Source organism: Cervus elaphus, chromosome 27 (genome assembly GCF_910594005.1).
Source record: "Cervus elaphus chromosome 27, mCerEla1.1, whole genome shotgun sequence".
NCBI classification, from domain to species: domain Eukaryota; kingdom Metazoa; phylum Chordata; class Mammalia; order Artiodactyla; family Cervidae; genus Cervus; species Cervus elaphus.
The window spans coordinates 23,222,975-23,295,063 of NC_057841.1; the positions used below are offsets into that span (position 1 = coordinate 23,222,975).

Below are 72,089 nucleotides of genomic sequence, written 5' to 3' on the forward strand. Positions count from 1 at the left end.
CAATGTGAGAGACCTGGGTTTGATCCCAGGGTCAGGAAGATCCCCTGGAGAAAGGAATGGCAACTCACTCCAGTATTCTTACCTGGAGAATCCCATGTACAGAGAAGCCTGGTGGGCCACAGTCCACGGGGTCACAAAAAGTTGGCCAAGCAACTAACAAAACGACTGAGCAACTAACACCACCACACCCTAAGGATAATACAGCCCTTTGTTCTTCGACCATATACCACGTTAGATGTCTCCTCTATTTACTTAGGTATCAGAGATAGATTTAGCTTAAAGAAATTCTAAAATCTAGTCTGTCAACACAATCACTTGATTTGACTTCCACAATATTTTGTGAAATTTTCCTCCTCTTTATCCATTTCCCTTATTTTATACTTTTTTTTTTTTTTTTTTTTGGTGAAATGCAGTTTATTACACCGGCGGGCCCAAGGCAGAGTCTCCTCTTAGCCAAGGGCCCTGACCAGCATTTGTGAAAATCTTTTATACCCCATGTGTACGTGTCCAAACCCACCACCACAATCCCTTAATGCTTACAAAGGAAGGGTAAATACAATCACAATAACCCCATCATTCACGTGTTATGTGTTTAAACAGTTAATAATTATTTTATACTTTTATTGTGCTTCATCTGGATTACTCCAGTGGTTCCCAATTGTTCTGTAGAGATCTCTGCCCCCATCTTGGCCCTACCTATTCATTCTCTACTACTACCAAAATGACATTTTCAAAACTAAAATCTGATATACTATCTCCTATTTAATATCCCTCAACTGTATTTCCTTCATGAAAACATCTACATTCTTGATTAACACTGAAACAGCTATCAACATCCCTATTCCCATAAACTGGCCCCTTACTGATACTATTTCCTCTACCTGGATTTTTACTTTTCTTCTTTCCCTGCTTTTTCTCACCCACATTCTCACATACTCAATTTTCCTAACATTCTTCATATCCTACTATATTATTGCTACTGTATTAGCCAAAGTAAGTACACCTTCAGACCTGTGAAGGATCTGAAATTTTATCCTATCTACAAACTAATAAGTTAGCCTGCCACAGCTTCATGGATGCTGGGAGGAGACATACTTTGAGTCAATAACAAAGACAGCTCATCACTCACAACATCGCAGTAGCCAGAGTATCAGCATTTGCTCCAGTTTCCAGTTCTATAGAGTGCCTCAGAGGAGGCTAGGAGGCATCTACAAACATAGTGGATGATGTTATAGGAGGAGAATTCAAACTGAGGGAAGCAAAATGTTTTATAATGGACTGTAAACCCACCTGCCCTTTGCCCCAAAGAGAGAAATTCTCTATCTTCCAAGAGTGTTCATTATACTAATATCCTTGAAAATATAGTCCAAAACAAGTGAAAGTGAGTGCCTCATTTTAAAAACATGCAGGAACTTGAGAGACCCATGGAGAACTATTTTCCAACACACAACTTCTGCAATAGCAATATTGTTAACCCTGAGTTCTTGTATCCCCATGACTGTCTATCCCTGTCACTAAATTTTGAACTTATTGACAACAGAGACTTGTTTTGGAGCTCCTTATTTAGTGTGTGACACATAGTCGCAATCTCAAATGTCTTTGTTGAATAATAATCATTTGATCTAGGAAAAATCTCAGGTGCACTTTACTTTGTACATTCGTAAACAGAAAATTCATATAACTTCAATTAGATTGTGGATGTGGAAATTTCTAGAAAATTATAATTATCAATTTTTTAAAATAAGTTGTTTTAATAAATCTTGAAAAATTCTCTAAATCACTTATTTCCTATTTTAAAAAATGGAGCAATTGAATTCTAGGATACATTTATTACTCAAATCCTCACCTACATGTTTCCATTTTCTTGAATGTCTTTGAACAATTATTGTAAGAAAACATTCTCTTCGCAGAACAAGTTCTGATAAGAACAGTTGCTGTATCCACTTCCATGGTCTCTCCTGACTAGGTGAACAAGCTCTTCTGTTTAATTCCCTTATAAAGCCTCCATCTTCCTAGAGCCAAATCCTCCAGGCCTGACTTCTCCACTTCTCCCCTACACTTCCCTACATAACAGTCACACTATGTGATGCTCCCTTCCTGGGGTCTAGAAAAGAGTGGCTTTATCCTCTGGTGCCCAGTCTCACTCATAGAGCTAAAATTTGCTGAGAGTCGTGGAGGTAGTGTTCTGAAGGGTGGAGAATTGAGGTGGGCATCAGGAGGCTTGGAGATCATTACTAAGTTAACGAAAACAGCTTCCCGTAGAAAATCTGAAGGTGGTCTAGCTCAGAACCAGCTTGATCTGCAGGGGTTATATATATTTTTTGTGTGTCCCAAATCATAACCCTCACTAACCTGTTGTTTCTTACCTGTCTTCAAATATCCTTGCACCATCCACCATTTACTACATTAGGTACATTGTCTCAAGAAGACCATGATGATAGTACAATTATAATTTAAGAAGAGAAGATGGAAACTAGGGAAGAAACTGCTCACCTATAGTCCTTTTTACATCTGCACATCATTAAAAACATATATGAGCTTTATTGTATTTTATTATCTTTTAATGGGTAACATTTATAAGCATTTATATTTATTGCCATAATTGATGTCCTTAGGCTTTAGCATTTTATAAGATTTCCTAGCATTCACTTAATTTCCTATCTTTTACTGGATTGTGATTTAGCTGTTTTTATTTTTCTAGCTATCTAAAAAGTTAAAAATAAGTCAATAAAAATAAAAAGTTATAAATCCATGTTTTAATTATATTTATGAAAGTGAAGTGTTAGTCTCTCAGTTGTGTCTGACTCTTTGCAACCCCATGTGCTATAGCCCACCAGTCTCTTCTGCTCATGGAATTCTCCAGGCAAGAATACTGGAGTGGAAAGCCATTCCCTTCTCCAAGAGATCCTCCTGACCCAGGGATCAAACCTGGGTCTCCTGTATTGCAGGCAGATTCCTTACCATCTGAGCCACCAGGGAAGCTCGATTGTATTTATAGATAATATTTGAAATATTTTATAAAGGATAAGATACATACTTAGAAAGTAGTTATTATACATGCATATCTTATTGTATTTTCAGAAATATAAAAGCTATAGAAACAACAATCACATCAAGAAAGAGGACACTGTTGGTATCTAAGAAGATCCCTGTCCTCTATCCTAGCCTCTGGCCCTCCAAAGTGAATTGCTCCCCTGATTTTTAAGAGCATGAATTAGTTTTGTACTTTATATAAATGGAATTATCCAGTGTGTACTCCTTCATGACTTACTTCCTTAGCTCAACATTATGTATGAGTTATACCCACATTGTTTTATGTAGTTATACTGCATTCACTCTCATTGCTATATAGGAGTCCTTTGGGTGAATGTACTGCCATATATCTATCCATCTGACTACTAATGGGCATTTTTGTAGTTTCCAGTTTAGGAGTATTAAGAATAGTGCTACTTCTGGCTTCTGCTTGAAATGTAGGAGGCTAGAAAGAATGTAACTCCCACTCTTACAACAAAAAAAAATGCTGTACAATCTGCAAATTTTTAACTTTGCTTGAACTTGTCAGCTTAGCTGAGCTTTCAGAACAGACAACTGATCTGAAATCTAAGTCAATACAAGTGTGTACAAGGAGAGCTAGAACATGAGCACTTGCTTACCAGGGGCAAATGCTGCCAGACATGGGTAAGAATTCAGCTGAAATTGTTATTGAACTGTTAAGGCCAAATGATGGGTCTCAAGAGAATACAGAACTCGTGAGGATGCAGATATAAGGGAAACGTGCACCTGTTCACGGGCTCTGCTGCACACACTTAACCAGTGACCACAAAAAAGATTGATGAGCGTCCAGAAGAAGCATCCCCTTGTAGTGCAAGCCTGAGGAAAGAGATCAGCAGCTGCTGCGGGAAAGGCATAAAACTCCATCCAGATTCTCCGTGCCTGCCACCTTTTCATAATAAAAGCCAAACAGCTGGGCGAAGACAACACGCCATCTGACTTAGAGCAGTGGGAAAGTCTTCCTCTACACCTGGGGGAAGAGCAGAGAGAAAACATAACAAATTCTCCTTTAGGAGAGGAGCAAGAATCTGAAATGGGCTCAGAACTGCCCCCTCAGAGAAGGGCAGGAGCCCTGAGATGACCACAGCCCTGAGGCCCAGGGATACAGCGCCTTTGTAAGAATGACACTTAAGGAGAAGAACAGAGGATACACCTGCTCCCCACCCCAGGCCAGGAATTGTCAGGTCACAGGTGATAGTTGAATACTGCTGGCAGAGACACAAGAGCATGAAAGGAAACTCTCTTTGAAGCACAGCATAAAGGGAAGGCCTAAAGCTAAGAGTAGATGAGAAAAACTGTGGGAAATCAACACCCAAACTCAAGACAGGAGCAGTGCTCGAGAAACTGGATGCATGTGATGCATGGAAGGTAACTATAGCAACAGTGAATTGTAAATCCAGATGAACTAACTGCATTCATGCAAATCCCCAAACTATAGTTTTAGCAGAAGGAAAGGCCATGCCCATGTTCAAGCATCCAAACCTCAGCCTCAAGTGTCCTACACAAGATATGTCTTTCAACAATATATCTTTTCTCCAAAAAGCAAAGGAAAAAAACACCATCAAGAGACAATGCAACCAACAGAAGCAGAAATACACATGACACAGATGTTGGAACCATCAGAAAGGGAATTTAAATTCATAATTAATAGTTATCTTGATGAAAAGATGGATACGGATAACAAGCAATATCAGATGGGAAATTTTAAAGCAGCTTCCCAGGTGGTGCAGTGGTAAAGAATCCACCTGCCAATGCAGGAGACTCAGGAGAGGTGAATTCCATCCCTGGGTCAAGAAGATCCCCCAGAGTGGGAAACAGCAACCCACTCCAGTATTCTTGCTTAGAAAATTCCATGGACAGAGGAGTCTGGTGGGCTACAATCCATGGGATCCCAAAGAGTTGGACATGACTGAGCAACTGAGCACACGTAACTTTAGCAGAGAAATGGAACTGAGAAAAAAAAAAGAGTCAAATGGAAATGCTAGAAATGCAAACACATGAACAGACATGAAGAAAGACTCACCAGCAGACTTGACATAGCTGAGGAAAGAATAAGTGAACATGAAGATAGGGTAATAGAAACTACCCAAATTGGAACAGAAAGAGAATAAAACAGTAGTACTAATAGTAGTAGTAGAAGTAGTAATGGTAGAGAGGAGGAAGAGGGGGAGGAGGAGAAGGAGTAAAAACACAAACAAGCACATAAAAATAAAACAGAGCACAGAGAAGGCGGGAGAGAGGATGCGACAGAAAAAGATACGCGGAAGAGTAAGAGTTGAGAATTTTCCAAAAGTAATGATATGACATGAAACGGGAAAAATAAAACAAAACTAGGCATGCCACATCAAAACTACTAAAAACCAAAGACAAAGAAAAGTCTTGAAGACCACCAGAGAAATATGGCATCTTATCTAAGGAGAAACAAAGATAAGAACTATAAAATAGATTTCTCATCAGAAACCACAAGAAAATGAAATGGCATTTTAAAGTATTGAAAAACAAACTGTCAATTCATAATACTCAGCAAAAAAAAAAAAAAAGTCTTTCAAAAAGGAATGAGACACACTTTCTCAAAAAAAAAAAAAGAAAGAAACACTCATTGTTAAACACCTATATTTAAAGAAAGATCAAAGAAAGTCGTAAAAGCGGAAAGAATATGATACCAGCCAGAAACTGGGCTCTACACAAAATAAAATGAAAGGGGATAAAAATGGAATTAATACCAGTATGATAAATGTTTCTTTATTCTTATTTTAATAGCTGTAATAGATTACTGTCTAAAGCAAAAGTAATAGCAATGAATTGTATTAAATGAATGAATTTAAATGAATTAATTAAATGAAGCAATGAATTATGTTAAAGCAAAATGTATGATAAAATAATACAAAGCATGTAAAAAAGAATTTGGGAATAACATTCATGTGAATGAACAGAGTCTACTGTATTTGCCAAAAATACTGAATTCCATGCTTTCCGGGACCTCCTTCTGCGGAACTGCTGGTGTGGTCAGAAGTGCAGCAGACACAGCCGCTCTCAGTACCCGGGCTGGATCACCCTCTGGAGTCAAGGGCTGCAAAGCCCCTCCTGAGATAAGTCCAAGAAGAAAGGAAAATCAGCTATTCTGATGTACTCCTGCTGCCTACTTCTCTGTAGTCAATGTTTTTTCAGACTCTTGGAGAAAGAAAGCATGTTCTCTCTCTTGTCTAATTCAGCTTCTTTCCTGGGGCTTCAGCTCTTGGGGACAAAAGCCTCTCTGTGCAGAAACACAAGTCTTCAGGCCACCTGGACTATGATGGGATGGTTCGCCGGTGGCAACTACTTTCCCTTCGTGCTCTCTCTTCCACCACAGCAAAAGAACCCACTTAGAAGTAAATTTACAACAGAAGCAGGAAATCCAATCTCTCGGGCAAGAAAAAGCTAAAAGAAAAAGCTGCAAATAAAGCCCAAGAAGGTAGAATTTGAGGTGGGAATAGCTGCAATTTTGATCGTGTGTCAAACCTGCAACGGCTGAGTGAACTCCAGGAGCTAACAGCACTGCCCAGCTCGAGGGGCACTGAGCTGAGCTAAAGAGGTTGGCAGGTGGTGATGGAGACAGGGCAGGACTAGCAGGGCAGCTTCTGACGTGGAGGCAAGGGGCAGGCTGGGGATATGACACAGACCCGGCTGTCCCTGCAGAGCTGCCTGACATTCTATCATGGTCTAATAAAACGTGAACCTGGAGAGGCACCATTTTGTAAGGCAATAAGCAGCTACCCGTGTGAGATCCAGGCCTGAAACACATAACACGATGCAATCTTCCAGGAGCAAACAGCTCAGGCTGGAAGGCAAAAGCATTTGGTACCATGGAGCTATCCTGGGCCTCCCTGGTGACCCAGATAGTAAAGAATCTGCCTGCAATGCAGGAGACCCAGGTTTCAATCCCTGGGTCAGAAAGATCCCCTGGAGAAGGAAATGGCAACCCACTCCAATAATCTTGCCTGGAGAATTCCATGGATGGAGGAGCTTGTCGGTCTACAGCCCATGGAGTAGCAAAAAGTCACACGTGACTGAGTGACTTTCACTTCACTACTTTACCATGGACCCGCTCTGGTAACGCCTGCTGTGCAAGAAGGGCCTGAGAAGCAGTTGAGAATAAACAGGCCAAAATCACCACCAGTGTGCCTTTGAGGTAGCCTCTTATGTCACCCTCCATTGATCAGGAGACATCTGGGTAGCATCACAGAGGACGGGGGTGGTACCTTCACACACTCTCCTCCACCTCCTAAGACTCACTGGGTCTTTCTCTATAGGATGCAAACTCCCAAGCATGCAATCTCAGGGCAGGGTATCACTCTGACAAAGGCAGCTTCAAGATCTTCTACGTGCAACTCAACATGTTAGAAGCCCCAAGACCTAAAGGCTAAGACCACTAAGAACCCTAGGATATTGCCTAATTCCTCTGCCCCTATCTCCAAGGAAAAATATCCTTACTAATGCAAGCCTATTCATCTCTCAGGGTCCACAGATTCTTCCTCCACCACAAATCCTTCTCTGACCATGTCAGTGAAAATCTGATTTCCTAAAAGGATTAGTCTGATACTTAGATACAACTTCTCACCTAATTAAAAGAAAAAGATTAAGAATGCCCAGTGCTGGCAAAATTTAAGGGAAATAGGGTATTTGCACATGGGCTCAGGGAGTCCACCTCTGAAGGTCAATTCAGCAATACGTAAAAAATGGAGGATGCATATAACTGGGACTTGAAGCCCTCCTCCAGGAGCTGTTCAAACAGAGACATGTATGAACAAGGTGCTCGTTGGAAGCCAGCTCATACTGTGGGTAAGTATGGAGACCTTTTCTATCTCTGGTTCCTGGCTTTGTCCCTTAGAAGCTCTAAAACACTCTGAACCTCAGTTTTGCATCAGTAAAATGGAGCTATAGACCAGGGTATTGTGAAGATTAAACGATAAAATGCATTGTAATCTGACATAATGAAAACTCAGTAATTTTTCATTATCTTCATCTTATTGAAATTCAAATATTTTTCCTAACCATAGAACATCATCAATAGAATTTGATCAGAAACATTATGATAGATCTCTGTAATAGAATACTATGCAGGCTTTTAAAAGAAAAGCTCCATATACATACTGAATTAAAAAAATAGATTTCAGAGGAGCTTGTGTGTCTATGTGTGGGTCTATGTATCTCTGGGTGAATGTAACTATGTCTGGTTTGGGTGTGTCTGTGTGGCTTGTATGTCTGCAATGTGTGTGAGTCCTGTGTGTGTATCTACCGTGTGTGTGAGTTTTCTGTGATTGTCTGCAGTGTGTTCATTCATGTGAGTTCTGTGTGTATGAGCATTCTATGTGTGTCTGCAGTGTGTGCATGTGTGTGTGTCTCGGGTGCATGTATGGGAGTTCTGTATGTTTCTAGAGTGTCTGTGTGTAAATTCTCTATGTTTGCTGTGTGGTATGTGTGTGTCTTCAGGATGTGTGTGTTTGCCTGTGGGACATGTATGTGGGATGTGTGAGTTCTGTGTGTGCATGTGTGGTGTATCTGCAAGTGAGTTCTGCGTGTCTGTGGTGAGGGTGTGTCATCAGGGTGTGTGTGTGAGACCCATGTATGTATCTGCCAGGCTGTGAAAGTTCTATGCGCGTGTCTATGGGTTGTTCAAGTTCTATGTGTGTGTCTACAGGGTGTGCATATGTCTACACAGGTAGCAAGATCAGAAATAAGTACTTGAACTCAGGTGTGAAGGAAGCCTGGGTTAGGTTCCTGTTCACCCTAGACAGATGAGTCAACTCCTATATTTCAAGTTTCTTTATCCATTAAAAAATATATCCCCTCCAGTCCCTGGGTCACGTGAGGATTATTACAGATGATGGAATGTATGGAAAGCAACTAGCACAATGTCTGGCACATAGTATGTACTCCCTGTGGTCCAGCCGCTGTTCATGTCCAAATTGACAGAAAGATGTCTGGACACATGTCTCATATCTTAACCCAACAATCGTGTCAGCAATTGTGTGCATTTAATTTTCTTTTTATAATTTTCTACATTGCGCGGCTATCTTGCATGCATATGTATTATTTCTATAATGAAAAAAACCAATACAGGCCCTTTTCAACAACAGTTGCCTCCATGATGCAGGTAAAACACTCTTCAAACTCCAGTCCTCTACTAGGTATCTCTCTCTCTCAGAAAGCATCTCTGCATGAATCCCGGAAATTCCCATCCTTACTGTATTGTTGTATGTAATCCAGCACTTGCGGATTAAGAGCCCAGACTGTGATGTTCTGTCCAGAAAGCTCGGCTTTCAGTTCCCACGATAACTGGGATTGAGCAGCTGTTGGGGCCACCTTCTATATTAATCCCCTAGAATTGACTTTTCGAATCAGATTAAGTTGTTGTCACTTTGGAAGGGGTGGTGGTAAAAGGCAGCTCAGTGTCAGCTTCGTCAGGTGAGGGGGGACACCTAGAGTGGTGGAGACAAGCAGGTGATGGAGGGGGACTTCAGAGGTGAGCAGTCCCCAGCAGGGGCTGGCAGGAGCAGGGTGACAGCAAGCCCCCATGAGTAGGGAAGGGGTGCAGGGAGACAAAGGAAAAATTCACTCTCTTTAAAATATGATTCAGGTGAGGTTCCCCCACAAGGGGAGGACTCCATTTAGCATGTTTATCAGAATAACCTGGAGAGCGCGCTAAAAATGCAGATTCCGGGCAAGCATCTCCTCCCTCCGAGAGCTTCTGATCGAGTTCTAAAGTGGGGCCTGGACATCAGCTTCCCAGGTGAGGACTGGATTCATCATTGAGGAGCAAGGTGGTAGGTCCTGGGGGTGGGGGTGGGGGTGGTCAAAATCCCACCGTGAAAAATCGAGTTTTGATAGCTGTGTGTCTTCAGTTTAGTTACACAACCTCTCTGGGCTTTTTAGGCCAAGGAAGTTAAGAGTGACAGTCCAGAACGAAATGCTGATGAGGCTATTAAAGTTGTCCACTTTCTGTTTTAAAAGAAGAAGCAGCAGCTGGTTGATGTGAAGCCCACGCACAGCTTTCCCATTCTCGGAAGGCGCCTGGGTGCCCTGAGGATGGTTTATGACCCTAGGGCCCTCGGGCCTGTCTCCCAGGCACCAGAAGCTTCTGCGGACCTTGTCGGCTCCCGGTGCGGCGGCCGCAAGCAGCCTGTGAGTGTGCTCCACTGCCCCCTGGTGGTCTCGTCTGGGAAGGGGACCAGTCTCTTCCCCGACTGGGCTTCACCCTGCGCGGAACAAAGCCGCAGCCTTCCGGGCTATACAGGTGAACGGGCAGAGGGAGCCACGAAAGCCGATTTCTGACATCGTGGAGCCTAAAATCTCCCTTCCCCCTGGCACCACCAGCACCACCTGCTCGCAGCCGCTCGCGCTGTGACAGTGGAGCGTCAGCACGTTGAGGCTCAGGGTTTCAGGTTCCTGGCTGCTTCCTGCGCCCTGAGCCAGGCTCTTGCTGGGAGCCACAAACAGGGAAGGGGGAAGGTGCGGGAGACACACTTGTTGCCTCTGGCGCTGGAAGAGCTGAGTTTGACCCGGGAGATCACCGCACATGTGTGTGAGGCCATGCAGAATTTTGCACCAAAAGGGGTTACAAGGCCAGCCCCGGGGGGTGGGGGGGTGGGGACACGCTGCAGGCTGTGAGCATCATACTGCTCCAGCAAGAAGGCCCAAAGGAGAGCCCCGGGCTCCTGGGGAGGTCTAGATCTCAGGGCACTGCCATGGGCAAGACAGGTGCTAGTCAGAGAACTACTGCTTCCGCCACCATCCTGGGAGCCCCCTGCGGTGAGCCTGACCTTCTACCTTCCTGTTCCGGCCTTAGATTGAAGGCCCGAGGCTGAGGCCCCTCCCTTCTCCCCACAGGGAAACTCCCCTGTCCTGGACACCACCCGCGCCCCATCCCCCCGGACTGGGAGCAGGCTGATGGCTCTATCTGAGCCTTCCTGAGTCAGAACCTTGCCTTGGTTATCACATTCCTCAGGGACCCTGCTGGTGTCAGACGGAAGACACAGGATCCGGGGGTGGGCTAGTCCAGAGTCCATGGCAGAGTCCATAGAGGGCTGTATGCCATCCTCTAACACGTGATGTGGACGTGGTCTGACCATGGGGGGCAGACATTTGGGGCGTCCATCACCACACTGTGTCCCTGCATTCAGGCATGTGCTCCACGGGATGCTCACTACATAGGCTGTGCCCCTGGGGACAGAGGGCAAGGCTGGGGCTCCCAGGACCATCACCTCTCACAGGCAGCCTCAGATGGTGTTGTTAGAGAAGGAGGGAGTCAGGGGCATCTAGGAGACCCTCTTGAGCATGGGGAAATGAACTAGACGTCTCTTCAGCAAGCTCTTCTGCCATCAGGCCCCACCATTATTTCCATCACAGGCTCTCTGGAAGGGCAGATTAGAGCTGGTCTTCTTTGGAGACGATGTATAAGGGAACCTGTTGACAGTATGAAGCTAAATATTAATATTACGTCTTCACCACCACTGTCACGGATGCACTGGAAGTGGTCTTATTAGAGTTGCAATCACTTTCCTTTTCTCCACCCTGAGAGTCCATTGTTGTTGTTTAGTCACTAGTGAAAACTGAAAGTCATTCAGTCGTGTCTGACTCTTTGCAACCCCATGGACTGTAGCCTGCCAGGCTCCTCTGTCCCTGGAGTTCTCCAGGCCAGAATACTGGAATGGGTAGCTGTTCCCATCTCCAGAGGATCTTCCCAACCCAGGGATTGAACCCAGGTCTCTCTCATTGCGGGCGGATTCTTTACCATCTGAGCCACCAGGAAAGCCCAAGAATGCTGGGATGCCTATCCCTTCTCCAGCAGGTCTTCCCAACCCAGGGATTGAACCAAGGTCTCCTGCATTACAAGCAGATTCTTTACCAGTTGAGCTACCCGGGAAGCCCCTGTTTAGTTGCTAAGTTGTGTCCAACTCTTTTGCAACCCGACAGACTGTAGCCCACCAGGCTCCTCTGTCCATGGAATTCTCCAGGCAAGAATACTGGAGTGGGTGGCTATTCCCTTCTCCAGGGGATCTTCCCAACTGAGGGATCAAACCCATGTGTCTTATATTGGCAGGTGGATTCTTTACCTCTGAGCCAGCAGGGAAGCCCCAAGATTCCATTATTCACCAACAAAGAGTACTTCCCCTGTTCCTTGTTTTATTCCCTAGAAAACAAGCCCCCACATCTGTTTCAATTTAAACAGAAAGGGGTAACACAAATTACAAAGAAAGAAGATGAATGATTCTATTTTTATAATGAATTAAGTCTACATAGATTGATTTTAGTATCATTTATTCCATTTAACTCTTACAGAAACTCACATGAGGCAGGAATATACCCAGTTCTAGAGACAAAGGGACAAAGGTGCAGAAAGGCCAGAATAGGATGTGGCAAAACTAGACCTGATCCTTGAATTCAGATCCCACTTTCTCCTTATTTCATTAAGTTCCTGGGTTTAGGGCTTGTCTATAATTCCCAGTGCTGTTTCTTAGCCCCACTCCTTAGAGGCCTGACACCATCTCCCCTCTGCTCTTTTATTCCAGAGAATCAAGCATAGTGATGCCCCAGTCACTTCAAACTGCCTGATGTCTGGCTGCCCTCTTCCTCACAAACTCTCATCCTCTGGCAGGCACACCTTATAGGCACAGCTGGGGTCAGATCATAGGATGTGCTGTTGATCCACAGAACAAGGAATGGTTTCCCTTGGCTGACCAGATGGCACTTCCACACCCACAGCTTCTGCTGCTCCAGGAGAGGACAGCTCAGGGCACTTTCTCTTATTCCAGCCTCCCTTTCCTAGATGCACACACTGCTCACGACACAGCAGTCCCTGTCCTCACAGGATGGCTAACAGCTTGGGATTCGGGGCTGACTTCTCAACGCTTTCCTCCTCCTCCAACTAAATCCCATCCACAGTCACTGTCCTGGTGAGAAGCCTGCCAGAGGGAATAGGTTAGGATAGAGACCAGAAATGTTTTCCTCACTTGACTTTAGCACACACGCACACACCCCTGCTTCCTGCTCACCTCTCTCTCTCTTCCTTCTCAGTCTTTTTTTCTGGGGTATCCTGAATATCTCAACCTCTAAACTCGGCAGGGCCCCAGGCCAGTCCTTTCTGTCTTCCTGTCCAGACTCACTCACCCAGGGGCATCATGCAGTCTCCAGGGACTTCTTATAACAAACATATATCTTTATAACTCCTATTTCTCTTACCTCTGACACCTTCACTTTGATGTTACATCAGAGATAATATGGAGGTCTTAACCCATTCAGGCTGCTGTAACAGAATGCACAGACTGGGTGGTTCACAAACAATAGAAATTTATTGCTCACCAGTTCTGGAAGCAGGAAGCCCAAGATCAAGACACTGGAAGATTCAGTGTATGGTAAAAGCCTGCTTCCTGGTTCACAGACAGTTGTCTTTTTGCTGTAACCTCACATGATGGAATTGATGAGAGAGCTCTTTGGGTACCAATCCCATGTATGAGGGCTTCACCCCTACAACCTAATCACTTCCCAGAGGCCCCCAATACTGGTGCATTTGGGATCAGGTTTCAACATTGAAATTTAGAGGGGACACAAACATTCAGTGAGTTGTATTGGAGAAAACTAACCTCTTCATTTCTCCTCAAGCCTGGTTTTTGGACAGTCTCCTGGTGACTCAGTAGAGGCAAGTGTCTTTCCAGTTGCCCAGGCATGAAGTCATCCCTGACTTCTTTTCTCTCCTGCCTTCCATCCAACCTGCCAGGAAATCCCATCCACCTCACATGTTCACGTATCTGAGATCCAGCCACGCCAGCCCCCCATGGCCCTGCCTGCTCCCAGCCCCCCATCTCCCACCTGAATCACTGCAATGACCCTGACTCTTCTTGCCTCTGCCCTCACCCCTCCTCAGCCTGTTGTCAGGATGACAGCCCCTCAGGCACCCACAGCAGGGGCAGGTGCCTCACACTGACCTTCAGAGCAGATGGCCAGCCTGTCCAGGGTCCTGTCGTTTACATCTGTCCTGGGGTGATTCCAAGCAGCACGTTTCACCATCAAAAGGTGCCAACTGGATAACGTACCGTGTGTTGTCCCCCTACATGCACACACACAATCTGGTCCTTGCTCCGGAGTGTCCTCTGCCTTCCTTCTCTCCCCTCCCCAGGTCACACTGTCTCTCCCTGACCAGCTGTGTCTTCTGCCTCTATGTGGAACCCTCTCCCCCAGGTAGCCTTATGTCCCCTTCCTTGGTGTCTTCAGGTGCCTCCTAATACAGTGAGTCCCCTACATACCAACCTTCAAGTTGCAAACTTTCAAAGATGTGGACATGCGTGCCAGCCCCTGGCGTCAGCTGTTGTGCTGCACTACTGTGCTTTTCAAGGTACCGTGCGTGCACGCTCGGTGGCTTCAGTCACATCTGACTCTGTGTGACCCCATGGACTGCAGCCACCAGGCTCCTCTGTCCGTGGGGATTCTCCAGCAGTGGGTTGCTATATCCTCCTCCAGGGGATCTTCCTGACCCAGGAATCGAACCCACGTCTCTTTATATCTCCTGCATTGGCAGGGGGGTTCTTTACCACTAGTACCACCTGGGAGGCCCTCAAGATACTGTACTGTAATATTGAAAATGTTTTATTTTCTGTACTTGTTTTCTATGTACATATATTTGTGTGAAAAGTACCATAAACCTATTACAGTACAGTACTATATAGCCAATTGTGTTAGTCGGGTACCTGGGCTAACTTTGCTGGACTTACAAACAAATTGGACCTATGAATGCATTCTCAGAACATAGCTCATTCATACGAAGGGGACTCACTATAAAGCCTCACACACTGCCCTCTACAGGACAACGTCTTGCTCACCGTCCACTCCCTTTACCCCGCCAGATCCTTCCTCAGAGCAGGTATCCTCACCTGGCAGCTATCTTTGTATTGTCTTTCTTGTTCCCTTCATTAGAAGGCAAGTTTGCTGAGCCCAGGATTTTTTCTTTCTGTTCACAGCTTCATCTCTGGGACTTAGAACCTGGGAGGTACTCAGTAAGTATGGTTAGAAAAATGAATGAATGAATGAATGTCCAGAAACAAGGAAAGTCACATAGCATGGAGCTTTCTTTTCCTGTGGGTGCCTCAGAGCCTGTTACCTCCAGTTACGATGCACACAGGGCAGCTTGGATCAATGTAAACCAAGTAAACGCTGGAAATCATCAGTAAGCCATCCTGGACTGAGATTCAGAAGATGTGACATTTGGCTTGGCCTGGATCACTGACGCGTGTCTCAGGACTCCCTGAACCTTCACTTCTTTGTTTATAGAATAAAATAGTGTCTACAATTGTTCCTGGCACCAAATATCCAGGATTCTACAGGTTGGGGTCCAGAAAGAAGACAGAACAAAAGAACAGAGAAAATAAACAGAATCATCAGAAGAGTGATGACTGCTGCCTTCTTGCTCTGCCATGAGAAGTCGGCGTCACTCACCATCTCAGAAGATGGTACCTGGCACGTACCTGCTCTGGAAGCCCTGGGACCAGGACAGACACACAGATCAGGAAGTGCCGATGTCCTTTAGAGTGCTGTCCTCCCCAGAGGGAGGCCTGTTTATACACTAAGGGACAGTGATCTTATTTGTCAATGAATTATGCAACAACCCATTCAAGTGTACTAGCTGCTCACTGACCAACTCCATCACCTCAAGTCATAGCTTTGGAAACAGGAAAAGTAGAAGAAATGTATTTGGGGGAGCAGAAAACACAAAGTGCCTTTCCTGGGGAGGGGTGTGGGCATAAGGTCCCCACTTGTATGGGTCCTATATGTCATGCCAGAATGGGCCCTGGCAGGAGAGAAGATGAAAGAGCTCAGCAGGGATGCCCACCCCAGTATCACTGTCACACCTGTCACCATCCTAGGTTTCCTGGAGGCCCAACCTTGTTCTCCACACAAAGAAACCTGGAATCCCAGGTCAGAGATTGGAGGTGATTATTGATTCCATAAAATATTATTACATATTTTATTATATATTATATAGGATATTTATTATATACACACATATATATAGTAACTACTGGATATGGATGGGGTGGGTACAGAAATCCTAAAAGATCTGTCAGAAATCATCCCAATTAATCATCTCAATTTTTAAGTCCAATTTTAATCTATTTGCAAAAAGAAAAAAAAAAAATCAGTTTACACAAACCTGAGAATAAATTGACTTTCAAGCAGCTGGTTCAGACCCCAGCATCAGGGAGCTGGCAGGAAGGGAAGCAGGTCAATCTCTGCTGCCAGCATGCATTTTCCTCTGTTCTGGTCCCTCCTTCTCTGCCGTCCCCAGACCCCCGGACCCTGAGTTCTCCCCATACCTGTGCTCACTCACGTTCTACTCTCATTCCCACTGAGAGGCTTCTGGAATCCCGTTCGTCATCAAGGCCAGATTCGAATGGATCCCTCCCCAGCTTCCTGCGCTGGGCTTCTACCTTTTAGCGCATTTGGTAGATCAGGAGTCATCTGCAGGCTCCCCACGGCCTGAGCAGCCACTGCGCCAGGCTGCCCCGCCCCTTCCTCCCCTGGCTCCTCCCACTTCCGCCCTGAAAGGATCAGGTCCCAGAATCCTGTGGGAAGACGGTGGATCCGCTCATGTCCGGGAGCTCCTTGAAAAAATGAGCCTTGTTCTTAGGGTAAGCCTTGTTCTCAGCAGTCACCCCAGCACCAGCACCAGGGCCCGGAATGGGATGGATGCATAATAAATGGGTGTTGAACTAGTGAAGGAAGAAACAAGGAAATAAGTGAAACACACATGTACTCAGGAGTATGTATTCCGTCATAACTGTGCTCCCTGAGGCTCTATCCTGGGTCACCACCCCTCAGTTCATTTGCTTCTCAGAGCCTTCAGAATGCGGCTGGCTCTGCATGGTACCAGGTTATGGAAACAATCTTGAGACCAGTATTCTATCCAAAAATTACCTCCCGCCGGCGCCCTCGCCCTCAGTCCGTGTGCTATCTACTGCTGGTTCACAGCGTTATACATACACCGAGTTTGTAATCAGAATCTAGCAGAATCTATTTTAAATACACGGGGACTACGGTACATATGAATATGCTAATCAACTAAGCTTAATAGTTCTCGTTTGTATTAATGCAAATTAGGCAGCTGCATTTCCCACCAAATATTTTCCTTGGTATTTACTGACGAAATCAAGGTCCTTCTAATAAGTTCTAATATTTAATCTAAAAGCTCTAAAGAAGGTGCTTTCGTTGAGCATAATCTAATTTCACTGAGCAAAATTGCATCTAAAAGCAATATAAAGTTACAATTTGTTCCTTGTCAAATAGTAAAAATGGCCTTTAAATTTTACATGGTTTTGACCTTTGGTTTTTGCATTTCAATTAAACTTCCCCCAGAGCCCAGAGGATCAAATGTTCCTTGAGTGTGAATTAGGTCCCCGTGAGAGGCGGGGACTGGTCCTATGCTTCTTTTATATTCAAACTGACATCTGTCTCCCTTTAGACACAGAGCAGAAATGTACTCCCTCAATGGCTGAAGCAGAAGTAAACAGAAATACCAGGTATGAACAAAGTCTCATCTTTAGACCCTTGAAATTTCTACAAGTCAGTCTCCGAAATTCATTCCTGGATCAAAGCGCCATCTAGCCAAACTCCCTATCACGGGTCTGAGAGTGGCCCAACCTCCCCTTTAAGTCACCTTTGAGCAAGAATTTTACCTTTACGGCACTTGTGGACATCTCCTTTTTCTTAGGCTTGCTAAGAACCTCCGATGCAGAGGAGAGGTCATCCTTTGACTTTTGATAGATTCAGATGCTTGGGTCTGCAACTCTATGACTTCATTCAATAGCCATCCTCACTTTCCTTCTTGGTAACAGAGTTCAATTTTTATTCATGGCAATCATGCCCCCCAGTTAAAAGCCTACCTTTCCCAGTTTCTCTTGTAACTAATGAAACAAAAAGATAGAAACTAAGTCCTGGTTTCCTAATGACATGGTAGAACCACCTTACTGGCCCTAGCTGTTACCACCAGGGACCTTTTAGATGAGAGAAAGAAATCAGATGAGTTTTTTACATTTTATGCAGCTGAATCTAATCATAATTCTTGTAAAATTAAAGTAGTTAGCACAGTTCCTGGCACATATGTACTCAATAAATTATAGCAATTAGTCAAGAATTGGATAATTAGTCAAGATGACACATCATGGGAACCAACCAAGTACAGAGGAAGATAGAAAATAGACAACAACTCCATGTTTTCAAAGATGGAGCATATATTGAGAACTATATGTATATCACTTAATAATAACAATATCAGCATATTTGAGCTTATAGACACTGAGTATTATGCTAAGCATATTACATGTATTAACTCTTCTTTATCCCTAGCATTCATGCAGCACTAATAAATTGTAGGTCTTCAATAAATGGATGTTCAGTAAACAAATATGCTGACAGATAGATGACACCCCGCTTACATGTTTCTGAAACTGATGTGCTCACTGCCTGGGCAAGCTCTGCATCAAACGTCACACTGTCTCTTCACTTCCATAGACAGCATGTCCCCTTAATCATGGTATCTCTTCTTCTCCATAGACAGCAAATCCCCTTGACTGGGCAAGATCTAGGTCAAACGTCACACTATCTCTTCACTTCTATAGACAGAGTATCTCCTTCACTGTAGTGTCTCTTCATTTCCATAGACAGCATGTCCCCTTGACCGTGGTGTCTCATCTCTTCCATAGACAGCATGTCCCCTTGACCGTGGTGTCTCTTCATTTCCATAGACAGCATGTCCCCTTGACCATGGTATCTCTTCTCTTCCATGGACAGCATGTCCCCTTGACCGTGGTGTCTCTTCTCTTCCATAGACAGCATGTCCCCTTGACCGTGGTGTCTCTTGTCTTCCATAGAAAGCATGTCCCCTTGACCATGGTTTCCCCAGGATTGGAATCCTTTTCTCTCTAGCCAACTGAGGAATCCTCATATGTAAGTATCATATGTGTCTTTCCTCAAAAAGGGGAATTTATCAGTTCATCTCCCTGAGCTTTACAAATAGCATTCTTCAAGATTTTACCATCTCCCTGACCTGGGTGGTTCCAGGATGACAAGTTTGACAGAGTCCCATGTGAAGGTGTGTGTGTGTATGATGGCGGGGCGGGGGGTGGGGGGGTCCCCGGGTTGGGGGGTCCCCTCAGGGCCATCTGCCTCACCCTAGGGCTAAGCCAGTAGAGAATTCTGGAGCTTCCATAATAACCTACCAGGAACTTGGCACTAGCAGTGCTCATGTTCACAATGGTCTTCTGAGTTGAAATACTGTTATATCCAAAACACACTGAAGACCAGAGACATTGTGATTTCTTTCATTTTTTCACATTTACTGAGCATTTGTGCTGGGCAATAACTTTTGAGAATACAAGAGAAAATATGGCATATTAGTTTAAGGATCTCAGAGTCCACTAGGAGAGATAGACAAATAAATAAAACCCATGCATTTGGCTGGTGTTATAATGAAAGTATTAAATATCATGGGGATATATGTGGCTAATAAGAGTGGAGGTCCTGTTGGGGCCAAGCATAGGTGAGGGCAGAGATAAGAGGAACAAAGTAGGAAGGTATTTCAGGAAAAGAGTTCAGTTACACAGAGATGTTTGGATAACTGGAGCATAGACCTGATAGCTTTGTAATGTGTCCACTGACAGGCTGAACTACATTTCCCACAATTCCCTTTCTTGTATATTTATGATCAAGAGGGACCGCTGGGGACATTCCTGGGAGATTTAGCAGGTAGGAAGGCAGAAGTGAAGCAAAGGCCAGGAGGGCAATTTCACCACCTTCCCTCGGATCTTCCTTCAACACCTCTGGCTCCTGCCCAGCTTTGTGATACACCCCCCACCACTCACTCGCCCTGTTCCTGCATGATACTCGCATCAACAAGGCCGGAGGCAACCAGCCTCTGAAGCACAGGTCTCAGGCTGTGCTCATGGGGCTCAGCTTGTGCTTATGGGCTACAGCCTTCTCAGGATCTTCTTGTCCTGACCACTTGCCTTCAGACTCAATCTCCAGTATCAATGAGGAAACTGTAGCCTCATAGAACTGCTTAACCAGCTCCCACAATTGTGTAAGCCTGTAACAAAGCCTTTACTATATATACATGTATATATCTCTCATGGGTCTGCTCCTCTGCTTGAATCCTGACAAATACAGAATCCTCATGTACTACTGTAACAAACACCTAAAATGTGAGCATGGCTTTGAGACCAGACTAGAGACTGGAAGAATTTTGAGGAGCATGATGGAGAAAACCTGAAAATTACCTTGAGGAGAGTGTTAGTGAGTGTGTGCATGCGAAGTCACTTCAGTTATGTCTGACTCTTTGTGACCCCATGGACGGTAGCCCACCAGGCTCCTCTGTCCATGGGATTCTCCAGGCAAGAATACTGGAGTGGGTTGCCATGCCCTGCTCCAGGAGATCTTCCCAACCCAGGGATCGAACTTATTCCTTTTATGCCTCCTGCATTGGCAGGTTGGTTCTTTACCACTAGCATCACCTGGGAAGCCCCCAAAGTGTTAGTTGCTCGGTGGTGCCCACCCCATGGACTGTAGCCCACCAGGCTCTTCTGTCCATGGAATTCTCCAGACAAGAATACAGGAGTGGGTAGCCATTCCCTTCTCCAGGGAATCTTCCCAACCCAGGGATTGAACCCAGGTCTCCCACATTGTGGACAGATTCTTTACCATCTGAGCCACCAAGGAAGTCCAGACTGTTGGTAGACACACTCAAAAGGATAGTGCTAGTGAGAGCTTAGAAGGAAGTGAAGAACTTGTTAATAGAAACTGGAAGAAAGGGGATCCCTGGTATGTAGTGGACAGAAAGCTTAACAAAATTGTCATCTGTGTAAGGGGAAAGTAGGACTTACAAAGGACGAATTTAGTTATCTAGCTGAGTTCCAAGCAAAGGCATTGCCAGGTTTCATCCTGCTGCTTACAGTAACATGTGAGAGGAGACAGAGCTTGAGGGAAATACTGTTAAATAAAAAGGAATCAGGACTTGATGGTTTTGAAAATTCTCAGCCTCTCCAGGTGGCAAAAGATGCTGAAACCAAGAAACGACTTCCGAGCATGTCAGGAAAACAGGGCATAGAGTAGAAGTCCTATCTAATGATGAAACCACTCCCTTCCTAGAGCTTCCTGAATCATCTCTGATAAGCTTTTTTCATGCTCAACAATTTTTCAAGAACCAATCTATATGCATCTTTTTTTTTTCTAAATTTCAAGGATTTGAAGCTTAACCACACTCTCCCTCAGATCCTGGGCCATCACTTTCTCCCAGTTATCACCCTATGTCTCCCAGTGCCTTCTCTGGGGTCCTTTTCTCAAGTCCAGCACATAAACTGGTATTTACCAGAAGTCCTTGCTCACCTCTCCTGAGAGATTTTGTATCATCCCACACTTCAAATGTCAGTTTGCAGATTGACATCTCAACTGAAATGTGTATTCAGGCCCGTCCTCCCTCTTAAAATATAGTCTATCTACCCAACCTCCCTACTGGAAATCTATGCAACAATGTTCTAATGGCCCCACCTCACACATCCAGTGCTGATTTCTCTCTCTCTCTCTCTCTCTCTCACACACACACACACACACCCCACCACCACCACCACCACCACCACCCCCACCCCGAGCAAATCTCCTTTTCTAAGAGTTACCACCTAGTCTGTGAAACTGGATCATCTGACTAGAGCTAGTTCACCTCATTTGAGTCCTGGCTGTAGCTGACCGTGATAGCTTGGACAAGAATTTTTTTTTTTTTTAACCTTCCCGTGTCTCATCTTCTCTTAGGTTAATAATAGTTCTTACATCATTAGGTTCCTGTGAAGCTAATGTGAGTTCCACATGTAAAAGAAAAGAGTGCCTGACACATATTATGTTCTCCATGAAGCTTAGCTCTCAGTATTGTATGTCTTCATGAATTGTATCCCCCAAGAAGCCAAGGAGCCCTTGAACCCCATGATTGCCCTGCAATACCCAACTTTTCAATTAACCATCACACTTGATTCTACCTCCTAAATGCCTTCAGAATCCATCCATTTCTCTCCAACCCAACTGTCACATCTTTAGTTCAGTCCTTCATGATTCCCCTAGTGATCAGCAGCAACTCACGTCTGCCATCACCCCTTACCTGGGTTTCACGTGTTCTGTAACCATGACAACCCCACCCCATGATGCCTATGTTCAAATCCCTTCTCCATACTGTAACCAGAATATTTTTCTAAACTGAGGCTTTCATCATGACCCCCCCATGCTTAAGAGACCTTAAGAACAAGTCTTGAGGTTACGGCCTCCATGCTCTCTTCCCTCAATGCTCACAGCCCTCAGCCACACCCTCACCCCCTTGCCTCTTGTACTCCAGTCATTTTAAACTATTGGCAAATTTTGAACTCTTTGAACTTTTAAAATAGTCTTTCCCTAGAGTCTTCAGTGCCCCAAAAAAGGGCTTTTGGTGTCAAGGAATACCTCTATACTCACACCCATATGTTGATAATTGTCTAGGACTTAGCAACAGGTGACTAAGGTCTGTGGTCCTGGGGCTTGCCTGGGGAGGGGTGGGGGGGAGGTTAGATCAAGCCCCAGAGCAGTGCCTGCAGTTAGCCCTGGGCTGACTTCAGAATGCAGCTCCTGGCTGAATGTGACCCCAAACTCTGCCTTCTTTGCTTCCAAGGCAACAGATTAATTTGGGGACTGCAAGGTCATGATTCTAACCCTAGGAAAGGTCAGGTAACCCCACCAGTAGAAGCAGATCCTTCCTGCAATAGCAGAGGAGGTTTACACAAGGCCACTCAGATTGAAAGGTTTTTCTGTTACAGGGTGTGGGTTCCCTTTTTAAAAAAAAAAAAAAAAAACTTCTTTTTAAAAAAAAGTAGTTGAGAGGCTGTCAGGCAGCTCCGCGTCTCCATTAGAATTCAGAGTATTCCACGGTAATTACAAAACAGCTGTAATGGAAAATTGGTAGTCAAACCCATTTTCTAGCGACTAGAACGGTGAATGGGCTCCATTATGTTCCTAATTCTCATTAACTTAATTTGCATAGGAAACAATGAAGGAATACATAATGAGGTACAGTGGGCCAGCAGCCCAGCCCTCACCCCCGCAGAGCTGGGTTCACCCCCCCTGACCCACGCAAAGCAGTGCAGGTCGGTCTGCGCTCCATGCGGTGAACTTGCAGTTTCAGATTCGGAGCTGGTCCGGGACGGGGTCAGGTGGAAGAGGACTCCGGAAACCGCCTTGCACACGCAGTGAACACTCCATTTCTTCTCCCGCCCCCACCCGAGGAGCTGCTGGAAAGAGGAGGAACTGGAGCAGAAGGAGGAGGGAACTTGTTTGGGGGTAAGCAATTCCAGGCTTCGGCTGTGTGTGCATGCACGTTCCTTCCTACAAATCTGGTTTTAAGTGTAATTCGCCCTGGCAAAAGGATGAGATCAGCAGCCAGGGAGCTGGATGGGTTGTGGGCGCAGGGCTGGGTCTACCCTGGGCTCCCTCGGGAGATGAAGCCAGCAGGGCCTCCTCCCAGCCTCTGTTGTAAGGTGACCACATCAGACCAGAACCTTGGCTAGCAGAGGGGATGAGGCAGGGGTGGCTCACAGCCAAAACTCCAAGCTCCAACAGCTAAGCTATCTCCTGATTCCGACTACCAAGCTGTGAGTAGTGGAAAGTCAGAAGTTACTTCAGCGAACTAGATTATAAATTGGAAAAAAAGTGGCACATTCAACACACTGTTATTGACCATTTATGATATTTCAGACACTCCATTAGACAGTCTTACTGAATCCTAACCCTAGCAAAACTGCGAGATAAAATTGTGTCTGTTTTCCTAAGGAGGAAACTGAGGCTTGAGTAATTTGCTATGCTAGGCTATTTAGCTATTCAAAGACAAAGCCAAGACCGAGCTGTCTTCTGACCAAGTATTCCAGTTAGGTCAGCATTTCCCAAACTTCCTTATTCCATGGCACACATGGAAAATGATAATACAGCTGATCCTTGAACAAGCCAGTGGTCAAAGGCACTGACCTTCTGCAAACTAAAAATCTATATGTGATTTATAGTCAGCCCTCTGTATGCACAGTTTCACACCAGAAGATTCAACCAACTGGGGATCCTGCAGTTCTGTCATATTTATCACTGAAAAAAATTTATATATAAATGGACCTGCACAGTTCCAGTCTGTGTTCTTCAAGGGTCAACTGGAACCCCAGGTGAAGGAGAGGGGCTTGGAACCTGGAGAAGTTTGCATAACCCCCAACTCACCCCAACTGAATGAGAGGATTAACGTTCCAAGCCACATGAGTTGGAAAGTCTAGTCCATAGGGAAAAAATGTCAGCCTCCTGTAGAGATAATCTGAGACCCACCAGGAAGATGGGTGTATCCCAACAGTGTCACACTGGGTGAGACAGAAGTGCCTGAAATGCTTCTGTTACTTTGGATTCATTGTTGTCTTCCCCAGTCCCTCTTCTTAGATGTATATTTCTATGGATGGTGTATAACATTCACCCCATAAACAAATGTAATGCAAGGAGCATGTATCTTGAAGTTGATCTGCATTTGTTTCCTAACTCTGCCACTTAACAGCTGAAAGAGCTTATGTGGCTCACTTCCAGGGAATTTAACCAGAGAACCATCATACTCTTAAAACTCTGCAAATGCTTGCATCGTGGGTTTTGTTCTTGAGGTGGGAGAAAACCATTGATATGATGCAACCTGCTAAAAGGAAGAACAACACAGGCAAAATGACCAAAAACAAGTTTTTTCCAACAACCATCTTCTCCCAGCTGGTCCAAGACTGCCTCTTTCAGTCCCCAAATTTCCAACAATTTCCTGGGAACATCCTAACTCGTGGCCATTACACATGGTTTCTGATCTATCTAACAGCATTGTAAGATGGGTTTCATCATCACTGTCAGATGAGGAAACTGTCATAAGGGGTTAAAGCCACACAGCCAAGTGGTCTGTCCCATGTGGGTGCCCAGCTCTGTCTCACCCTGAAGCCGGGGCCCTATTTTTTGCAACAACTTGCTGCCTCTCCTTTAGCAAAACTCTGTACACCTAGAGTTGATGGCACACTCTGGCATTTCAGTGCATTCTCCATGCTCAGGAAGGTTGGGAAACCCAAGCATATCCCAGTTTTATCTGTTCCCCAACCTCATCCTTGGGTATGCTGTCTGCATCCAGGAGACGTGGATGGAACTTCTGGCTTGACCTGACTAATTGGATTGGTTCTTCAGGGGCTGTGTCCATGAGACCCAGACAGAGACATCCCTGCAAAACAACACAATACGGAGGTTCCTTAAAGAGCTTAAGATAGAGTTACCATATGATCCAGCAGTCCCACTCCTAAGCATATATACAGAACAAACAAAATTTCTAATTTGAAAAGAAACGTGTGCTGCCACATTCATAGCAGCACTATTTACAATAGCCAATAAGTGGAAGCAAATTAAGTGTCCATTAACAGAGGAATAGATAAAGAAGATGTGGGAAATGTGTGTGTGTGTGTGTGTGTGTGTGTGTGTGTGTGATGGAATACTACTCAGCCGTAAAAAAGAATGAAATAATACCATTTGCTGCAATATGGATGGGCCTAGAGATTATCATATTAAGTGAAGTAAGTCAGACAAAGAAAGATAAATACCGTATGATATCAGTTACATATGGAATCTAAAAAAATATGGAAATTAATTTATATCCAAAATAGAAACAGCTTCGCAGACATAGAAAACAAACCTATGGTTACCTGTAGGGGAGAGGTGGAGAGATAAATGAGGAGTTTGGGGTTAGGAGATACACACTACTACATATAAAATAGGTCACCAAAAGGACCTACTGTATAGCACTAGGAACCATATTCAGTATCTTATGTTAATAAAAACCAATATTGGAAAAGGATCTGAAAAAGAATATGTGTGTGTGTGTGTGTATGTAACTGAATCACTTTGCTATGTACCTGAAGCTAACACAACATTGGAAATTAGCTAGGCTTCGATTAAAATAAAATGCACTGTGAGATGAAGGAAGACAGAGGAAAACAACCAGTCTGCACTGCTGTGGACACAGCCCCCTCCTTTCTGAGTGTGCCTACCAGCAACCAGTTCATACAGTGCTTGCTGACTTTTGATTGATGAATTGACTAATAGCTCCCGAGTCTACTTACTATTAAGTACCTGATAGGTGCAGTCACTATACCAGGAGGGTTTGAGAATTTTATATCACTCCAGTTCATAAAGCATATTCTGGTTCTCTAAGTTTTCCTATTGTTACTCAGAACTGCATGCTTGGGATTAAGCATTAGAAGATGGCCATCCTTCTTGATGGCCCACACAGTTTGGGGATATACTGTAGTTTATGACAGGAAGAACCCCAAGAGACCAGGTACAGTGTTTAAATGCTTGTTCCATGTCTCCTCTGATTTTATAAACAAATATCAACTCACCTATTAACAAAGCACCAATCACAAGATGTGCCTGCTTCCAGGTGAATTGACCTTTAGATTCATTTTCCTGTGGTTCTCCAGTCATGATCCCTCATTGCTCTATAAATAAGAGAACAAAGTTGAAGATGTTCTAGGAAGATCCAGAGCTGGTTTGTTGTTCCCTTACTGAGTTCACTCAGTGGCACTTACACACATACAAAAACCCACTTGTGGCTGAAGTTTCCCATGCAGAGTTGCAGGTACTTGGTGTTCCCTCAGTAAAGAGCCTCTCGCTGTGTTCCTGGGAACCAGCGCCATACCGTACAGCTCTGCCAACTGCATCACTTTTAGATTCTGGGCTTTGAAACCAAATAAAAATTGATATGTGTGTAATCACATTTGTTTAATTAAAGTAACACATCTGTGCAGTAAATATTCCAGCACGAGCTGGTCAATAGCAGATCCTCAGCATGTACAGTAATAATTGACTAATGTAATTAAATGCATGTCAGAGTTTTAAAAGAAAATATAATGAGATTTCATCATTTTATATGTACAGGTAATTAGTTCTTAGGAATGTGAGTAAAAGCAAATTATCTACAGATTTGAACTATCAGCAGATAATTCAAATGACCTAGTTTGCCAGAGAAAATGGTATCTAAAAATGAGAGAAATTCAAATCAAAACAAACGTTCCCTACGATTAAATCTGAGAACTGTGTTAAGAAATGAGCATGTATAATTTTGCTGAACATGTTTTCATCGCACTTTCCTCTTGGATGAGTTGAGCCTTAGTGTGGGTACAGGTTGGAGTGACGTCTCTCCTGGCTCACGCTCTTCTACTGGTTCTTCAAGCATCCAGGAACCTGTTGGTACCAAGCTCTGGGTCATTCGAATTAGTATTTCTTTTACTTTATATTCAAGCTAACTCCATCTTCTGCTGCTTTCTAACCATTGCTTTTTGGCCTGAGAGTTGTCACGCTGAATTCGGGACAGCGTGTGCTCAGGGAGGCTGAGGGAAGGGCATTCCAAGAGTGGGAACAACACGCAGATGCAAGGGAGGAGGAAGCACGTGGCCTGTTTGGGAAGCAACAAGCTCAGTCTGACTGGAGAAGATTCCAGTAGGAGAAAAGAGGAAGCTGTGGCTGTGGAAATAGGCTGGGAAATGATGGGCAGAGACTTAAATACCGGCCAAGAAGCTGGAGCACCATTCCTCTGAAGGCAGTACAGAGCTGCTGAAGATGCTGTTTCTGCTACTTCGCTCAACACTGACCATACCAAGTGCTTCAAAACCCCCAGCACTCAGAGGACAACTCACTGCTCGGAAAAACAATCAAGTCCTCACCACCAAGCTTGGCAGGGGTGACATTAGAGCCCTTCTCCTCCAGAGTGGTTTAGAGTCTGGATGCTTCTCCATGATTCCTCACTTCAAACCCCTTTCCTTCTCAAAACTTCTCCGAGTGATGACCCTGGCCCCCTTCACAGTCCCTCTTAGTGGTCGCCTCTCTAGATTGTGAACCCTGTCTTGTGTGAATCGTATTGTCATAACCAGACAGTGGGTAGGACAGCACTGGTTTATTCTGTGCATGTAATTTTAGGTTTTTAATATGTAGACACAGGTTGTTTCATTGCATCTTTGCTGCCATGACCCTGCATCAGAAAACAACAGTAAGAAGATAGAATGACCATAACACAGGCAAGACACAGCCATCATTTGACAAGAGAGGGACACATTTTTCACTCATTGGAGGGCAGAAGCTACTGGTGATGCAGTCAGTGGTTGTACTGAGGGACACCCCCCACGAGTGAAAACTAACACCATACTTAAAGTCAACTATTATTGTTGTTCAGTTGCTCAGTCACGTCCAACTCTTTGCGACCCCATGAACTGCGACACGCCTGGCTTTGCTGTCCTTCGTGATCTCCCTGAGTTTGCTCAAACTCATGCCCATTGAGTTAGTGATGCCATCCAACTATCTCATCCTCTATATTATACTTCAATTAAAAAAAAAAAATGATCCATTATATTCCACATGGTCAAAACACCAAAACATAAAACAAAGAGGAAGCAATATTATAACAAATTCAATAAGACTTTTAAAATGATTTAAGATTATAAAAAAAAAACTGTATAGAAAATGATTCATTAGAAAATTGAGCCCCTGATGTTGGCCTCAGTTGATCCATGTGCCAGTCCACTTAACTAACCCACCTAGCGGGACCTTACCCAGAGTGCTATAATAAAAGGAATAATGGCAATGGGGTTGGGTGGAGAGAAAGGTGAGCGTGGAAGAAGGCAGAGAAGGAGGACGCACCTCCCAGCTTTTCTTAACCAGTAAATGCTTCCATAAAGAGGTAAAATTCTACTCTATTCTCTGGTTATTGTTGTTAGTCACAAAGTCATGTCCAACTCTTTGCACCCCCGGGACTGTAGCCCTACAGGCTCCTCTGTCCGTGTGATTTCCCAGGCAAAAATATTGGAGTGGGTTGCCATTTACTTCTCTAGGGGATCTTCCTGACTCAGGGATCAAACCCCTGAGTCCCCAGCTTGGCACTAGGATTCTTTACCACTGGGCCACCTGGAAAGCCCTTGGATTCCAATCAGTTGATCCACAAAATGGTTAATGCATACCTCTCCTTTGTACCTGTGAGGGTGTCTAAGTCACAGCTCTGTTCAGAAGCAGCTTGTGACCTAGGATCTGGGGCTCAGGGCCAATTGAACAAAGAAGACACGAGATGTCTTGGTGGACAGGCGAGGAGATGTTGGGGTCACACCACTGGGTTGCCTCCTATCAGTTTAAAGGACTCCAAATGGTCATCTGTCCTGAAGAAAAGCTAGTCACCGTTTCCCTATCAGATAGTCTCTGGTATCCAGAACTGGTCAGAATGCTTCTCACATGAGACCAGTGACCATGAGATGAGACAGTGTTCCACAGTTCCTTAGGCGTGGCCTGCCATCCATTAGAGTCCTGATCTGAGCACCAGTGGTATGAATGAGCTCAGAGAAGAGGCAGTTATGGGATAAAAGTTTGCAGAAGGAGGAGCCCAGAGAAGTGACAGGTAGATTGGGTTGACCAGGGTTGTTGAGCAATAGACACTGTAGTTGCCTCTCAAATGTTACCACTTTTCCTTTCTACAAACAGAATCAGAATGCAATTTGTGGACACAATGCACTCAGTTTCAAAGATCATTCCCTGGTCTCTCTTGCTATTAATGACTATGTGATACAGTTGTAAACAATGTGATATTAGTGAAATTCTTCTGGAGATACACATAAAGCACACCTTCTTGCATTACTCATTACTTCCAAGTTCCAAACAATTTTATTTTTTTTGCAGTAATGGTAAGAGGCCTGAAATCCCCATTTCATGGAAAAGAACCATCCTCAGACATGTCCCAATATAGAGTAAGTTCTTCCTGGTGATTCTTCTCCAGCTACTGACAAGGAAAGAGACCTGTTCAATGCTGGAGCCACTGATCTATGTCTCTGCTGGAGCCTGAGATGGTGCTGTGACCATCCCTTGCTAGACCAGTTCATTGCATACTGCCACTTGCTTGGCCAGGGCATCCAGGAAGCCTCGGCAACAGGAGAAGAAGCAACTCTTTCTCCACTGCTTCCCCAACCACTATCAACACCAGGAAAGGGATCTAAGGTGTCCACACCCCATCATCACTCACCTATGGACTTGTGACATCTATAATAGAGAGGAGGGAGGGCACACAGATGATCTTCAAGAGTCTCTGTGGGTATGGCAATGGCTGTGATGAATGCTGTAGTGAAAAGTATGATATGCTGGGTTCTAGGTTTGGAAGAAGCTCTTCCATCTTCACTTTGAGTTTGTTTAGGTCACAATGAGTCAAGGGACTAGAAGGCATCTCTAGCCACAGAGCATGCATCAGTGACTGAGGAGAGTCACAAAACCATGAAAGAGATCAGAAACCCTGGGAGTACCTTCTGCAGCCAACCAGGGGAGTTCTTGGCTGAGCAAAAAGCAGCCAAGAGGATGGAAACTGACCCTAATTGTCACAGCTTTCCAAGGTTGAACCTCAAAGAATAACCTTCCAACTTTCCCTCCCAAGCAGACAAGGCTTATGACCATGCTGGGTTGCTTGCAAACAAGAACTGTGAATGGAAGAAAGCTGGTTGTGAGAGGTACAGCAAAAATCTGTGTTTTAAAAAAAATCTGTGTTTTAAAGGTCAACTGTATGTAGTTAAGGAAAGGCCACACAGCCTAGATGAGGTTGGAAGAACCAAAGGGCAGGAACCCTAGCAGAGAGCAAGGAAGATGGAAGAATTTATTCGCAGAGGAGGGGTCACTTTCTAGCCTGTAGTAGGGAAGATACAGTTGACAGTTGAGTTCAGATAATAACAACCCAATAGGACAAGTACTATTATTACTTGGAAAATATCATTATTATTAATATCATTGCTATTTGTTAATGCAGATGAGGAAGATGAAAGATACACAGTCAGCCAGCACATGGCAGAAGGTCAAACTAAGGCTGTGACACTGAAACAAGCCTGAATTATCTTCTTTATTCCTTTGAGTCCCTAATTGCATGCTATGCCTATGCATGCATGCATATGTGTGTGTGTGTGTGTTGTATTGGAAAGTGGAAGTAAGGGGACAAGAAGAAGCTCAGAAGAAAAGTATGCTAGTAATAGATAGTCCTGAATGTCTAGCAGAGAGGTGTTCAGTTCATTTGACAGTAAAGAAGATCCATTGTAACTCCTTGAACCAGGGCAGAGACCATAAAAGCACTGTTTGGGAATGCTTAATCTTGCAGAGAGAATTGAATGATGAAAGCTTTGAGAGAAGGGCACTCGGCTTCAAGAATCAAAGTTATCCTGGTTCCCCACTCTGCCACTGAGTCAAGAATAAACAGCTAGTTTGTCATATTCCCCCTTCAGTCTTGCTGTATTCTTTCTGGAATGGAATGAAGGTTACTGACTATGATTACTTGTATCAGGATTTTGGGGGGCTCCAAAATCACTGCAGATGGTGACTGCAGCCATAAAATTAAAAGGTGCTTGCTCCTTGGAAGAAAATCTATGACCAACTTAGACAGCATATTAAAAAGCAGAGACATTACTTTGCCAACAAATGTCCATCTAGTCAAAGCTATGGTTTTTCCAGTAGTCATGTATGGATGGGAGAGTTGGACCATAAAGAAAGCTGAGCACCAAAGAATTGATGCTTTTGAACTGTGGTGTTAGAAAAGACTCTTGAGAGTCCCTTGAACTGCAAGGAGATCAAACCAGTCAGTCCTAAAGGAAATTAGTCCTGAATATTCATTGGAAGGACTGATGCTGAAGCTGAAGCACCAATACCTTGGCCACCTGATGCGAAGAACTGACTCATTGGAAAAGAGCCTGATGCTGAGAAAGATTGAAGGCAGGAGGAGAAGGGGATGACAGAGGATGAGATGGTTGGATGGTATCACTGACTCAATGGACATGAGTTTGAGCAAGCTCTGGGAGTTGATGATGGATAGGGAAGCCTGGCATGCTGCAGTCCATGAGGTCGTAAAGAGTCAGACATGACTGAGTGACTGAACTGAACTGAACTGGTCAGGATTTTTACCTCTGAGAGGTTTTCTCCTTAAAAATACAGAAATTTGTTGAATCTTCACTGGTCCTCATTTCATATGAAAGAGAAATATCACGAACAACACTGTTCCCAGCTACATTCTAGGGCTGAAGTTAATCCCCCTTCTAAGGAGAAAACCCTATAAAGAGAGCCAAGCAGAGAAGGCAGCCCTGTATCTTAAAAGATGGGATAGAAACTTGGAAGAGATGGTGTCAGGGTCTCCTCCAACTCTGTGATATCACGATGATGAGATTCTAAATCTTGAAAATGTGTCAGGTTCAGCTTCTGCTTTAAGCAGACCTACAATCCTGGAGGAAGCTCAGTTCTTGAAGCGTGCCAAGCCTTTCTGCATTCCAGGATCTTGGCACTTGCTGCTTCCTCTTCCTGGATGGCTCTTCCTCTCACTCTGCAGAGCTGGCTCATTCTCTTTCTCCAGGTACTTGCTTTAAATGGCTCTTGCTCACAGAGGGCTTTCTTAACTGCCTACATAAGTAGATCACTCTATCTTTTTTTCACCTTAGAATCCTGGTTATTTCTTGCACGAATCTTACCACACTCTCGTAATCTTATGATTTGTTTGTTTGTTTTATATTTATCTCTCCAACTAAGATACTAACTCCACAGATATGTCTCCTGATGGATTCCCAGGATGTGGCACAGTGTTTGGCACATAGTGGGCACTCAAGATGGATGTAAGGAAGGATACATGAATGGATGGATGATGGATGAAAGGAAGGAAGGATGGATGGATGTCTAATGGAGGAATGGGTGTTGGAGGTGTGGATTAATGATGGATGGAATGAGGGAAGGATGGATAGATGAATAGATGGGCAGATGATGGATGGATGGGTGGTGAATGGATAACTGGAGAGAGGGAAAGATGAGAGGGAGGTAAGAATGATTGGACTCATTAAGTATACAATGAAAAAAGTTATCTGAGGTCAGAGGGTTTGGAAAATAAGTTCTCTTTCCTTCTTGGAGATTCACAGCACACATTAGCAAATTAAAGTTTCTGAAAATTCCCCAGTAAGAAAAAAACTTGTTTGATTTTCTTTAACCCAGCATTTCCTAAACTTATTTTAACTCAAGATACTTCCTTTCTGTGATACCCTTACTTAACATTCTGCCAAAGAGTGTTCTTTAAAACACCAGTTTAGAAAATCTACTCCTTTATAAACATTGCCATGTTGAATAGTAATTATTTTTTTTAATTCTCTTTCCAGGCTGTGAAGTCCCAAAGGATATAGACTGAGATTTACTCATCTTTGTAACTCCAGTGTATAGCACAGTGCCAGGCACACAGAAAATGCTCAGAAATAATTGACTAATTGAGAAGGAAGGAAAGAAGAGGATAAGAGGAAGGGAGGAGGAGATGGAAGGATAAAGGGAGAGAGAAGAGAGGGAGAATGTAGCTGGTTAGTAGGTAATCACTTCCTGCTATGTACCTTCAATTGACTTGGAGGCAAATAATAAAATGCTAATAATGACCTTACCAAATCAGAAGTCAAAATTACATTAACCATCTCAGATAAATTCTAGATTAGTAATTTAACTCGGTTAGGATTAGAGTTCATTCACACTAGACACCTCCTGCCACCATCCCACACACACACACGCATGCAGGCATAAAGTTCTTATGATGGGCTGTCTACTATTTCTTAGAGTCTGATAATTACTATATTTACAGTGTTAGCAACAGTATCATCTGCTGGTTAAGAGTATAGGCTTTGAAGTCAAATCCAGTCTCCACCATTGTCTGAATCTAGCCTGCTCTAACTAAAATATGGTAGACTAAGTGGCTTACACCATGGAAAAGGGCATGGCAACCCATTCCAGTATTCTTGCCTGGAGAATCCCATGGACGGAGGAGCCTGGTGAGCTACAGTCCATGGGGTCGCAAAGAGTCGGACATGACTGAAGCGACTAGCAGGCATGCAAGTGGCTTAAAGGGCTTCTCTGATGGCTCAGCAGGTAAAGAATCTGCCTGCAATGCAAGAGACACAGGAGACACAGGTTTGGCCCCTGGGTCAGGAAGATCCCCTAGAAAAGGAAATGGCAACCCACTCCAATATCCTTTCCTGCAAAATCCCCTGGACAGAAGAGCCTCATGGACTACAGTGCATGGGGTTGCAAAGAGTCAGACATGACTGAGCGACTAAACATGCATGGTAGTCACATACAAGTGGCTGATAAACAACAGGTATTGATTTCTTACAGTTCTGAAGGCTGACAAGTCCAAGTGCACTGGGCAAATTCAGCATCTGGTGAGGGCTGCTTCCTGGTTCATAGATGATGGTCTTCTCAGTGTCCGCACATGGTGGAAGGAATAAGGGGAAATCCCATTCATGAGGACTCCACACTCATGATTTAATCACCTTCCAAAGGCCCCACTTCCAAATACTGTCACATTGGTTTCAACATGTGAATTTTGAGAGGACACCAACATTCAGTTTATAGCCACCATTTACTAATTGTATGAGTTTGTCAAAATACTAACCCTTCTAAGACTCAGTTTCTTCATATGTAAAATGCAGATGGTAATAGTGCAATTTACATAATCACAGTGCTGCTATGAAGACTAAATTAGATAAATATGCCAAGGGCTTAGGACAATGCCTGGTATTCAACAAGTAATCAATAAACTACTGCTACCTCTGGGACCCCCTTCCTGGTGATGACACCAGGAGCCAAGACTTTTCATCTCCAGGTGAAGCATGCCACAAGAAATACTAACTCTGACAAGCAAAACTCAGACTGTAAGATTTCAGGCCCATAAAAGGACAATTTCAGGGACTGGGACTTTTCCAATCTTACCCCAAGACTCTTATCTCCCCTTTGAACATCTTGTGAGATTGCACACGATCCCGTTTCATCTGGTACTTTGTAGATGCTCTCTGCACCAAGGGGCTGGTGGGGAACTGCAAATAAGCATACCTTCTTGGAAGAAAATTCAACCCACAGTGACTTGTAGAAATGCACCTGGAGCTGGCTTTGTCCCTCTCCTGCCTTGTAATCATGTAGAATTCATTCCTTCTTTTCACACTGCTTTTTGGATTTCATGAATTATAAACACAGGTACTTTTTATCTGCAGTTTCTGTGCATATCTAGGGATGAGAAGAGTTGAAAGGGCCACAGGAGGCAGGAAGGGGCATAGTCTTGACCTTGGATGGGATTAGGGAGGAGTGAGGTTGGGAGGGGGTGTGGTTTAAAAATTAGCACCTACCCACGACTGAATACAAATACCTAAGGAAGACCCTTTGAAATGAATTGAATACAAGTATGGAATGAAAGAATTATTATTTTAAAAGTGGATTGTGATTGAAAACAAATACAAGTCCCCTTTTCTGACTTCAGCTGTGCCCAGTCACTGCCCAGTGGAAGAGTTACATGCTCCAAAAGCTGAAAGGAACTCAGAGAATCATATAATCCCCTGCCCCTAGACAAGATTCACTTCAAATCAGCTCAGATAGTCTTTACTTCTCTTTTAAATAAAATTTAAACCTATCTAGAAAATCCTAGACTCTCAGAGGTGGAAGGGAAGCCTTCCTGAAATTCAGCACCATGGACAGATGGCTATATAGGCTTGGAGGGCGGAGGAGGGTGGGTTCAAGAGCTGCAGCCCACATCTTTAATCTTTAGAAAGTTAGTTCTCGTGTCGAGCTGAAATCTGCTTCACTGTAACTTCCATCTGCTGTTCCAGTTCTGCCATTTAGAGCCGGGCAGAGCGGATGTGTTCACTTCCATTAGATATCCTTTCAGATTTCTGACCCCCACTTCCCAGCGCCCCTCCTCTGCACTGAAAACCCTCCTTTCCTTTGAACATTCTCCCACATGCTATAGTTTCTGTACCCTTTACCAAGCCAGTGACCTCCCTGTGAAGCCACTTTGGTTATTGTGTATCTTAAAATGCGTCTCCTGGAACTGAATCCAATGCCCCAGATATGTTCAGACAATGTAGAACAGCAAAGGTAACCAGTGGTTAAGAACAGCAGGCTTTTTCAATGAGATACCCTCGGTTCCACTATGTCCTAACTCTGTGTCCTGGCACAGGTTAAACTTTCAGAACCTAGATTATGATTATGCTCATCCATAAAATGGGCATAATAAGAAGGTTGTCAAAAGCTGCAGTCATGTGTAAAAAGCTTTAAGCACAATGCCTGGCACACATGGTTGGTAGAAAATAAACAGTGGCTGAAATGAATGTACTCCAAAACTTTGACCACCTGATGTAAAGAGCTGACTCATTGGAAAAGACCCTGATGCTGGGAAAGATTGAAGGCAGGAGGAGAAGGGGACCACAGAGGATGAGATGGCTGGATGGCATCACCAACTCAATGGACATGAGTTTGAGTAAGCTCCAGGACTTGGTGATAGACAGGGAAGCCTGGCATGCTGCAGTCCATGGGGTTGCAAAGAGTTAGACACAAATGAGCGACTGAACTGAACTGAAATGAATGTTGGTATTATTTGCATTATTAGACATGATATCCCATTAACTGTAAAATTTTTAACAGCTATTCATTCTGTTGATTCACAAAAGATGTCAGCCAAAATGCAAATTTTTGTTTCAGTTGTCATCTAGCAAACATCTCCCCTGTCTTCTATTTGTACAACTTATAATTTGAATCCAAATTCAGAATTTGTCTGTATTCATGTTTATCTGCTGGCTCATTAGTCCAACCTATAAGCATTGTGTTTTATGGTAGTAAAAGAAAATATCTTTCCTTGGCCATGAACTGCAAAACTCAACCATACAGCAAATTTAGGAGCTTTTCTAACGTAAGCAGAATCCCTCATGTTTTCTTTTCCCACTTGGGTCTCCAGCATCTAAATTTCCACCATTAGGAATTTAACGTATGGGTTTGTTCAATAAGTTAAATGCATGCTTGTCGGATGCCTTCTCTACAGCAAGCACTTCTCCAAAACTTGGGGCTATGCAGTAGATGAGACAGGCAAGACTCCAACTCCTACTCCCATCAAGGATACATTCCAGAGGGGAAAATAAACAAGCAAGAAGTACGTGCCCCAGATAAGTTCAGACCAGAAATGTTACAAGGAAATAAAGCAGATGGTAAGATGAAGTGGGATGTGGGTGGGGAGAGGACCACTAGTTTGAGTGGTTCCAGGAGGCACTCACTCACTAAAGTGAGGCTAAGAGCTGCCAACCCAACAGATGCACGAGTCAGCACTTCCTTTTCAGTCTCTTTGGTTGTTCCTTTTTTATAGACATGAAAGACACCAAATTATATGTCGTATAAAGGTAGTCAATTGCTCTATCTTCAAGAATTCTAAAAGCCTGGGCAGATTATCTACCTGCCACATAGGTGGTGGACTCATCAGTCTCCTTTGCATGGGTGTGGTAATCTGGAGCATCACTTGCTCTTTGGAAATTATGGGAGTAATTAAAATAGGAAATTTTTGCTAAATTGATTCACTTGAGAAACAAATCTGATGTGATCCATAAGGAGCTGGTACAGTAGATTTAGTTGGTGGGCAGAATCTGGAACTTGTTTTTCTAGAGCTCAGATCAAGGAGGGTCCCCACTCACTCCCCAGATCTCCCCTAGTTCAGTGTCCAGAGCACCACCCTCACTGAACAAGGTTCTCATAGAGACCTCGCTCTTTCTAATCAAAGGATTACAGGTGTTGGCAAAGGACTTGATATCTGCATTATTTTCTCCAGAGTTTCAGACAACCTGCCCATTCATAGCAATTTGGCCTGCTCTCTTCCCAAGGTGGCCTCTTGCTAGACAAGTCAGGGACTTTGCTCTTGTCAAACTCTATTGAAATCATATGAGAAAATGAGAAACATAACAGTGCTAACTAATAAATACACCTTGTCAGAATCTGGGGGGAATATCCACTGGTTACATAGGTCTGGAGCTAAGGTGCAGGTTAATTGGCAGGTAAATTTGATGAGGAAAACAAAGCCACAGGCTTTAGGCAATGGTCTTGCTTTTTCTTGTGGAATAAATCTTAAATCAGAAATCCAAGCTCAATTTCGCAAGATGTTGGACCACACACTCACTGTTGCAAAGAGGGGTCTTCTTTCTTAGGTAATGAGGGTGCTCTGCACCCCACCTCATCCCACCATAAACCCCTCACTGATGCCTTCAACATATATTCTCAGAGTAGGATTTTCCTGAAGTAAAGCCATGTGTTGGCTGTAGTTATGTATCTAAGTGAAAATTCATAGAAAACTTTTTGGAAGGATTCAAACACAGAGATGTTCCCTCAAAAGAAAGGTCTTCAGGAAATGTTTGTCAAATAGGATCTTTCTAAATATAAGATCTTATATTTCTAAGGAGAATGTTTTCAAGAATTACTTGTGCAATGAAAATAAATTGCATAAAAAGGAGCACACATACACACACACACACAGCACTACACATACACACACTTCTAGCATCTGGTAAGAAGTGAACCAGATAGACTATAAAGGGAAAGAAAACAGGTTCAAATTTCCACTCAGCACTAAATATGAGAACACATCAAAGAAATACATAAAATTTCTGGGGAAAATTCTGCAATCACTCTGTACAAACTATATGAAAATGACATATCTTCTGAATGGAATGGCTCAAAAGCATGTCAGTTAATCCAGTAATAAACCATGTTAAATAATTCAGAATAAAAAAAATTGGAGTTGAAAGGGATGGAAGTGAGTATCAGAATCATTTGCATGTAGAATCAGGTCTAAATGGTTGTAGGAAATGTGGATGCCAAGCAAAATGAAAACATTTTTAATTGAAAGAATATATAATATAAAAAGAATTAATTATTAATATTCTGGTTCTGAAATTCCTCAGTAACCACAAAAAAAACAGGAAGTGAATAGAAAGCTAAAAGCATGGCATGCAGTAAATGGCACTAATTTCCTCATCTGCAGAGTAGGCAATCGACCGTTTATGCTTCATTTGGGCAAGTTACTTCAACTTTCTGTGTCTGTGTTTCTTACAGTGAAAACTAAATGACTAAATACACATACATTGTTTAGCACAATGGATGGCATCTATTAAGAGATCAACAGACATTAGCTATAATCATAATACCATAATTATCATTATTATGTTGACTTTGATACTTGTAAAAATACAGGAGTATGTCTACCTACTCAGTTTTCAGAAAAATTAAAAACCAGATGCATACTTACCAATTCTGAAGAGAAAACAAAACCAAAGAAAATACAACATAAAGATGAATGACAGAAAACCAAAAAAAAAAAGAAATAGTAAGAAGCATAAAGTAAAAGGTAAAAGGATGAAAAATGAACACATGTGCAAGGTGCTCTCAGCTACACATATTGAAACCCTGATGTAAACTGGCTTGAAGCACAAAACAAAAAAGATCTGCCTAATTTTATGTAACAGGAATGCAAGACATAAGACAGCCACAGGGCCATTGAGTCAGAAGTCCAAAATTGTCTTTAAAAACGCAGGTTCTTCTCATCTCTTTATTCTGCAGTTCCTGTGAGGATTCCATCATCAAGCAGATGGCAAGAGGACACCCCATGCCCTATGGCAGCTCCACGTGCAGCGTCCAGACTTGATGAGGACTCATAGAAGACAAGAGATTGCCCTCTGCTGTGGCTTCCTCAGAGACAAAGACATTTTCTCCAGAAAAGCCCTCAAACTCATTTCCTTTTCAGTATGTTGGCCAGAATTGAGTTACCCGCTGATTCCTGAGCCAATCACTGGCACAGGGTGGGGTTACATTTACACCAGTCAAGCCCACCTCAGAGTTGGGGGTGGACTCAGGTTCTCCCCAAACCGGAGGTGATTTCCTGGAAAGATCTGGTGTCCATTAGGACAAAGCAAGAGAGAAGAGATGCTGTGCAGAGGACAGCAATGTCCACTACATGTATCAGTTTGGAAAAAAGCTATCAATCTAATTAACTCCCTCATTAATAGACAAAGGCTTTTTATGTTTGCTCAAAGTACAAAGTACACAAGATACAACTCAGACAAGGTCAGAAATAAAGGTTAAATGCTTAGCCAAGATATATGTACACAAAAAGGAAACAGGGATAGAAATTGCAAACAAAGCATTAAATAGGCCAAGAGGGGCATTTTAAATTGATTGTAGATGTTTACGATTAGGATACAACAAATGTGTATCTTCATCGCATATCATAAAATGTAAAGCAAGGGCCTCCCCGGTGGTCCAGTGATTAAGAATCTGCTTTCCAATGCAGGGGATGCAGATTCTGTCCCTGGCCAGGGAACTAATATCTCACATGCCTCAGGGCAACTAAGGCCACAGGCTGCAACTACCGATCCCAGCTGCCTCCACCAGAGAGCCCCCAGGTACAGAGCCCACACATTGCAACTACTGAGGAGCCCTCATACCCACAACTAGAGAGAAAGAAGTCCATGTGCCACAAGAAAAGATCCCACATGCTACATGCTGCAACCAAGACCTGACTCAGACAAAAATGAGCAAATAAATAAAGATTTTTTTAAATGTAAAGCAGAGTTTCTGAAAATGAGAACATTAAGAGCCACGCAGTAATCACGGAAAAGTTGGACACATTTCTACCAGGTTTTGGCTGATCACGTTGCCAGCAAAGAGTGGAAGCTTCCAAATAATATAATTAATAATGCTTATTTAACACATTTCTAATTTAAATGTCTCCTAACTGCTCTAGTCTGGGCTTAAAAGAAAATTCAGTTGATGGTGCCAGTGAGGATCACTGTAGGCACCCATCTGCCCAGGCAGCCAGTAACACCTTGAGATGTCTCTCTGCTGTTCTTTCAGTCCCTCGGGGCTCCTAACCCCCAGGGCTGCCGCATCAATAAAGAAGACCAAGTCCTTACGCCCATCTGCTCAGGATGCCTCTTCCAGCTATCCGGCCGCCATCTTTGTTGCATCTGGGTCAGTTCCACTGCCCATCCCCCTTGCAGAGGCCTCATTTCCCTTTCCTTCTCTACAGAAGACTAGAAGAGACTTTTAAAAAAAAAAATGTTATTGTGAGTATGGTTGATTTATAATGTTGTGTTGGTTTCAGATGGACAGTAAAGTGATATGGTTATGCTGCTGCTGCTGCTGCTAAGTCGCTTCGGTCGTGTCTAACTCTATGCAACCCCATAGACGGCAGCCCACCAGGCTCCTCTGTCCCTAGGATTCTCCAGGCAAGAGTACTGGAGTGGGTTCCATTTCCTTCTCCAATGCATGCGTGCATGCTAAGTCACTTCAGTCGTGTCCAACTCTGTGCGACCCTATGGACAGCAGTCCACCAGGCTCCTCAGTCCACAGGATTCTCTAGGCAAGAATACTGGAGTGAGTTGCCATTTCCTCCTCTGATTCAGTTATACATATACATAAAGCTATTCTTTTAAAAATTCTTTTCCCATATGGGCTATTATAGAGTACTCAGCAGAGTTCTCTGTGCATCTTTTGTCTTATGTCCAAGAGCAGATTAAGGCCTTTACCAAGTCTTTACCTAGTGCTCTAAAAAAGAGAAAGAGAGGAAAGATTATCCTTGCCAAAAGATGTGCTGACTACAGAGAGTAACCTCCCCCAAGCTGCCCTCCCTCCTCCACTCTTGCCCTATCCCAGAGATTCACCTTCCTGTCCAGCTGTGCTCTAGGATATCTCCTTAGAAAGTTTGGACTCCCCTGGTTTGACCCTTCTTCTGGGCACTAGCAACCAGGGGAAGGTCAGTCAGCTTCAGTTGGAATCACTCCTTTCACACACATCTGGGTGTGCTCTGGTCCCATCAATGGTACCAATCAATCATTTTACATTTCTGTTAAGTTTTCAAAACTTGCAGGACTAAGTTTCATCTTGGGTATCCTATACAGACATGTAGCTAACTCTATATACTGTCAACAGAGAATACTGTATCTTTTCAAATATGCATGAAGCACTATGAAAATGAATGCTATACTAACCATGATAAAATCTGAATCAGATGCTAAGAGGTGACATTTTGCAATTGAGTTACAAAGAGCAGAAACATACAAATACAACTATTTGGAAAATGAAAAAACATTCTTAAATCACACTAGGTCTAAAATGTTTAAATGACCATTTAGAAAATCATAACAAATGGAAAATTATATATAAAACCATTTGTGTCACAACCTACAAATCTTAGTGATAATTATAAAATTAATTTTATTCAGTAAAATTTAAAATGAAATATGAAAATGAACAGAACATCCAACTTAGTTATCAGGTGAAAAATAAAACAAACCCAATGGAAGCAGAAATTTAAAAATTAATAATGTACCTATGTACACATATCTATCTTCAACAAAGGAGGCAAGAATATACAGTGGAAAAAAGACAACCTCTTTAACAAATGGTGCTGGGAAAACTGGTCAAACACTTGTAAAAGAATGAAACTAGAGCACTTTCTAACACCATGCACAAAAATAAACTCAAAATGGATTAAAGATCTAAATGTAAGACCAGAAATTATAAAACTCCTAGAGGAGAGTATAGGCAAAACACTCTCCAACATAAATCACAGCAAGATCCTCTATGACCCACCTCCCAGAGTATTAGAAATAAAAGCAAAAATAAACAAATGGGACCTAATTAAACTTAAAAGCTTTTGCACAGCAAAAGAAACTATAAGCAAGATGAAAAGACAGCCTTCAGAATGGGAGAAAATAATAGCAAATGAAGCAAGAGACAAAAGATTAATCTCAAAAATATACAAGCAACTCCTGCAACTCAATTCCAGAAAAATAAATGACCCAATCAAAAAATGGGCCAAAGAACTAAACAGACATTTCTCCAAAGAAGACATACAGATGGCTAACAAACACATGAAAAGATGCTCAACATCCCTCATTATCAGAGAAATGCAAATCAAAACCACAATCAGGTACCATCTCATGACGGTAAGAATAGCTACTATCCAAAAGTCTACAAGCAATAAATGCTGGAGTGGGTGTGGAGAAAAAGAAACCCTCTCACACTGGTGGTGGGAATGCAAACTAGTACAGCCACTATGGAGAATAGTGTGGAGATTCCTTAAAAACTGGAAATAGAACTGCCATATGACCCAGCAATCCCACTCCTGGGCATACACACCAAGGAAACCAGATCTGAAAGAGACACATGTACCCCAATGTTCATCGCAGCACTGTTTATAATAGCCAGGACATGGAAGCAACCTAGATGCCCATCAGCAGACGAATGGATAGGAAAGCTATGGTACATATACACAGTAGAATATTAGCCATTAAAAAGAATTCATTTGAATCAGTTCTAATGAGATGGATGAAACTGGAGCCCATTATACAGAGTGAAGTAAGCCAAAAAGATAAACACCAATACTGTATACTAATGCATATACATATGGAATTTAAAAAGATGGTAACGATAACCTTATATGCAAGACAGAAAAAGAGACACAGGTGTATAGTACAGACTTTTGGACTCTGTGGGAGAAGGCAAGGGTGGGATGATCTGAGAAAATAGCATTGAAATATGTATATTATCAAGTGTGAAACAGATCGCCAGCCCAGGTTGGATGCATGAGACAAGTGCTCAGGGCTGGTGCACTGGGAAGACCCAGAGGGATGGGATGTGGAGGGAGGTGGGAGGGGGGATCAGGATGGGGAACACATGTAAATCCATGGCTGATTCATGTCAATGTATGGCAAAAACCACTACAATATTGTAAAGTAATTAGCCTCCAACTAATAAAAATAAATGAAAAAAATAAATAAAAATAAAAAAATAAAAATTAATGGAAAAGGATGAAATAGAGAAAACTGACAAATTCTAGAAATAAGGCTTTGAAAGAAAAACCCATATACCTAATATTTTGGGAAAAAAATAAATAAAAATAAAAAATAAAAATTAATGAAAAAGGATGAATTAGAAATGAGAAAACTGATGAATTCTAGAAATAAGGCTTTGAAAGAAAAACCCGTACACCTAATATTTTGAAAGTACATTCAAGTAAATAATAAAGAACACACACACACACACAAATTAGAAATGAGAAAGTAAGTACACCCAGAAGCTTTTTAAAAAATATATACAGCAAGGATGGAATGGGGACAGTATGCTAGGAAAATATAAGTGAATTAAAGAAGGAAGAAGACCTGAACTGATCAAAAATGATAAGAAAACAATCTCAAATGTAATATTTATCATATTTCAAATGGCACAGGAAAATATGTGAGTTCTTTATAGCCCTCAAGGAACAGACAATTTCCATGCTATATAAACTATTCCAGAGTTTATTTTTAATGGAATATTTCTAGTTTATTCTCCAAAGCCCTGATGCCTAAACTTGATAGAGAAAACACACTTATATACCCACATATTCGTCATATACACACATACCTACAAATGCTACTTACTGACAATACTAATCCAAAAATACCAAATAGGATATCAACACAAATAAAAAATGTAAGTATACTGAAAATATACATGATCAGGTAAATGTGACTTCTGAAATTTAAGAATTGCTATGATTTCTTAAAAATCTGCTGATATTTCTATTTTTAAAGAAAAAAATAATACTCCTTATACATATAAGGGTACTAAGAATAAAGCTTTTTTCCTTTAAAAATGAATTCTGTCTTAAAACAGTAGTAGACATTCAATTAAATGATGAAACACAGGAGGAATCCACATTAGAGTAAGCAGCAATTTTACAAAGGATACCAAATATCACTGCTTTTGCATAATGCTTTGGAAGATGTAGCCAATGAAACAAAACAAGAAAATCTGATGAAATCTGATGAATTCTTATTTTAAATAAAGAGGGCAAAAGGAAAACTTAAGAGAAGCAACCAAAATATGTATGAACAGATGCAAAACACACACACTCACATACATGCACACACCCCACAGTGGCTTTGCACAAAAAAAAAAAAAAAAAAAAAATCAACAAATATATAATATCTAGCAATAAATGCAGGAAGTAAGTAGCATTTAATGAAGAAAACTATTATACTTTACTGAGGGTCATACAAGAGTTTTGAATAAATAAGAACAAATAGAATTTCTGAAAAGAAAGAAATATTTTATTTGAAATAGTATTTTCAGCATATTATTTCCTCCAAAAATAACCCATTGGTTTCAGTTCTTTTTAACCAAATGCCAAAATTCCTTGAAAAGGTAGTATAAAAATCTATCTCAAAGAATGAACAAAGAAACCCCATGAAAAGAGCGTAATGAGTGGAAACTAACACCACCAGATAATAACATTTATATATTAACACTTTATATCATAAAATTCAGTAATTAAAGCAATGTGGTGCTGGATTCATTGCCAAATGAATCAGAGGCACAGAGAAGAAATTCCAGAAATAGCGTGCACACATGTTTAGTCACTCAGTTGTGTCCAACTCTTTGTGACCCATGGATTCCTATAACCCACAAGACTCCTCTGTCCATGGGATTATCCCAGCAAGAATATTGGCGTGGGTTGCCATTTCCTCCTCCAGGGGATCTTCACTATTGAGGGACAGAACCCACATCTCCTGTGGCTTATGCATTGGCAGGCAGATTCTTTACCACTGAACCACCTAGGAAACTCAGAAATAGACTCTAATACAAATTAAAGTTCAGTGTTCAACCAAGATCACACTCAGTATCAGGGAGAAGGAAGAGAATTTTCAATAAATGGATCTTAGGCAACTGATTACATATTTGAGAAGAAAATGTTAGACTTCTGTCCTATCCCATACCCCAGAGGCACTGACCCTTTAATTATAAAATGAAGAGAAGCAAGTAAGGAGGCAGGGGGATAAAACAGAAGAAAATGTATATTTTTTAATTTACTTATTTTTAATTGAAGGATAATGGCTTTACAATATTGGTTTGATTTCTGCCATACATCAACATGAATTAGCCATAGGTATACATATATCCCTTCCCACCTCCCACCTTTTCCCACCCCTCTAGGTTGTTACAGAGCCCCTGAGTCATACAACAAAGTATAAAACTCTTAGAAGAAAACATAGGCAGAACACTGTATGACATGAATCATGGCAACATCCTCTGTGACCCACCTCCTAGAATAATGGAAATAAAAACAAAAATAAATAAGTGAGACGTGATTAAACTTAAAAGTTTTTGTACAGCAAAAGAAACTATAACCAAGGTGAAAAGACCACCCTCAGAATGGAAGAAAATAAAAGCTAATGAAACAGCTGACAAAGGATTAATTTCTAAAATCTACAAGTAGCTCATAGAACTCAATACCAGAAAAAGAAACCAAATCAAAAAGTGGGCAAAAGACTGAAACAGACATTTGTCCAAAGAAAACATCAGTTCAGTTCAGTTCAGTTCAGTCGCTCAGTCGTGTCCGACTATTTGCGACCCCATGAATTGCAGCAGGCCAGGCCTCCCTGTCCATCACCAACTCCCAGAGTCTACCCAAAACCATGTTCATCAAGTGGTGATGCAATCCAGTCATCTCATCCTCTGCCATCCCCTTCTCCTCCTGCCCCCAATCCCTCCCAGCATCAGGATCTTTTCCAATGAGTCAACTCTTCGCATGAGGTGGCCAAAGTATTGGAGTTTCAGCTTCAGCATCAGTCCTTCCAATGAACACCCAGGACTGATCTCCTTTAGGATGGACAGGTTGGATCTCCTTGCAGTCCAAGGGACTCTCAAGAGTCTTCTCCAACACCACAGTTCAAAAGCATCAATTCTTCGGCGCTCAGCTTTCTTCACCATCCAACTCTCACATCCACACATGACTACTGGAAAAACCATAGCCTTGACTAGACGGACCTTTGTTGGCAGGTAATGTCTCTGCTTTTTAATATGCTATCTAGGTTGGTCATAACTTTCCTTCCAAGGAGTAAGCGTCTTTTAATTTCATGGCTGCAATCACCATCTGCAGTGATTTTGGTGCCCCCAAAAATAAAGTCTGACACTGTTTCCCCATCTATTTTCCATGAAGTGATGGGACCAGATGCCATGATCTTAGTTTTCTGAATGTTGAGCTTTAAGCCAACTTTTTCACTCTCCACTTTCACTTTCATCAAGAGGCTTTTTAGTTCCTCTTCACTTTCTGCCATAAGGGTGTTGTCATCTACATATCTGAGGTTACTGATATTTCTCCTGGCAATCTTGATTCCAGCTTGTGCTTCTTCCAGCCCAGTGTTTCTCATGATGTACTCTACATAGAAGTTAAATAAGCAGGGTGACAATATACAGCCTTTGACCTACTCCTTTTCCTACTTGGAACCAGTCCATTACTCCACATCCAGTTCTAACTGTCGCTTCCTGACCTGCATACAGGTTTCTCAAGAGACAGGTCAGATGGTCTGGTATTCCCATCTCTTTAAGAATTTTCCACAGTTTATTGTGATCCACATAGTCAAAGGCTTTGGCATAGTCAATAAAGCAGAAATAGATGTTTTTCTGGAACTCTCTTGCTTTTTTGATGATCCAGCGGATGTTGGCAATTTGATCTCTGGTTCCTCTGCCTTTTTTAAAACCAGCTTGAACATCTGGAACTTCATGGTTCACATATTGCTGAAGCCCGGCTTGGAGAATTTTGAGCATTACTTTACTAGCGTGTGAGATGAGTGCAATTGTGCAGTAGTTTGAGCATTCTTTGGCACTGTCTTTCTTTGGGATTGGAATGAAAACTGACCTTTTCCAGTCTTGTGGCCACTGCTGAGTTTTCCAAATTTGCTGGCATATTGAGTGCAACACTTTCACAGCATCATCTTTCAGGATTTGAAACAGCTCAACTGGAATTCGATCACCTCCACTAGCTTTGTTAGTAGTGATGCTTTCTAAGGCCCACTTGACTTCACATTCCAGGATGTCTGGCTCTAGGTGAGTGATCACACCATTGTGATTATCTGGGTCGTGAAGATCTTTTTTGTACAGTTCTTCTGTGTGTTCTTGCCACCTCTTCTTAATATCTTCTGCTTCTGTTAGGTCCATACCATTTCTGTCCTTTATTGAGCCCATCTTTGCATGAAATATTCCCTTGGTATCTCTAATTTTCTTGAAGAGATCTCTAGTCTTTCCCATTCTGTTGTTTTCCTCTATTTCTTTGCATTGATTGCTGAGGAAGGCTTTCTTATCTCTCCTTGCTATTCTTTGGAACTCTGCATTCAGATGGGACTATCTTTCCTTTTCTCCTTTGCTTTTTGTTTCTCTTCTGTTCACAGCTATTTGTAAGACCTCCTCAGACAGCCATTTTGTTTTTTGCATTTCTTTTCCATGGGGATGGTCTTAATCCCTGTCTCCTGTACAATGTCATGAACCTCCATCCATAGTTCATCAGGCACTCTGTCTATCAGATCTAGTCCCTTAAATCTATTTCTCACTTCCACTATATAATTGTAAGGGATTTGATTTAGGTCATACCTGAATGGTCTACTGGTTTTCCCCACTTTCTTCAATTTAAGTCTGAATTTTGCAATCAGGAGTTCATGATCTGAGCCACAGTCAGCTCCTGGTCTTGTTTTTGCTGACTGTATAGAGCTTCTCCATCTTTGACTGCAAAGAATATAATCAATCTGATTTCGGTGTTGGCCATCTGGTGATGTCCATGTGTCGAGTCTCCTCTTGTGTTGTTGGGAGAGGGTGTTTTCTATGACCAGTGCATTCTCTTGGAAAAACTCTATTAGCCTTTGCCCTGCTTCATTCTGTACTCCAAGGCCAAATTTGCCTGTTACTACAGGTGTTTCCTGACTACTTACTTTTGCATTCCAGTCCCCTATAATGAAAAGGACATCTTTTTGGGATATTAGTTCTGGAAGGTCTTGTAGGTCTTCATAGAACCATTCAACTTCAGCTTCTTCAGCATTACTGGTTGGGGCATAGGCTTGGATTACCATGATATTGAATGGTTTGCCTTGGAAATGAACAGAGATCATTCTGTCGTTTTTGAGATTGCATCCAAGTACTGCATTTTGGACTCTTTTGTTGACTATGATGGCTACTCCATTTCTTCTATGGGATTCCTGCCCACAGTAATAGATATAATGGTCACCTGAGTTAGATTCACCCATTCCAGTCCATTTTAGTTTGCTGATGCCTAGAATGTTGACATTCGCTCTTGCCATCTCCTGTTTGACCACTTCCAATTTGCCTTGATTCATGGACCTAACATTCCAGGTTCCTGTGCAATATTGCCCTTTACAGCATCAGACCTTGCTTCTGTCACCAGTCACATCCACAACAGGGTATTGTTTTTGCTTTGGCTCCATCCATTCATTCTGTCTGGAGTTATTTCTCCACTGATCTCCAGTAGCATATTGGACACCTACTGACCTGGGGAGTTCATCTTTCAGTATCCTATCTTTTTGCCTTTTCATACTGTTCATCGGGTTCCAAGGCAAGAATACTGAAGTGGTTTGCCATTTCCTTCTCCTGTGGACCTCTCCACTTCTTCTGTCAGACTCTCCACCATGACCCGTCCATCTTGGGTGACCCCACACGGCATGGCTTAGTTTCATTGAGTTAGACACGACTGTGGTCCTGTGATCAGATTGGCTAGTTTTCTGTGATTATGGTTTTAGTGTGTCTGCCCTCTGATGTCCTCTTGCAACACCTACCATCTTACTAAGTAAGGGGCAGCGGCCGAGAGGAGCTACCCCATGTCCAAGAGTGGCAACTGCGTGGGCGCAGGAGGGCTAAGAGGAGCTACTCTACATTCAAGGTCAGGAGGAGTGGCCATGAGGCGATACCCCTCATCCACAGTAAGGAGCAGCGGCTACGCTTTGCTGGAACAGCCATGAAGAGATACCCCACGTCCAAGGTAAGAGAAAGAAAACATACACATGGCTAATAAACACATGAAAAGATGCTCAACATTGCTCATTATTAGAGAAATGCAAATCAAAACTACAACGAAATATCACCTCACATCAGTCATAATGGCCATCATCAAAAACTCCACAAACAACAAGTTCTGGAGAAAGTTCTGGAGAAGAGGGACCCCCTCTTCCACTGCTGGTGGGAATGTAAATTGATACAGTCACTATGGAAAACAGTATGGAGATTCCTTAAAAAACTGGGAATAAAACCACCATATGAGCCAGCAATCCCACTTCTGGGCATATACCCTGAGGAAACTAAAACTGAAAAAGACATATATTACCCCAATGTTCACTGCAGCACTATTTACAATAGCTAGGACATGGAAAACACCTAGATGTCCATCAACAGATGAATGGATAAAGAAGTTGTGGTACATACATACAATGAATACTACTCAGTCATAAAAAAGAGTGCATTTGAGTCAGTTCTAATGAGATGGATCAACCCAAAGCCTGTTATTCAGAGCAAAGTTAAGTCAGAAAGAGAAAAACAAATATCATATATTAATACATATATTTGAAATCCAAAAAGATGGTACTGCTGAACCTATCTGCAGGACAGTGATGGAGACACAGACATGGAGAACAGACTTTTGGACAAGGGCAGGGGGAAGAAGGAGAGGGTGAGATGAATGGAGACAGTAGCATGGAAGCATATACACTACCATATGGAAAATGTATGTCATTTTAAAATGTGATCTAAACCTAAAAACAAAGAAAGACAATGTTAAAAGAAATATGAAAAAGTTTTAATATATAACAATCAGAAACCTTTTTTTTTTTTTTTTGAGAGAAAGAAGGAATCACTAATTTTTAAGCAAAAGCATATATCTGGGGAAGGTATTTATACTATGTATCAAAGTTCTTTAAATAAATAAGATCAATAGAAAATGAGCAAAGAATATGAGCAGGTAATTTCAAAAGGGAAACAAAAAATAAGCAACAAGAAAAAATATTCATTAGTTTATGTAGACTAAAATACTACTTTTCATTTTTTAAAATTCAATTCTTCAATTCTGACAAGCTTACACTAGAAAACATATCCCTCCAAATATTATTAAGGGGGGTCTAAATTGGTTCAGACTTTCTGGAAGATAATATACCAGTAATTATCAAGAATTGATTTAAATTTTTTAAATTTACTTTAACGATATTTCCTAAGGAAATAAGTTGAGACTTATCCCCTGATATGTGTCTAAATGTGCCTACAAATGCTTTATTTTTAACTTAATAAATTAACAAAGAACAACCTTTATGCCTTCAAAATAGGGCTTTGTTAAAATATGTTTACATTCCACAATTGACAATTGTACTTATGTAATAGATTGAGTAAAAAAAGTCTAAAGTAACTTTATCAGGTATTGAATAAATATGAACTTAAATTTGTAAAACAAAACAAGGGTAGATGAGAGAGACAGAGAGAGGCAGAGAAAGAGAGAGACTAAACATAACAAAGAGATAGGAATATAGATGTGTTCTTCTTACATCATGTTTTCTTCTTGCATCTTGCCATTTGCTTTCTTTATAATTTAATGAATAAGCATTGCTTTGAATTTCATAAAGAGGAGGCTGTTTTAAAAATAGTCATTGTTTGCATCAGAGCCCTTATTTAGGTGGAAGTATCTGGACTGTGTCAAATCTCCTTGAACTCTGTTTATGCTTTAAATGCTGTGCCCCCAAATAAGCATCACCATCTTCATGCTCAAAAACACCTTTGTTAAGCCCTTCTTCAATTCAGAGAAGCTAGTAGACACTGGAGCACCTGCAGTTGCTCAGTTGTGTTCAACTCTTTGAGACCCCATGGACTGTAGCCTGCCAAGCTTCTCTGTCCATGGGATTTTCCCAGCAAGAATATGGGAATGGTCATTTCCTCCTCCGGGGATCTTTCTGACCCAGGGATCAAACCCTGTCTCCTGCATCTCCTTCTTTGCAGGTAGATTCTTTAATGCTGAGTCACTAGGGAAGTCCCATGTATTAGAGATCCAGATATATAATAAATTCACCAACTTTGAGGATTTGAAGTCCAGTTTGGCCTTGCATGTGGAACTTGATGCCCCATTGAACCTGTCTTGTATTTATTCTATTCATTTTTCATTCTCTGGACTAGAAATAATATTAGTGTTCCTTAGGAGAATAAATCACAATAGAAGAACAAAGATTCACTTTCAGTGGCAAAAAAAGGGTTCATCATCAGGGAAGGGCAGTGTGTAGGCCATCCTTTTCTATGCTTCTGACAAAGAGAAAGTGGCTCCCCTCCTGGTGGTTCTGGGGTGGGGGCAGGGGAAGAAACAGTATTTCAGATGCTAGAACCCCTTCTGATACCACAGCTAAGGCCTTAGGAGATGGTTAGAAATGAGAGTGAGCCAGTAAAATTAAGGCACTGTGGCCCATTAAAGAACTATGACAAGGATCAAGCTTCATTTGATTGGCCCAAAGAGCAAGCACTTCTTCACACAAGATCCTGGTGAGGATCTTCATCCCTCCCTGGGCAAATTTAAAAGACATGTTCATGATATAATGCATATGTTAATCAGCTCAGGGTACTAAAGCAAAATATCTTAGACTGGATGGCTTATAAACAACAGAAATTTATTGCCCACAATTCTGGAGGCTAGAAGTGCAAGATCAGGGCACTAGCGTGTCATGTTCTGGTGAGGGTCATCTTTCCAACTGCTGCCCACTGAGTTAGGTTTCTATCCTCACATGGTAGAAAGAGTGAGAGAGCTCTCTGGGGTCTTTTGCTGTGCTGTGCTTAGTCGTTCAGTCATATCCGACTCTTTGTGACCCCGTAGACTGTAACCCACCAGGCTCCTCTGTCCATGGAGATTCTCCAAACAAGAATATTGGAGTGGGTTGTCATGCCCTCCTCCAGGGGCTATTCCAAACAAAGGGATGGAACCCATGTGTCCCACATTGCAGGTGGATTTTTTACCATCTGAGCCACCAGGAAAGCCTAAGGATACAGGATTGAGTAGCCTATTCTTTCTCCAGTGGATCTTCCTGACCCAGGAATTGAACTGGGATCTCCTGCTTGGCAGGCAGATTCTTTACCAGCTGAGCTACCCAAGAAGCCCCTGAGGTCTTTTATGATAGTGCTAATCCCATACATGTGGGTGCTAATCCTCATAACCTAATTACCTCCCAAAGACCCCACCTCTTAGAACCTTCACACTGGATGTTTGGATTTTAGCATATGAACTGGTGGGAAAGAAAAATCCTGATGCCTAACTTGTATAGCATGAATATGAACTTCAGTTTGTAAAACAAAATGTATTTCATCCCACCCAGTAGTGGACCACCAACAAGGGCTCTGAAAGAGCATGGAGATGGGGCAGCAAGAATAAATAGCAGGACTAGGAATTGTAGCCTAATGGATAGCCAGGGAGCTCCCCACACAAGCTGGTCATTTAAGGATGACACTTCCCCTTTTAGATTTTGTAAAGCCTTGTAATTTAATTTTTCTCAAAACTTGATTATCCATTCAAAAAATAAGAGAGAAATCACAGTAAAGAGAACTACACAAGCAAAAAGGAAGAACTGGAAATGCTATTGTATCCAAAGGGAACAAAGAATGTTTGCCTTCTCTTTCCATGTGTTTATTATTACAGTTTGTCTATGCTCTAAATTTAAAAACTGCTTATCTCTCCTCACATCAGCATGTGTCAAAAAAAAAAAAAAAAAAAAAAAGGCTTAAATTGCATTTACCCAACTTGATTTGTCAACATAGAAATCATTTTTTTTCTTCTTTCCTTCGTTTTTACTGAAGACATTTGGTTCTCTTACTTGGATCCCAAATGGGAGAAAATAATAATCAACAATTGATTTATTTGTGTGGACAAAATGATTTGATGCTGTTTCTTGTCATTGACAGAATGATCTGGGTGGAATTGCATTCCATTGATAAAACTGTGATGAAATGTTATTCTTTGGATGAATAAAGTTAGAAGTCAAGAGAAATTGCTTTGGCTCACATGATATTTTTTCAGCCGTCAGTCATTTCTTGGCATTTGATCACATCATTGTCTCTGCTCCCATCATATTGACTTCGTTGTCTGTTATTAATTGAAGCATGACTTTTCTTTCAAAACTACAACAAAGTGCACAAACTCTGGAAGATGGGAGAAATTTCACTTTTACTTTTCCTACCTCCTTGACTGTCTGGTCCTCTCCAGAGTCACTTACCTTCCTTATTGATCTACTTCGACTATCACAAATAGATATGTTCTGCTTTTAAAGACATACATTATGAAAGGACACTTCCCATGATGTGACTTCAGTCATGACATCTTCAAATGTCCTTATGAAGATACAAACTTAATAACAAAATTCCCTTACCATGAAGTGAGAATACTCCATGGTATGAGAAATAAAAACTGATAACCTATCACAGCCTAGGTACATCCCACAAACATAATGTTGAGTGAAAACCAGACTTACAAGATGCACACTGTATGCATCAAATTGCATACAGTCCAAAATCAGACAAGACTAGTCGCCAATCTTAGAAGTCAGGGGACTGGTTACCATTGGAAGCAGTGACTGGGAAGTGGCAGGTGGACTACTAGGCTAGTGAAGTTCTGTTCTTTGATCTGCATGGTGATTATTCACTTTTTTAAAAATCCCATCATACTACACACTTGTAGAAATCTTTTGCATTTTTGTAGTGTTTTAATAAAAATGGACCAATTTATTTTTTTTTCTTTTTTAGCCCTTCACCAATTAGATGTTAATGTAAGAGACAAGGAGACTATAGGGTGATCCCAAGTTTCTCTCAGGCATTGGTGGATGAGTGTGAAGAAGGATGTAGGGGACCCAAGAGATGATCTTCTTTTGAGAGGAGAAGGAGTTGGTTTACAGAAATTGAGTTTGTGGTACCTGCAACTCAGGACTCGCAGTCTAAACTCAGGACAACTGAAATGGAGCATATATATATTCAATTGTCAGTACAATGTAATAACTAGAGTCTATGAAGGGATGGGATTGCCGGGGGGAAAAAAAGGCAAAATGAGATGAAGAAGGCTGAGGAAGGGGCAGGAGATGGTCCGTCTTGAAGGCTATGAATTCCCATCCTGGGTACATGGGCAAGGTCGACTTCCTCTCTACTCAGTCTGCATGGAGCCAGACCTGCCCTCTGGAGCACATCTCACCCAGCAGAAAGTGGGTTAAATCTCAGGGTTAGGCCCTTCCCCAATTTATCATCTTGACCTTGACCTCAGCTATTCACAATCACGTCCAAACTCCTTACACATACTTGTTGAAAAAATTGAAAGTCTCAGAGATATGTCCTGAGTTATAGCAGATTGATAGGCTTTTGCAATCTCAAACAGGAATGAAAATGGAAACCACAGGTGAAAGCAGTTTTGTGTGTGTGTGTGTGTATGTGTGTGTGTATGTGTGTGTGTCTGTTGGGGAGAAATTTCAGGCACATAATAGGAGGCAACATTAACTGTAGGTATAGGAGATTTATGTTAAGCTTGGGTAGAGTGATGGGGAGGTGCGGTGAGTGTTAACAATTATTAACAACTCTCTCATTTAGAATTCCCTTTCCCTTTTCTCCCAGTTCAGTTCAGTAAAGACACCCATAAAATCATTTATCTTTCATCCTATAGGCACTCAATAATATCTGACGACGGGCAGGTTAGCTGCCCCAAGACCTGAACTGTGTTCCCAGCCCTCAAGGTCGTTGCTTGCTTGGCCCCGTTTCCTGGGCATGGAGTGTCACTCCCAAAGTTTAGTCTGGGAGAAGAGTAAACAGTTATCCACCAGCCTTCCCCACAAACTGCAGGCAACTGGCTGTCAGTACGCGGACCAACCAACCGTACAAATCAAGGACTTGACTGAGGTTTCCATCTTTACCTCTTCTTCTAAGAAACAGGCAACTTCCCTGGGGAGCCTTTGGAAACTCTGAATTTCTTTCATTTATCCAGAGAACCATCTCCTCAAAAATAAATGAACCCAGATGAAGTTCACAGACTCTGCCGAGGTGCCCCTGGGGGCTCCCTGGGCTACTGGGTGACGGTGGGCCGCTCTGCATCACTGGTCCACTGGGGCCCTGCAGGAAGAGTCTCCCTCACCAGGCCTCCATCTGAAGGCTCCGTCTATCCAGAGAATGACAGAAATTCACTGAGTTGGGCCTCTGCCCCTGGGCTGCACACTGTGTGAGATCAGAGATGTGATGAGAGCCACACTCCTGGCTCCAGAACCGCTGATACAGAGATGACAAAAGGCCAGCAGTCACACAAAGGCACACAACGACACACCCAGAGACCTTCCACACCAAATAGACCCTCTGCACTCACAAAGACACACAAATGATGGGACACACACATGCACACGCAGCTTCTCACAATAACATCCACACACTTTTCATATGTACATGGACAACATCTGCCCAACGAGACAGACAACATCACCCACCCCTGTCTGCCCAGTGCTGGGTGCACCTCTCCCAGCCTCCCCACCTGCAGCCCCTGAAACAGCATCGTTTAGGCCCAGAGTCAGACAGAATGGGACTTGAATTGCAGTTCTAATTTCCTCTCCAGAGCCATGTCTAACCTCATTAACCTCTTCATCTGCAAAATGGGGTTAATAATATGGGTAGGGCTGCTGTGAGGTTTCAGCAGGGGAAAGCATTTAGAGGATTCAATACTCCGCACCCTGCCTGTTGTTGTTGTTTACTGCCTAAGTCGTGTCCAACTCTTTGCGACCCCAGGAACTGTAGCCACCCCCAGGCTCTTCTGTCCATGGGATTTCCAAGGCAGGAATACTGGAGTGGGTTGCCATTTCTTGCTCCAAGGGATCTTCTCCACCCAGGGATCAAACCCACATCTCCTACACTGGCAGGCAGATTCTTTACCACTGAGCTACCTGGGAAGCCTACGGAACACCTAACATTCCATAAATGAGGTGGGTGGATACAAGCCCACACCCTCCTAATCACAGAATCCAAAAAGATTCGAAAACCAAAAGAATTTTCACAATTTCACCTGGACTTGAGACTTTTGTTATGCTATTTCCCTTGTTTGGCGTCAATGTTAGTAAGTTTTGCTGCAGAACTCAGTGTGGGCCATTAAGATACTGCCCGTTGTACCAGAATTCTACTTCTAAACAATATTTATCACTTTCCCTTTCAGAAATCTCTAAAGTCGTGGTTTGAAACAAATGTGGTCCCAAGGGTTTGGATAAGGAGCTGTATACCAGTGTAACTACTAGCATCTGCAGTTTCTATCACAAAAATAAGGATATATGGTATGTCGTAATGACAATCACAGTTTGATGAGGTCATAATGTGATAGCTCTTGTTGCTCTGCTTACACTCTGCTCCCTGCCTGTTAGCATGCACAGGTGTGAGCACAGTGGTGTATTCACATGGCCCCCTTATTCCCTCCTCTCAGGTACCCACTTCCTCGATGCACCATCCCCATCCCACAGGAGGGACTGAAGCAAACCACAGCCGCCCAGATGAGTGCTGCATTATCCACTGGTCCTGCTCCCATATAAATCCCGTGCTGATCTGTCCTACACACACACACACACACACACACACACACACACACACACGATGCTCAGGACTCCATGTATAGCCATGTTTCAGAGGTGCTGGGAAGGGTAGAGGAAAATTCTCTCTCCAGGTGCCCAGTGAGCACCTGGACAACAGAGAAGAGACATTTCAGATCTCACTTTCTCACTTCCTGGAATTGCCACACCTGTCTGAGGACCAGGACCATCAAAAATGACCAGTAGATCCCATCAATGTCTTGTAATGACCTATATTGGAAAAGAATCTGAAAAAGAATATATGTATGTGTGTATATATGTATATATTGAGTTGGTCAAAAACTTCATTTGGGTTTTTATGTATATATGTTGGGATATATATATATATATGTATATGTAAAACTGAATCACTTTGCTATTCACAAAACTAACAAACCATTGTAAACCAACTACTCTTCAATAAAATAAATAAACAAAAATATTTTTTTAGAAAAGGGAAATTGCAAACATAGAGGAAAAACAACCAAAAAAAGCAAAAAAAAAAAAAAAAAGACTAGTAGATCCTGATGTTACTATTAATAGAAATGTACTTGGCTTCTCTTCCTCTTGGAACCCTGAGCATGCTCAATGGAATAGGTGACTTTCTCAAAGTCTCTGTCACCTGAGACCCCAGGCAAGACCTGTACTTTTCCTCATCGATGGTTCTAAGGTCTGAATATCAAACTTAGGAGCTCTTTAGAACCACCTGGGGAGATTCTGAAATTCCCAGTAGATAGACCACATGCATGATACTCAGTCGTTCGGCTGTAGCCAACTCATACCCACCCCGTGGACTTACCAACCCCAGGAGGCCCACCAGCCTCCTCTCTCCATGGGATGTTTCAGTCAAGAACTGGAGTGAATTGCCATTTCTTTCTCCAGGGGATCTTCCCAACCCAGGGATCGAACCCACATCTCCAGTGTCTCCTGCATTGGCAGGCGGATTCTTTACCACTGAGCCACCGGGAAAGCCCTAGACCAAGTAACCTGGAATCCCTAGCGATTCCAGCACTATTTTTTTAAGCTTCACAGACATTTCCAACGTGCAGCCGACACAGAGAACACTATTTACTGGATTTCTGGGTCAAAGACCACACACAGCAGTGATCTTCCCCTAGGTGACCCCAGAAGCCAGGGACTCTGGCCTAGGTCCCGAGAAGAGGAGACTTCTCCCAGAAAAGAATGTGCGGGTTACCTGGAATGGAAGTGAACGCAGCACCAGGTCCCTGGAGGCGGGCAAGAGACCACCCTACGGCCAAGCTCTGGGAGGCTCACCGCTAACCTGAGGGTTCTGGAAGGCAGGTCCCAGTGTGAAACACAGGGCACCCAGCTCAGTGTGAATTTCAGATAAGCAATGAAAAATTTTATAGTATACGTATGTCCCAAAGATTATACTGAAAACTGCTTCTCATTTATCTGAAATTCAAATTTAACTGGACATCCTGTACTTTCATTTGCTGAATCTGGCTGTGCGGGGCTGGGGGATGGGTATTCACCCTGACTGCCTCCCACTTGTGTCATGAAAATTTGTTTATGCGAAAGAGAAGAAAAGCAGTCATGTTATTTCAGATGACATTCATTCCATTTGCCCAATAAATAGAACTTGCCCTTTAAAGAAAAATAACAATAAAAAAAAAAATCAAGCTTATTCACATTTTCTTTTTGTTCTAGGGGACATGGTCCTTACATCACACTGGCCTTTTTCCTCCTTGTCACAGGTCCTTCAGACCTGGAAGGAAGGGAATGAGGCGATGCCTTCCCTTTCTGGGGATGCTGTGTGAAGACAGAACTGGGGGGCTGGGGGGCACTGGCAGAAACCCCCTCAGCCCCCAACTGCCTGCTACTTCCCCCCCAGCAACTCCGGAAGGGCCCCGGACTCAGGCTCTTGCCTGCCGCAAGCTTGGGGAGCTTTGCTCAGGGAAACAAGGACAGAGGGAACAGGGCTGCGGCAGAGACGGTGCTAACTGGAGCAAAAGATTTCACCAACTGGAAACAGTGGCTCTAGGCAAGCTCAGCCCCAAGGAGCCCTGGGGATCTCTCAGGGTCTGACTCCAGTTCGGCTCCCCCAGAGAAGACACAGCTGAACCCCCACTGAAGCAAAGCCCCAAGAGCACGGAATGAATCAATTATCAATAAATATAAGGCAATCAGGGCTTGTATCTTTCTTCTTCCCATCTCTCCGTGAATTTAAAAATCTTTGTAAGAAGAGAAATCTTTGCTCCAGACCCTCAGGACCTGCTGGTCAGGAAAATTCAAGCTTCATCACTGAAGAAATGATGAAGTGATCCCCGCCTGGGCCGGGAGCGGTCACCTCACTCCAAGCAGCCTGCCGGGGCTGTGCTGACCCCTGGTTGGCCCTCTTGCAGACCCTGGAGGGCTTTGGGTAAGGTCCAGCTTCTTCAAAAGATCATCTTCCCTGATCTGAGGAGCATCCTCGCCGAGATCACGGCCCCGGTGCTGAAAGCCCAAAGCATACCGGTGCACCTCTGATGTAACCCGGTCCCTTCCAGCCACCACCATCTGTGGGCCTCAACCCTACTAGATGCATGAGGCAGTGTAAGTGCGCTTCCCACTGTCCTTTAAGCCATGCAGCTCCTTGTCTGAAATAGTCTATGGATGAAAGAGTGAAAAATATAAATTAGGAGTGACAGCCACCTCCCCTTTAAGTATATATGTTTGCTATCTCCATCTGTCAATAGCCTCATAAGGCTGGAAAGACTGCAACCATTTTTTGTTTGCTTGTATTTTTTCTTTTTTTTTTCTTTTCTTTATTTTATTTGAAGTATAGTTGATTTACAATATTGTGTTAAATTCTGCTTTAGAGCAGTGATTCAGTTACAGTTATGTATCATGTACATTATATGTATATATATATTCTTTTTCATATTCTTTTCCATTATGGCTTATCATAGGATATTGAATATAGTTCCCTGTGCTACACCATAGGTCCTTGTTGTTTATCCCTTCTATGTATAATCATTTGCATCTGCTAACCCCAAACTCCCAATCCATCCCTCTCCACCCCACATCTTCACCCCACCTCAGCCACAAGCCTGTTCTCTATGTCTGTGTAGGACTGCAGTTATTAAGCTCTCTTATAAGCTAGAAAACAAGATTTGGATCTGTAACTTTTCCCACTGGGCTGTAAGTCATCTTTGGTAAAGTCAGCCCAGTCCCCCACTCTGAGTCCTCCCTGGGTGCCGCTTCTCTGGCACAATAGCCCCTCTTCACCAAGCCACGGAGGCATGCTGGACGCAGATCTCCAAATGCCTGAGAGCCATCACCAAAATATGGATGGTCCATCTCTTAAGCAGGAAAGTGATAATTAATAATAATAGTCATTTCAAAAATATTAGGGAAAGGGCAGGAACTTCAGTGTATGTTGTTTGGGAAAAAAAATATCCAGGCAGAATCCTTTCAAATAAAAATTATTGTCAGCTAGAGCCCATTCTCAAGGCTTGGATGCTTTCTCAAGGAAAGCAAAGTATTGCAGATCAAAATATTGCAAATTCTCTCTTTGGGGTGCATTCATTATTGAGTCATTAACTAGACTCACCAAGTGCCTATTCTGTGCCAGGCATGGCTTGAGAGCTGGGATACGGCAGGGCGTGAGTCACAGAGGTTTTCTGGCCTCGTGGAGGCTGCGCTCTGGGGTGGGGGATACACAATACAAAATAAACCAAGTAAACAAGCAACAGGGTGTCAAGTTGTTGTGTGAGATGAAGAAAATAAAACAGGGTTGTGTGACACGGGGGCCAGAGGAGCTACTTTACACGGCGTGGCGGGAAAGGCCACTTGGAGGAGGTGACATCTGACCTGAGACCTGCCTGACCGAAGGAGGCAGCCCCGTGAAGAGGCAGGGGAAGAGCATCCCGCCGGAGGAAGCAGCCAGTGCCCAAGACCAGAGGAAGGACGACCCTGGAGCTTTCGAGAAACAGAAAGGCCAGTGTAGCGAGAGGGAGATGAACAAGGGAGAGGACCCAGTCCCCACAGGCCACGGGGAGGTGGCCACCTTGGACAAGAGGGAAAGCTTGCCAGAAGAGAGTGAGCGGACTGGATAATTTGTGCACTGGCATCTTCAATCTCATCCCAAAGTGAGGGAAGCCCCACCAGTGTGTACACACACACACATAAATATGCACACTTTACACATACACAGTCACGTTCACGAATCACAACCTTGAGTATACAGACCCCTCCAGTGATGCTATGAGAGGCCCCCCCCAGACACGCCCCCTTGATAATATCTAGGTTTCTACAGACACACTCACATAATTGTGCAGTGTTCATTTTCAACCTGGCCTTTGTTCAAAAAGGGAGGACCAGGTTTCCTACCAACTGGTGATGCGTCTGGTGCTCCAGGGAGTTCTTCCTGTCCCCATCGTCACCTGATTTGACTGGGGGCTGATGGGCTGACCCCATGGGTTCTGGACCTCTGCCTTAAGCCTGACTCTCTGAACTGTTCCCTGGCTCTAGCCAGTCATCTGTAACCGTTTGCACATGTTAATGTCTTCTTTGTGTCTGTTCTCAGGCCTTTTAAATATGCATGTGTGTCCTAAATACTGGCCTGTGGCAGAAACCACATCTCTCAAATGAGGCCAGGAGGCCTGAGGCTCCCCAAGGGTACAGACTGTTTGTCTTCCACCAGACTGGAGACACCTGTGACGCCATGCCTGTTGACCCACTTATGCTGGAGGCTGCTCCAGGACTGAGCTCTTCACTTCTGTTTCACCAGGTATTCTGTCCAGCTCAGGTCAGGGCTAGGCACAGCAGGGGCCCTGAAGGAGGCATGAGATTGCCCGAGTTCAGGGGAGTTATGGACCCCCTCCTCCTAAGTACTGCTGTGCTTTCCAGGCCTCTTCTCAGCCAGCGCACACAAGGGCCCAGTCTCGTCTCTGCCAACCAGGTCTGCTAACACAGGCATACATGACCATCTCTGTCCACATGGGTCCAGTTTCAGGAGCACCAGAAAGACCCTTTGGATGCTCCAAAGCCTGGCCTACCTGCTGGTTAATGACCATTTCCTCTTCCATCACTGGGGATAAAACACAGAGGGCAAGTCTCCCTCAGAAGATGACACGCTGGCTCTGACATTATTCCCTCTAACCTGTCAGTATCTGATTCTAGTGCCTCTTTGAGTGAGGGGATAAGTACAAGAGCTCTGGGGGCCTAATGTTGACAATGGTCGCAGGGGACATGACCTCCAGGAACCGATGGGAGACCCAAACCAGACCTTCATGCTATACTCTATCTATCCTTGCTCTTTTCTCTTTTATCTTTCCTCCACTCACCACCTTTCCCTCTACCACCCACCTAAAGTATAATAAAGAGTATCCAGAAGTGGCAAGATTGTAAATGTGGCAAGAGAAGCCCTTCCTCCCTTCAGAGCATCCGCATCCCCTTCTTGGGGGCTCTGACAGCACCTTCACTACAGTGCCACTGCAGCAGCTCAGACAGGACCCTGGGGCTGGCCGACGACCACCGGTACCTCTGGTAGGTGGCCAAGAAGCTTAGAGAGGAACTAGGTCTTATGTCTCCTCATTTCCAAGTACTTAACACAGAGCACAATGTGGTGAGCTCTCAATGAGTCCTAACAAAAAACCTGTGAACACAGGGAGGACTTATTATAGGCTGGATTCCCCAGGAAGTAGATGCTGAGATGAAGACTGGCCGACAGGAGGTTTATTGGGATGTCCTTGGGACCCACATCGGTGAGTCAGTGGGAGGAGTAGGATTGGGCAGAAGGAGGATTTGAACTGCAGGACAGTCACTACAGGGAGTTGTGGAGCTCATATTCGATCTTTAGACCCCAGTCTCTGCAGGAGGGCTAGCCCGGGCTACCAATACTGCCAGTGGCTGGGGGAGGAGTCCTTCAGCATTGGACAGGAGATCTACAACCTCAGAAATCTCAAGGGGGTTTGGCATTTAGGGAACAGAAAGAAATGTACTAGCAGAAGTATCGTGGGACCCAAGTCGGGAGCCCTGTGTGCTAGTTCCACATGTTTTCTGATCTTGGACAAGTCATCAAATCTTTCTAGCTATTACTTTCTTTATTTGTAAAAATCATGGATGTGGATTACATCAGTGGTTATGACTACTGCCTACACACTAAAATGTCCTGAGAAGTTTTTCAAAATTACCCAACTCTAGTTCCCACCTCCGGAGAAGGCAATGGCACCCCACTCCAGTACTCTTGCCTTGAAAATCTCATGGACGGAGGAGCCTGGTAGGCATGGGGTCACTAAGAGTCAGACACGGACTTCACTTTCACTTTTCACTTTCATGCGTTGGAGAAGGAAATGGCAACCCACTCCAGTATGCTTGCCTGGAGAATCCCAGGGGACAGGGGAGCCTGGTGGGCTGCTGTCTATGGGGTCACACAGAGTCAGACACGACTGAAGTGACTTAGCAGCAGCAGCAGCAGTTCCCACCTCATACCAACTGAACAAACATACCAGAGTAAGAGCTCAGGCACCAGAGTTGTTTTAACACTTCCTGGTGATTTTAATAGGCAGTTGAGGTGGTGAAACAAAGGATAATGCATGGTCCTTGGGGCCCCTTCTGAATCAACTTCTAATATCCATGTACTAATTTCCACCGCCTATGCTCTATAGCCAAGATCTGGCCCCTATTGTTAGAAGAACCAAATTGACTTTTATCTGTACAAACCCCTCCAAATTTATCCCTTTTATGCACTGCATTGCATTCCCTCAAAATTATTTGTTAAAGTCTAACAAGTACCAGAATGTATTTGGAGATAAGAGGCAGTTAAGTTACAATGGTGGTGGTTGGTAGTTTAGTCACTAAGTCATGTTCAACTCTTGCAACCCCATGGACTGTAGCCTGCAGACTCCTCTGTCTGTGGGATTCTCCAGGCAAGAATACTGGAATGGGTTGCCATTTCCTTCTCCAGGGGATCTTCCCAACCCAGGAATCGAACCTGGGTCTCCTGCATTACAGGCAGATTCTTTACCAACTGAGCTATGAGGGAAGCCTAAGTTACAATGAGATCATTAAAATGGGTGCTTAATCCAATATGTTGTTGTTGTTCAGTCACTAAGTCATGTACGACTCTTTGTGACCCCAAGGACTGCCGCATACCAGGCTTCCCTGTCCATCATTATCTCCCAGAGTTTGCTCCAACTCATGTCTATTGAATCGGTGATGCCATCCAACCATCTCATCCACTGGTGCCCTTATTAGAGACAATTAGGACATAGACATGTGATGACACAGTGAGAAGATAGCCATTTACAAGCCGAGGAAAGAGGCCTTGAAAGAAAACAACCCGACGGACAATCTGATCTGAGACTTTCCACCTCCAGAACTAGGAGGAAATAAATTTCTGTTGTTTAAGCCACACTTCAACCCCAAATCCTTCTGCCTTCTCTCAATTTCTTTCTCCAATTTATTTCTCCATTTCCTCCAAGATCAGAGTTCGTAAACACTCTCAAAGGTTGCCTTTCCCTCCAGGCTTAAATGCTGTTATCACAGGACAGAACTTAGGAAACTTCCATCCCCGTGAAAAATTGTTGAAATCTCTGCAGATGTGTTCCCTGACATCTTCCTACCCTTTCTTTCCAGTCCATCAATGAAGACAGAGTTGGTCTAAGTCCTTCCAAAACAACCAGCCCCTTGGGCTCATTCTTAGTAAAATCATGGAGGCAGATGAGTAAGAGGGCATTTATAGAGAAAGCTATTTTTTATGTGGAGTGGTGGTGCTCTTCAAAGAGCTTGAGGAAAGCCAGTCTGTGGCCAGTGTCTGAAATTCAACCATCCACAACTTCCTTGAGTATTAGTCAAGGCCTTTGCTTTAATGTCAGTGCCAAAGGGATGGAAAGACAAAGTGTATACTGTTTATATTTTAGGGTCAATTTGCTATGAAGTTGTATCCTATGAGCTGGTTTGATTAATAGTGGAGGAAAAAATTAAGGCATTGGCCACAGACAAGAAAGATGAACTTGCAGAAGGCCTGCTGCCCATAAAGGCTGCCGCTCTAAAGAAAGCACCATTTCCTTGCTTATTTCTCAGAAAGCACCCCAACAAATAAACAGGGAATTTTCCCAGCGTGGGCTTGTACTAAACCAACTTGGACAAGCATTCCCAAGTTTCTCCAGTTACACTCCAAAGGAGGCCAATTGATTTGTCCAAATAAAAAACATTAGTACAAAGTGTTTAAATTACAAGGAGGGGGGTGGGGGTAGAGGGAACTTCTGGTCAATTTTCCTCTGTAAGCAAATTCTGGTTTCTAAACAATTCCCACAATGACCTGAAAGTCCTGTGAACACAGTACTGCATTTCCCAGGGAGAATTTCCCTGAAGAATGTACTCTCCTTACCCACTGCTTTGCATAAACAGGAATGAAGTGTGGAAAATAAAAATGTTCCAAACAGTAGATGCAATTATTTTAGGTCCTTTCCTACAGGAAAAGAAAACATAACCCTGCCATAATTTTCTCTTTACTTCCTTCCCTCATTCTCTCCTCCTCTTCTACCCACTGTTTAATGAGCCCCAGAATTTTACTCCAGAGAACTTTTCCCCATCATATAACACAACCTTGGAAATAAACACCAGCTCCAGTTGTATGGCCTGAAAAAACAGGATGGGCCTAAAGAAATGTATTCACTGAAAAGTAATCGAGCGAGTCAGTGCATCAGATGAGGCTGGGTGGCTTCTGCTTTCTCCCCCCTCCCCTATTCAGGTAATTCCCACTTTAAGAAAACTCTCTAAGACGGATTGGCCCTAGCATTTGACCAACACCAAGCCTGGAGAAGGAGTGTTTCAGGGGTCTTTCACAAGATCCTGGGACTCAGTGCTGTTGGCTTTGGTGAAGGTAGACTAGCTCTTGAGCCAGGGAACTTCCTTACCTGATCCTGGCCACTGTCTTCTTGCCCTGTTCTTAGGTATGAATCGCCATCTCCAGCATCAGCCCAACATCCAGATACTGTAGGAGGTGGTTCACCCCACGCTAGACCCCACAGGGCCGCCTGCTGGTCACTAACCCCATGCTTGATCCCTGAGTTTCCCTAAGTCTGCTGACTGCTGGGTCCCTCAGTTTGGCACTGCCCACCCTGAAGCCCCCACTCTGCAGAGAATCACAGAGGGAGGTGGTAAAGAGCATGAAACCTGCAGTGAACTAGCCTAAACAGTTTATCAGCTGAGCTACCCTAGAAAGTTATGGGTTTATCTGCCTCTACTTCCTCATCTATAAGAGGAAGAGCCGTGTTACCTGCCTCACAGGCTGGCGTGTAAAGAAGGGTGCCTGACACCCAGAGGCATGGCAGCTGTCTGCTTCCTCGTAAGCGGCTCCTCACTTTGGGCTGCTTGCCCTCTGGGACATTCCTGTTGTTCATCGGCCACCTTAGCTGAGCACCAAGATTTCTGTCTACTGCACTGGATCCCGTCCCCACCCTTCCAGGTCTGCCTCATGCAACTGGGCCAATCTAATTCCATGGCTTCTCCCTTTCAAGGACTAGCCATGGCCTCACCTAAGTCACTGCAGATTAGACAAAACTGAACACAGAATATGTCATCCAAAAATTGCTGACTGAACACGGATCATGTGCTAAGCACTACAATGGATGTGAGGATCCATAAAGAAGAACTTATATTGGCTTATCTTCTCAAAGAGCTTGGAGTTAATACACTCATCGAATGTATTAAATGTGTCAAAAATCATAGCGGAAGTTTACAGCAAAAAGGAGTCTTGCTTCCCCCTGAAATCAGACCACTGTATGTATTTATGTTCTATTCTCCCCAAGGTTGGATGTCTGCAGTTTTCGAGGTTGACCTCTCTGATTGACCAAGATGGGGAGAATTGGGTCACCTATGCCAGCACCCCATTTGAAGGCTGACCTCCTCTGTGTTATAGGGCAAATAGGTCTATAGGGAAGGACCCTGGAGAGAAATCCTTTTGGCATTTCTCCATTTCCTACATATAAACCCCTTATTGCCAGGAAGAGATTATGGTGGCTCTACTGGGAGAATCTTGTTATAAAATTAAAGAACTTGTAAAACTGGTGGTCCTTGCTTCTTCTCTGATTCATTCCAGCACCACTCCTACGTTTGTGTCCCCTCTCCCAGATGCTTACTGTGTTGTATTTAGAGGTGATTAGGTCACAAGGGTGGGGCCCTCATAAATGGAATGAGTGCACTGATAAAGAGAACCAGAGATTCTCCAGTCCCGTCCACCCTACAAGGACACAGCAAAGACATCCGTCTATGAACCAGGAAGAAGGCCCTCACCAGTGACTTAATCTGTCAGTGCCTTGATCTTTGACTTCCAGCCTCTGGAACTGTGAATGATAAATTTCTGCTGCTCATAAGCTACCCAGTCTGTGGTATTTCATTATAGCAGCCCAAATGGACTAAGGCCTGGTGGCTCAGATGATAAAGAATCTGCCTGCAATGTGGGAGACGTGGGTTCGATCCCCAGGTTGGGAAAATCCCCTGGAGAAGGAAATGGACTACCCACTCCAGTATTCTTGCCTGGAAAACCACAGGGACAGAGGAACCTGGAGGCCTACAGTCCATGGGGTTGCATACAGTCAGACACGACTGAGCGACTAACCCTACATAATCACTGTCCCTCTCAGTCCAGTCCTTAGGAATCCAGCTTGTTCACAGGTGTTCATGCTTATCTTCCTATCAGGAAATAAGAGTGTGGCAAAGAGCTTCGCCCGTCCATGGAGCTGGACCTGAATGTGTTCCCCATCCGGGGACCTTCAGCCAGCTCCAACCGAGGACTGCCAGCAGTACTGTGGTGAGAAGTAGCCAGGCTTCAGAGTGCTCGTAGACCAAGGGGCACACCCTGGGTGCCTTGGGAGGGGAGCCACATATGGAGGTGGGAGGCCCAGGGCTGCAGCATCTCAGTCTGCAGACCCTTAACAGTCTATTCAGTGCAACATTCATGCTCCCCAGAAGGCGGCCAGAAGCCCCAAGGCACAGTGCAGGGAAGCTCCAGAAACCTTCCAGGGAAAACAAATGGGCATATTAGACCCAGAGAGGGTCCCAAAGAGGGCAATGTTTAACCCAAATGATATAATGTTTAAGCCAAACAAGAAAAGCACCTGAGGCAGACCTGCAGACAGCCGCAAAGAAAGATGGGGAGTCCTGCTACCCGGCGACGGTGTGCTCTGAGGATATTTAAGATTGGCCTGTGAGCAGGCTGTGTAAACCACATGAAAAAACAGGACCTGCAACAGCCAGGACCCCTCAGGAAGCCGGATTCCCAGGCCTCAGAAACCGCCCTCCATCCCCTCCTCCTCTCTCTCCCGCCCCCACCACCCCCGACTTGCCCCTCTGCCCTCAGGGGCTGCCGCCCTCCGGAGGGTTCCCCGCCTGGGTCCAGTTCTGCAGGATGGGGTTTGGGTCTTGGCAGAGGGCTGGAGAACTCTCCAGAGCTTCAGCTCACACCCCTTCCTCTGCGAACAGGGCGTGAAAGCACGTCTGTCCCCGGGAAGCCCGTTTCTGCAGCATCAACTTCAGAAAGCAGTTTCCCCATGTTCCACATGCCTTCTCAGAGAGAGAGAGGAAGTCACAGGAGTGAGAACCGAAGCTCTTCCTTCTCATTTCTGTGGTCTCTCTGTGTCTTTGCAGCATCAGCATCACACAGCCCCCACAGTGGGCACAGGACTGCTTTGGGGTGCCTGAGGCTCCCCCAGACACACACACCACTGACTCCTCCCCGTGACCTCGTGGGATCCTTCCTGCCTTCATCTCCCTCCCTCATCCCTTGTTCTCAGCACTCTTTCATACTTGTCTGTCACCCACATCGTCGCCCTAGTATGTGTTTACTGGCTGGGCACCCCACGAAGACCACCTCCAACCCTATGAGCCAATAAACATTGATTGCTTGTTTCTTTCAATCAGTCTTCTCCTGGAGGAGGCCTTCTTCCTGGCCCAACGCAATTCAGCCTCATCATCCCCACCCTCTAGAACCTCACAGGTGTTCTTGGGATGGTTTGGCCCTTTCTCGAGGCCATGTTCGCAGCATCAGCACAGGGCTGGTACATGCCAGAAGTTCAGTGTTTGTGGGATGAATGAATGAATGAATGTCTTTCATGGCAAGTAAGTCTCGAAAGAGTAGGGCTCCACTTATTTCACTTTGGTTGTTGACCTGCCCCCAGCATGGTTTTGCACATAAAGATGTTCACTCACGCTGATGCACTTGCAAAAGCGATTTGGATGGTTTCCTCTTGAGGGATGACTGCATTTTGTCCTCTCCATTATTCAGTACCTCACCCCTCCCTGTCCCAGCCCATTCTCCCCACTCTAGGAGGTCAAACCTCCTTCTGACCCATGCTTTTGCCCTCCCCCAGCATTGCCTGCTAGTCTGAGCCAACTACACACTGCCATCCGGATTATTAAAGTGCCAGAGATTTGGGGCTATGTCCCCTGCACAGAGGAGAGGTCCCAGACAGGCTCATGGCCTCTGCTGCCTCTTCTGAACCCTTGGAAGGAAGGTGTGCTGGGCTCACCATGAACTCTGGAAGTGCTGCCTGGCCTGACTTGAAGCATAGCTGTAATTCACTTCCCGGGGACCTTTTTATGAGGGTCAATCCTGACATCTGACAGCCCTGCCCCTTGGCCCTCAGTGCCCATAGACCCTCCCTCAGGGACGAGCTCAGTCTGAACTAAAGGTACATGCAGCAACCCTCTGGTTGTATGGCATAACTCTGTTCCCCAAAGCCACGTGCCTTTTCTAAATCAAGCCAGCCTGTAGTGTCTTCAGAAGTGCTCTTCCTTTACAATATCTGGACAATATCTAGTCACACTCAAGACTTCCCCAGTGGCTCAGCTGTAGATAATCTGCGTACAATATAAGAGACGCAGGTTCAATCCCTGGGTCAGGAAGATGCCTTGGAAGAGGAAATGGCAACGCATTCCAGTATTCTTGCCTGGAGAATCCCATGCACAGAGGAGCCTGGTGGACTACAGTCCATGGGGTCACGAAAGAGTCAGACACGACTGAGCACACTGACCAGTCGCCCTCAAGGCTTCGCGTGCCTCTGGAGCCTGCTGGCCCCTTGCTCCCCTCAACTCCCACCTGTTCCCCAGACAGCCCAGCCCTCTCCCATTGCCCACCCTTGGCCTTGCTGGGCTCTTTTCTATGCACAGCCTGTGGGCTCTCCACTCTCCAACCTCAAGGTCAAGTGCTCTTTCTAGTCTCTCGTTAGCAAATTCTAACTCACAATCAAACCTAAAGTCTCCTAAAGTCTCCTTTGATCACCTCGGCCGACTTGTTCCCAAAACAAGGTCTCCGCAGTGTTTTCCCATAGGCTCATTCATTCAGGTTTAAGGAATAAACGAAGCCTAATTGTAGCGAGGGAGACCAGACCGAAAGCACCCTCTATGGAACTGATAGGGAGGCCACCATCCTGTCTGACATGAAACGCAGCCACCAGGGTTGGCAAAGTTGGGGACTCTCCCCCAGGGCGCAGGGAGAAGAGGGCTCTTGTGCACCATCACCCACCACTGAGATAGCTGGTCCTCCAGGCACTCATGTCCCCACCATCTCCACAGCCTGGGGCAGGGGAGGGGGGGGCACGCACAAGTCTTGCCTGCATCCTGCCCAGGAGGGAACACTCCACGCGTCAGAGACCACATAAGTGTAATAAGCTGCGGTGCCCCTGGAAGGTCTGAATGGTGATGGGGGAGGCAGCCGAGACCACGACTGGGGGGCTGCCTGCAACTCCCCACACGCAGCGGCAAAGGCAAGTGCAGAGAGACCCTCACATGCTCTGTGGCCAAGACAAAGACTCTGGCCACCAGACTCCCACCAAGGTCCCCATTTCCTGCGGACGCGCCACTTCTCTGCAGTCAGCTTCGGAAATTATTGTGCCATGAATGCAAAGGGGATCCAGGGTGTGACCCTGACCTGTGACCTCAAGGGACCACCATAAACAATACAATAGTTAACAAGCCATCCATTTATCTGAGAGGAAGCTGCCTTCCCTGAGGCACGTGGGGGATGTCATATGATAATTTTTTCTTCAATCATTTTCAGTACAGGGAATATTGCTCTCTCTCCCACTACTCCATCAAGAGGGAAGGCTCTCTCTGACTTACTTCACTCTGTACAAGAGAAAGACAAACACCATATATTAACACATGTATATGCGATCTATATCAGTACTGAGAACCCCACATACAGGGCAGCAAAGGAGACACAGACATAAAGAACAGACTTTTGATCTCAGTGGGAGAAGGAAAGGGTGGGATGATTTGAGAAAATAGCACTGAAACATATACATTACCATAAGTAAAATAAAGTGCCAGCGTGAATTTGATGCATGCAGGAGGGTACCCATGGAGAAGGCAATGGCACCCCACTCCAGTACGCTTGCCTGGAAAATCCCATGGACGGAGGAGACTGGCAGGCTGCAGTCCATGGGGTCGCTAAGAGTCGGACACGACTGAGCGACTTCACTTTCACTTTTCACTTTCATGCACTGGAGAAGGAAATAGCAACCCACTCCATTGTTCTTGCCTGGAGAATCCCAGGGACGGGGGAGCCTGGTGGGCTGCTGTCTATGGGGTCGCACAGAGTCAGACACGACTGAAGCGACTTAGCAGCAGCAGCAGCAGGGGACCCAAAGCTGGTGCTCTGAGACAACCTGTAAGGCTAGGGTGGGGAGGGAGATGGGAGGGGATCCAGGACAGAGGGGACACTTGTATACCTATGGCTGA

At 43.9% G+C, this 72,089-nt stretch overlaps 1 long non-coding RNA gene across 1 annotated transcript; it reads left to right on the plus strand.

Moving 5' to 3' along the window:
* The first annotated feature begins 16,655 nt into the window (after window positions 1-16,655).
* On the plus strand, window positions 16,656-41,089 carry LOC122684970. The gene is made up of 4 exons (XR_006338203.1): window positions 16,656-16,709; window positions 17,540-17,597; window positions 23,261-23,421; window positions 39,553-41,089. It is a non-coding gene; the product is annotated as an uncharacterized LOC122684970 (long non-coding RNA).
* Window positions 41,090-72,089: the final 31,000 nt, after the last annotated feature.